Below are 65,325 nucleotides of genomic sequence, written 5' to 3'. Positions count from 1 at the left end.
TTGAGCCAAAGTAAACCCAGAAAGTAGCCACCTGCCATAGCCATGTTCTGAAAAGTCAGAGTCTCTTGTTGTGAAATATCACAGCCACACCATATTGATCATGTACTGGCTTTCAGGCGGCCAGCCATCACTAGAAAACATAAACCTGAAATGATGAAAAGGTCTCTGAAATGTGTAACAATGCTGGCAGTGTCCAGGTGAACCATTACTTTTGGTCTCTTTGTCTGTGTGTGCGTGTGTGTGTGTGTGTGTGTGTGTGTGTGTGTGTGTGTGTGTGTGTGTGTGTGTGTGTGGGTGGGTGGGGGATAGTTTAATCTTGGCCTTTAAGGCTGCCAAAGGATTCTCTGTTCCATGTGTGTCAGAGAACACATCCCCTGAACTGGGACACAACTATGTAACCCTGAACTTAGATTTAGGTTAAAAAGATAGAAAGAAGACATACAAACAAGAACAAGGAAGAAAAAAATCCAGGAAATTGGAGAGGAGGGAAAGTGAGGCAGTGGTCACCACCTTTACTCTGGAGTCTATTACAGTTCCCATGTAAGCTGTTGTCTAGTTCTCTTTTTATAATGCCTCTCTCATAGGTCTGTGATGTGTGTAGTCCATCACAGACCTATGAGCAAGTGCAAAGTGACACCTGGCTACAAACCATTAGAGTTAACGTAACAGAATTTGAGATGAGTGCATGTGGCAGGAGTTTTTCAAATGAAAACGAAAATTAACGGTATCTTCTGAAGTATACTCAAGAGAACACTCAGAGAACACGTCTTCAAAACAGCAAGTGACCACATGCAGTACAAGGTACACTCAAGATCAGCAATGTGTTTAACGTTTTGAGGACTTCAGGTCTAAGGTATAGAACATGTGGTAAAGGAAGCAGTCATTGCATAGGTTTTGAGATGGTTTTCATGGTAACCTGTCACCTTAACTTTCTACTTCCTTTTACTTCATGTTACCAGAGCTAAACTCTGCTGATTAGATTGTTATAAATTCTTACTTTTTGCAGAAGTCATTAGGACCTAACTGAGCCAGACTCGGTTGGTTTGTTGACACCATGCTTGTTCAACCAAGCATAAGTCTGGTCATCCATCAAGCTTTACTTTGACAGAAAAATGCAGATGCAGATTGCCAAAGTGTGCTTTTAGCCGTACCAATCAGTGAGTAAACATACCTTCATATTAATTCACACTTTTTTTTCGGACTAGCTACTTTTGAAAAAGGCAAAAAATAAATAAATTAGCTCATAAATTAGATTTAAAAAATGAAACTGTGCTGCTGTGTTTTTGGGGGTTTGAATGTTTGCACAAGCTGACGGACTGAAATCAAAATGAATATTTGGGGTGTGATTGCATATAAAGTCAGTGGGCACAAAAAGACACAAACTAGTTGAATGTGAGACTACAGAACTTCAACAAAAAAAAAAGAAAACAACAACAACGATTGAATCACAGCCATGAGAAGCATTTCAAAACTTTTTTTTTTGTTTGTCATGACAATTCAATTTAGGCAGAGCAAATGTGAGGCGACGACATGTCTGTAGAAACATTTCACCTTGAGCAAGATAGCTGGACTTTTTAGACGACCTTATGACTTGAATGGACAACGAGAGACTGGAGAAATACAAGAGAATGAAGTTGACTTACTGTTGAGTCCTGAGTCTGAGCTGCCATACAAACAGTACAGTAGATGTCTACCAGTGTGCTAGCTATGGCAACATAACGTAAGCTAGCTACAGCTCATGCATATTGAGTGTTTTGAGGGAATAAACACAACTACACTCCAGTGGTTACCCCAGACCCCTTACTCGCTGTATTTCAGCATCTGTCTTCCTCCCTCTCTCTGCCCTTTTCTGTCTAATTTTTTATTTTTTTTTTTAAACTCCCGGTGCTATTTGCCCTGCATCTTTTCCCTTTCATCTCTCTCCTTAGCTCCCTGTCTTTCCACTGCTCCTTTTTACCACCTCTCTCCACCACTCACCCGATCCCTTTTGTCCTCCTCTCCTCTGCGTTCTATCCATTAACCCCTGACCAGTCCAATCTACCAACACCAGCTGGATCCACTCTGATCTCCACAGCACTGAGCTGCACACCTGTGTGTCTGTGTGCATGTGTGTGTGTGTATCTAACCTCTACCTGTTGGGCAGTGATGTGAGTGCAGCCAGTAACAACAAGGAGACACAGCAGAGCTTTTCTCCATTACGCTCTGTCACCACAAGTCTTCTGAGAGAGAGAAAGAGAGAGATAGAGAGAGCAAGTAAATACAGAAGAGCAGACAAACCTTTGTTCAGGCTGTGTAAGGTATACCATTGCCCTCTAGAGAGTGAACAAAAGAGATAAAACATGAAGCATGAAAATGAATACCTTACTTAGTAAATTATACCTTGTGGACTTCATATTTCAAACAAATGGCAGCAGTTAAAATGTTCTACAAAATGCAAGATATTAAATCATCACCACATTCACTGAGAGGCATCAGGGCTATTAACATAAACACACAAACTACAATGCTTATGCTGCTTTTACACTTTGTGGTGCTTTGCCAGAATTGATAGTAAATCTTAATGGAATGTTTGCTGTACAAATTAAGTAGTGGATTTCTTTACAGCATCAATACATCCTGTTGCATTTTTACTATTCTGCTGCTTATAGTTTTCACATTTCGTCACAATTAGTCTCCTTTTTACCAAAAAGCAGAATAATTAAGAGTAAGAGTCTACAGCCATGTTGGACTATACTTGGTCAGAGTGATGCTTTAAAATAAGTGCAAATGTAAGTATGATAATGCTAAGGTGAGGGTGATGTTACAGACAGGGGGCACCAATCTAGCACTAATACTAGCGAGCTATCGGCTGGCATGCCTGCTTTTATTACAGTTTTCTAATACATCACCCTGGCTGTGGGTTTGATGGAGTCATTATTAAAGGGCCAGTTTGTAGGATTTAGGGGGATTTATTGGCAGAAATGTAAATATTATATTCATATTTATGTTTTCATGTGTAATCACCTGAAAATAAGAAAAGTTGTGTTTTTGTTACCTTACAATTAACTCTTTATATCTACAAAGGGAGCAGGTCCTCTTCCACAAAGTCCATGTTGAACCGCCATGTCTCTACAGTAGCTCAGAAAGGACAAACCAAGCACTGGCTCTTAAAACCACTTTTGCCTTTTTTTGCCACTGTGGGGGAGGGTGAGGTGAGGGGCATTCAATTGGTCGCAGTCTGCAACCTGACTGCTACATGCCACTAAATCCTACACACTGGTCCTTTAAAATGTTATGAGGGACACATTTCAGATGAAGATTGTTGTCTATTTTTATATTTATTTATTTATTTGCTTTTGCATGGAGCAGTTTTCTTTTCATTATATACGGTGGCCGACAAGGGCAAACGCGCCACAAACGGCAAAACGCTGCAAACACAGGAATGATGCTAAGCCAAAAACACACAAACACATAAAACAAATGCAACAGAAAATCGCTGCAGGAGAAAAATGCTGCAATCACAGAGACAAAGCAGAAGCAAAAACTTACAAACACACAAAACAAATGCGAAAGAAAAATGCTGCAAATATCAAAACACACACACAATCCCAAAACAACTGCAAGAGAGAAACGCTGCAAATTCACTCGTCAAAACGGAAGTGCGCCAGGCCACTAGGGGGACTCAAGCTGAGGGATGGACCGGTCCTGTAGGACCAGACCATAGAGATATAAAGAGTAGATGCCACATCGACCGCTACTGCCTATTGGTGCTGACGAGCCGTGGGGCGGCTATCTTGGACTGGTCACCCACTCCACTCAGTGCTGTGTACTGGACATCAGTACAAGAGTACGTTTACTATGTGCAGTAAAGCCACACACTTGAAGTGTCTTGATACATGTCAAGTGGTGGGTTTGCCTGGCTTAATCTGTCAACTCTCAAGCAATTATATCACAGTTGCAGATTGGTGCTTGCTGTACCATGTCAACTGCTTCAGGTTGGATGACACAGAGTCTGCTGTAAACGTCAGTTGACCCATGGCAACATCAGTTGACACAATTCTTAGCAACATGGTCAGTGTTGACTGGTGTTTTGTAAAGGGTCAGTACACCATTTGATCAAACCGTAATTTTCATTGAGGATGGTTTGTTAACACTGTATTTTTCAGTCTTGGTTTTGTAGCTTTTGTGGCATTTATGAATCAAATCTGGACTTCCAAAAACAAAAACAAAAAAGGAAAAAAGAAAAAAGTTGAAAACTGTAAAGGAAAAAAACCTTTGTGTATGAGAGAGGAGTTGTGCAACAAGCTCATACTGGCTGTGCACCTCACTGTTTTTGTCCTAAAAATGATAAATTGTGGATTTCCCTCAACATGAACTGAATGTGTTTCCTCAGGTAAAAGGCCTGGAAATTGTTTCATAATGCCTCTCAGCAGTGTGTAATCACATTCATTACCAGAGGCAGACTGAAAGAAGAAGAAGCATTACAGACAGGGAATGTGTGAGATGTACAAATGCGACCGTTTTGGAATTGCATCTGTTGCAACTACATCAAAATGATCACTAGGGTGAATCTGCAGAAGCCATCTGTGCCAGAACAGTTTGCCTTTCAAGAGCAGATCTCATCCAAAAAGCCCAAGGCCTTCAGTTGAAAGCATAAAGCATTCTTCTTACAACCTGGGTTTTATTTTCAATTTTGGCCTTCATTAAATGGTTTCCATGGCTAAAAAGAAAGTCCAAAAGAGCAAGAAGTGATTATATAAACCACCACAATCTGTATATGCCAAGTTCAGAAGGTCAAAGATGACTGGCAAAGTTGGTCTCAGGTAATTTTTTTACTGTTCATCTCTGATTGTCTGACTGCTCATGTTTCTTAACCCATCAGACCGATTTTTAGAGATGCTGTCATGCTCCCAGATTTCAGTAATTAACTTAGTAAGTGCAATGTTACTTTGAGATTCAGGAAATGAATCCAAAACTGTGAAAATAAGAGATAAATTAGTAGCGAGGACCATTTCAGCTCAGTCAATGTCCGACCATTTTTGAGAACAAAGGCCTTTTCAGATCTGCGTTGTTCAGTTTGGTTGAATTTGAATTACATTGTCTTCTCTCTTTGCACAATTTGTCTGAACAGATCTAATTGCCCAGTAGCCAGGTGCATTTTGTGAGGCCAAGATCGAAAAACTAAACAGTGCCTCAGTATTTTTCATAATGTTGTTGAAGGCCTCTTAAAGTTGATGATTTGAATTATCATTCAAGGTCATTATATACAGAGCTACACAGGATAAAAGCATGGCAGGTTATAAACATTTCTTAATGAGAAAGATTGTCTCAAGGCCAGACTCAAGTACAACAGGCCAGTTTGAACCAACCAACCTTGGACTAACATGTAGGTGGACTCTATGAATTTCTGAGGAAAGCACTGAATCCCTACCAGCCCAACAGATGCTGCTGTCTCTGATCCTCAGCTACAATGTGGGTACTCAAATGAGAATTCTACATCAAGGATCAATGCAGTGTCACATTATAGTCACACACAAGACTAAAACCCATTACCAGCAGTAGGAGTAAAGAAACATGCCGCCATCATGACAACTTAGCAAGACACTAAAAGCATTTCAGGTCCACCACCGCACTCAAAGAGTGTTTGCTAATTTACATGAATGAAAAACAAATCAGGTGAATTGCGTTCGTGATAGTACTTAGTGGTGGACTGTGTGTCGGTGTGTTTGTTGTCCCGAGGCTGTGGCGCCACAGCACTCTTGGGAGAAAGATGGAGAGAGAGGGGGCAGTGAGGAGGGAAAGACAGATAAATGGCTTTTACTCTGGTCATGGAGACAGACACAGTGAGAGACAGAGTGTGATTGAGACACAATGGCAGGAGAAAGAAAGAAATGGTAAAAGGCTCTTGTTCCGTCTCCCCCTGGAGAGAGACAGGGAGGAAACATGGTACATCAAGTAGCTCACGATAATGGAACTTCCATAATTCTGTCATTAATTCATGCCCCATGTTTGTGACTCACTACTTGTCTTGTTGGCCTATTTTAGTGGCTTTGGTCTCTGTTCCCTGTAATAAAAGGCAGGAAAATGACTTTGTAAAAACCAGCAGGCAGATGACAGTTGCAGTAGAGAACACAGTCGGTACTTTTATCAACAAATTGTTTATGAGACTAATGGCAAGTGAATCATCAGCCAGTTGTCTTTGCTCTAAAGCAAGAAATGTGTTTCCAGCTCTTCTGCAGCCCATTAAAACATTCCTTTTAGCAAAAAAGGTGATGCATATTTTAGATTAAATGAATGCTTGGGTCATCTTTGTGCTTCACTTCCATCTCTCCACTCTCTTCACTGGAGTTAGGTTAATTGTGACCATAGTTGCTTGTATCTGATTTCAATGGTTAATACACCTTCACCCAAGAAGAAGGAGGCAATTAAACCAGCTGCAAAAGCATTTGATTTGAATAAAAAATCGGCATGCTCTCTCACTCTAAATGGCACAATTACTCATGCTTCCAAAGAGCCATTTTTTAAGGAAGGCAGAGAGACAGATAGGAAGTAGATTTCTCTCATTCTGCAGGCTTTAATTTGACAAATGCATTAGATTAAAAGCTTTTGAATGCGAAGGAACAATGAAAGAACAATATTTTAGTGTCACCTGATGGGGGTCTAAGGACACTTAATAAAGTGAGTTCAAATGATCAAAAGTACACTTTTTTTTTTTTTTTTTTTTTGGCTATACACAAGACCAAAGGGTAATCCACACAGAGAGTGTTCTTTAAGCATTTTTGACATGTGTCACTTGCCTGTCTCACAGAGGAGATACACTTCATCAAATCACTTGACCAAGAAAATCAATCCACACACACTCCAAGACACACTTGAGTGACACCCATCACCCCTATGTCTTTCCAGCTCCAAGTCTAATTTTGTTTTCCTCTTGTTCACATAGTGATGTGTAATCTTCACAGACAGCTGTTTAAATCACACTAATTCCCCACTGTTTAAATGTTATGGACTTAGTGAAGGGATCTTTCATGATTGATCAGGCCCCCAGTTTAATAATGACATATCTGGTTTCTCTGTAGGCATACCTCCCCCACCATGGGTTATAAAATCTATGAATCAGTTAATAAGCACAATGCAGTTTTCATCCTGTATTTGCCTCATTGAGTCTACTTGAAAACAGTTTTTCTCCAGTAAAACGTCCTGAGTCAAGACCGGCGCATCTGTTAGTCAGCAGCACAGCACCTCAAGAGCTATGCAGCTGACTAACAGATGTTTCAGAGGACATAGACAGACAAACGTAAGTCTGAGTCAATGTGGACTGAACAGATGGGACACATCGGTAGCACTTACACACCTCTCATGTCTCTCTGTTGATGTGTGTCTGTGAGGTTGTACTTAGGCACAATGGTGCTTTGAGAAAAATGTTAACTTCAGCATACTAACATGCTCACAATGACAATGTTAACTCATGTTTATCAGATAATGTTTATTATGTTCACCACCTTAGTTTAATGTGTCAGCATGCTGAAGTACAGCTGAAGGTAAAAATGATGGTGAAAATCACCCCTGACTGGGGCTGAATGCATACTCAAGGGATCGCCAGAGCTCTAACGATTCATCCTGAGGGGAACATAAATCACTCCACCGGATTTCATGGCAATTCATCCACTAGTTGTTGAAACACTGAACCAAAGAAGAATTCCAACCACTGGTGGTGCTGAAGGAAAAGTGAGGCGATCATCAAAGCTTTAACATTGATCCTGAGGGGAAAAAAAAACACCACCAAATTTCATGGCAATTCATCCAATAGTTGTTGAAACACTGAAGCCAAAAAAAATAAATAAATAACCCACTGATGCTAAAGGAAAAGTCAGGGGATCATCAAAGTCACCAGGATAAACTGTGAAGTGACATGAAGGTCTGGATCAAAGTTGGTGGCATTAGTCATCAAGATATTTCAGTCTGAACCAAACTGATGCATCTGTCGACTGACTGCTATCCACAGAGCCACACCACTAGTGTGGCTAAATACACCTACACCAAACACAATGTGGCTATTTACATTTTCTTTATGAGTGGAAAATATGCTTTTATAATGTTTCTTCCTTTGGCATTTTCTGGATAGTTCTGTTTTGTCTTTGAGTGTGTGGGTTCTGGTTCAAACGGAGCAGAGGAAAAAGGCTTCTGCTTCTGTGCATAATGCTGTTGAGGTTGCCTTTGTTCAGCTGACCTTTGGAAACACACTCACAAACATGGCAGACACACAAGGAACTTGACATATAAGGGTCCTGACAGATGGAGTGGGCAGTTGTTTGTAGGAAGAATAGAGGGCATGATTGGTGGCCAGTGGAGTATTTGCTATTTAGGGAAGCAGTTGAGGCACATGCTAAATGAAATGCCATGGTTATTCGAGTTCCACAGGAAAAGCATTTGTTTGTCAGTACAACTTTTCAACACCTACACCATGTGCTTTGTCTTAATTGGTCTTCTCTTTATTTGTTGCTAGCTACGGGTAGTTTTCTCTGCGGTGGGTGGTGTTATGTATATTTTGGTCAAACTTCTCATTATTAATATTTAATCTGTTTGCACCGCATTAGACAGGGATCCCTCTCGGTGCTGCCTTGCACAAGGTTTGTCCTCCTTAATGAGTTTTTTCTAGAAGTTCTGACAACGAAGCTCTATGATGAGTCAGTATTGTTTGTTTACAATACCTAGCTGAATAAGGTGGGCGTCGTTGAGTTCTTTTCAGACTGCGATTAAGAGCAAATAAAGATTTAATTTACAACATATTAAGTGCTGTGCTGGGATGGTGGCAGTCATTGTTTAAGCTGTATAAGACTGGGAGTTTGAATTAACACAATATATGAGGTGCTTTATAAAGAGAAACAATGTGTGTAAATTGAATAACTGCAATAAAAAGTCCTTTAAAAGTTAAGTCAAAATCAAATAATGTAACAGTGACCAACAACAATGAACAGGCCTGCCAGACCTCTAGTCCTTCAGAGCTGAGGCGGGTGAAGAGTTTTGTTGTGGTAGCCTTAATATGAGCTTTGACTGGCAGACATATCAGTTCCAAAGTAATTTTACCTGTCCTGCCAGGGACCACTCATATTTTACCCTTTTAAACTATCTTTAGATTTAAATAAAATGAAATAAACTAAAAAAAGGATAAGCGTTTTTCGTCATGAATTACTTGACAAAAATAAAAAACAAAAAGGTCGACCAAATGATCATATTGATTTTTGATAAATACTGATCTCCTGCATGATGACAATAAGACTACAAGTCTTAACACACTGAAGTGTCTGTGACCAGAAATCTTGCTCAGGGTACCCAATAAAATTATAATGGGATTTTACATAAGTATGAGCAAGTCAAAGTGTGTGAGTGAGCTTCATATTGCTGATAGTGCTAGTAAGGCGCCCAAGAACAGTAACTGTTTACTAAAGTGTAACCAAATGAAATGTTTAGGCAGCCTATATTACCATGTTTACTGAACCAGAGAGCAAAGGTTATTTGTCTAATTACTAATCTATGGTAAAGACAGTTGACAGAAAACTTCATCAGCACTGTACGCATATGTTTCTAACTAGCTCTGTCACGTCAATCAAAAATATGAGTCTTCGAAACTGCAGGATGAGTCATCCAAACTTCAGTGCAAACCTCTTTGTGTGGATATACAGTAAGTGAGAGACAGAAGGGACAGGAGATGGGATAAGCTTGGGATGCTGCATGGAGAGCTGTGATAAGAAGTGTGTTAATAGACAGAATGAAAACTGAGAGAAAATATGAGATGGAAAGAAGCACATAGATATGTACTGTGGGTACAATTACATGCAGACTAATAATTTCATCATCAGAGTAAACTATACTCTTGGACTGGAAATTGTCATAGATGTATTGACTGTCTGGGAGGATGGGCATGGCAACAAGCCTTGCACAGTGTCTAGTTTGCTGGAAAGTCATGACGACAATGTGTTCAGCTTCAACCACAAACAAACCAACATGGTTAACCACCATGGAGCCAACTGACCGATTCATTTAAAGGACAGTGCAGCAGTGGAAGACCTCTCTTCATGAGAAAGACCATCAGCTTTCTCACAACACATTTAACCTTATAGCTAAGTCATTTGTTGGCCAGCTACCTAGTTATCCAAAGCTGACAATCCAACAAGCATGTGCACTTGCATGGATAAGTGTACCATATATGAATACAATTTTATTGTATCACGCCCAGCAGGCTTGTCTCATCTAGTCATTCTGAGCAGCTATAAACACTTTTTCTATCAGATATGACTGGATGATACATTGAACATGCTACTTCATTTCAAGTACACGCCTGTCTTAAGGTAAGATAAGATAAGATAAAATGAAATAAGCTGGTCTGTTATCAATCCCACAATTGGGAAATTTGCCGTGGGGATAGTGTAATAATAGCAAAACTCAACAATGCACCATTGGTTGAATTTACGTTATTTCACGTGTAAATACTAATACTGCTCACTTAAGAATTGAGGAGGAAGGAGCTGCAGTGTCTCTCCTTCACACATCCTGGGTGAAGCAGCCTGTCACTGCATGAGCTGCTCAGCACTGTCAGTGTCATGTTCTCCATCAGGTATGAAAGCTTAGCCCTTACGAGATATATAGTGCTGTCCAAAAGTCACACTACAAATACTAAATTAGTACCAAATATTCAGCCTACTAAAGCCAATACTTATGAAGCACTACATTTGTGAAAGTTGACCCAATATTTAATTCTATTGAAAACAATTGTATCTATCTGAAATTACCAGGAAACAACCCCTCAATAAGATTTATTTTGTTCTGAGCAAAGCAAACCTAACCACTTAAACATGTGTTTTTCTTTTTCTTTTTCTTTCTCTCTTTTCTTTTTTTTGTAGAAAAAAATTGAATTGAACACTGAAACACAATTGAATGTGTGAGATTCACTGTATGTGCAAAATTTGACATTTGAAGGATGTTCTCACATTCATCTGTTGAAAATGGAAAGTGTCTATGTGCTCAGTGAAAATCCAGTTTTGAAGAGGCGGGCCTACAAGTAGAATTTGTGACATCACAAATAGTTTGGAAGCCAATCCCGATCCAATTGAATTTAGCCAATCCTGAGTTTGATGTGGAAATTTGAAACCTCTGGTGCACAAACACTGAGAAAGGAGTTTTCAGTGAATTAGAATACGTGTCCAGTGAAGTGGTCATATTTATGAAATGACAGTGAAATGACAATTGAAAAGTATGTGTGACAGTTTTGATACATGTGAATGATGTGGATGCATGTGTAAACTGTTTATACATTTAAATTATAATTAACAATCAGAACAATTTTGAACCTCAGGATTCTGATGAGTAACATTAATAACTGTTTGACCAGAGACTTGCATTTGCATTTTTTTTTCTTTTCTTTTCTTTTTTTTATATATACCTGTAGTTCCATGGTGATATGACAGCAGGCTAAAGTCTTTCGCTCTTTTTTTACAAATGAAATGAAGCAGAAAGAGAGAGTGTGATTCAGCACGGGAGAGTCAGACAGGGACAGTGAATACAAAGCAGTTCTTTCTGTGCAGTGTACTTTCCAGCCTCAGGTGTGAGCAATGGGAGAGCAATAAAGGATTTGACCAGAATTGGTCTCAGCTTTTATTGCACCCTGAAGTGTGTGACTTCTGCAGAGCATGACCTCTGCTGGGTGTATTTGAGACAGAAATATAGCCCATTAGTGTATGGTGACTTCTGCTGGAGAGTATTTACATGTGAAATACAGCTCTCTTGCTGAGATGCACGGCTGTGCATTCATGCAGATGCAAGAAAATAAAATACACATCATTTACGCAAATATATACAATAACTTTAAACTTTTTTTCCTTTTTTTGTCATGTGCTTTGAATGTGTCTCGGTATTGAATCTAACTTAATTTGATTTAGTCACAGTGGTCAGATATAACCAAGAACAAGGTCCAACATACTGTACACCAGACATAAGTTCCACCTATGGTACAGAGGCACACTTAATTATAATATGATTTGCAATTATGAGAGACAAGAATGAGCATACGCTGCAACTCCAGTTTGTTTGAATGGTCATTTCTGATTCAGATGATGACTGTATTTAAAGATCTCGATTGATCGTCCCCAGGTGTCTGGTTGCACTATTTTGTGTTAATTTACACTAACATAGGTTGTCATGTTCTCAGTACTTCTTTCTTATGAGAGGGCATCATCATGTGAGTCTGGCGTGACTTGTCCCTTTGTCTTGTAAAGGGATTCTTGTTGCAAATGTGTGTTCACAAGTAAAGCTGTATGTTCTCATGTCCTTGTACACACTAAGGCTTTACCATTTCAGTCAGTTTGATAGATGCTGATAGTGCCATCATTTGCCATTGCTTTGGTGATCTTGTTCATGATCATCAATGAAGCAAACATCAGGATTTTTAGTACACACCAAACATACTGTAACACTAATGGGTAAACTATTTTGGAAAAACTAAAGCTGTGTTTATTTTCAGGAGATTGTCTCTAAACTCAGAGCTTTTTGCTTTTCTTTTTTTTTTTTTCTCTCTTCAAACGTGCCTTGACATTGATGCACAGATACACAGCTGACAACAAGAGAACCAGGAAAGTCTGCAAAGCTCCTGACTTAACCAGTCCACTGGATGTAAAAACAAAATGAAACTTTTGAAATGAGTTGAGAGGAGACCACACATCCTCTTTGAGTGCACCAGTCTTCGTTGCAGCCTTGCTGGGAGTACTTGTGCACACAAGGATGCCTTTTGTCCATTTGGGAACAGTAAATTGCTCACACTGAGAATACTTGAACAAGCAAGGATGCCTCCAACTCACGCAGAGTTGCTCTCTTTTGAACACACTGTTTGTCAAAGTAGGCCAGTGCTAGTGGAGTTGAACTAATGGCCACAAAGGCCAGAGTAAAGGTTTCTGGGCGGAGTAGATGAGTGTCTGCGATACAAAGAGTTGTGGTGGACATGAATCCGTAGTTATCTTTATTTTTTTTTTATTTTGGCATCTTAGAGTCACTTCTAGGAATCCCGTCGAACATTAGGGTTAGGGTTAGGGTTAGTTAGTCCCTCTTTCTCATGAATGTAATATGTTAGGACTGCCTTGAGGAAGTTTCTTCAGTTTAGGCTTAAACGTTCACTTAGACTCAAGGAAGACCTGATTAGATGTTGGTCGTCAAAGGTCACTATGTACTCAAAACACACACCGCCAAGCATAACTCATTAATTAATAGACTAATCATGACAAAAAGTCACACAAACTGGGATAAAATGATGAATTGATGACATCTAATATCAAAAAGGTCAAAGGTCGACTTTACTCTAGCATCATTATTCAACGTCATAACTCGGGAACAGAAGGGGAGATTGTGACCACATTTCACATATACCATGGTGACACCAAACAGACCTGAACAACACAAACTCCACTCCACCGTTCACACCTGGAAGAGGACAGGGCACAAAGACTCAAAAGAACAAAGCTGTAATTCTTGTTATGTAAGCAAATATTATTGGTGACTTACCAAAATAGGCTAAACATGTACAAATATATTGACAAAATAAAAACATAACTTACATCTCATTATGTTATTTACCAAAAAGCCATGGTCATTCGACTGCAAGTAAAGGCTGGCAAGCCACTCGCTTGTTTTCAATTCAATTCAATATTCCTTTATTCAAATATTATTCACAGCAGCACCAATAAAGTGGATAGAATAGTAAAAGACAACAAGTGCATGCAAGTTAAACACAACAAGTATATACAAAGGGGTGGGATAGAAAGAAAAACGTCATCCTAAAAAAAATTGTAAATGGTATTTACGGACTGTTATGTACCAGTAGTATTGCACAGAATATTGCAAATGTTATTGCACAGATTATTATACATATTATTGCATCCCAGGACAGAGCTGGCGTTCCTAATGAGTTCGTCCAGCCTCTTCCTGTCAGCTGTTTTGATGCTGCTCCCCCAGCAGACTACATCATAGAACAAGGCAGAGGCCACATAGAAGAGGCCACATAGAAGGTCTTCAGGAGTGCCCCACGCGCCCCAAAAGACCTCAGCCTCCTGAGCAGGTCGAGTCTGCTCTGTCCTTTTTTATAAAGTGCAATGGTGTTATGAGTCCAGTTTAGTTTGTTGTTCAGATGAACACCCAGGTACTTATAAGATGTCACCATCTCAATGTCCCTTCCCTGGATGTTCACTGGTAATGGGGGAGAGTGTGGGTGCCGACGGAAGTCCACAACCAGCTCCTTGGTTTTATCCGCATTAATCAGCAGGTGGTTCTGCTGACACCAGTCCACAAAATCCTGGATGAGTCCTCTGTATGACCTATCGTCCCCATCAGTGATGAGGGAGTCATCAGAGAACTTCTGCAGGTGGCAGCTGGGTGACAGGTGGGCTTGAACAGTAAATATATTATACAAATTGATAGTCAGTAATTTAACTTTAGTAATTCAATTCAATTCAATTCAATATGCCTTTGATGCTGCTGTGAAATTCCAATTTCACAGCAGCATCAAAATGCATGCAAGTTAACTCAGCAAGTATATACAAAAGGGTGGGATAGAAAGAGAAATGTCATCCAATGTCATCAAAAAAAAAAAAAAGAAAAGAAAAAGTAAATAGTATTTACAGGCTGTTATGTACCGGAAAATAGTATTTACAGACTGTTATGTACAAATGTATGAATGTTGCACAATGCAGTGCTGCTGTTGCACACCCTGTAGGGGTCATTGTCCAGTTTTGCTTGTCAAGTCACCCCATATTTAAGCAGTTTGGGGAGTTATGCTGTATTTACTGTATAAACATGAGAGTGGAATGTATTTTCTCATTGAACGCTCGACAAGAGAGTTATTACAAAAATCTTATTCTAGTATAGATAGTGGCTGCACAGAAATCATTGCTGCCCACTCATTGAATACGTTAAGAAAAACTATCAAAGGTACAGCGGTCACAATCCATTTAATTAAAAAATGGAATAGGGCTTATAAATTCTGATTAGAATCAGTCTGCTGACAGGCATTTGAATTAGTTAAATGTCTAGCTCACGCTAAAAACATTGAAGTAATCATGAAGAAAACTCAGCTAAGTCAGTAAAATAATTCATCCAACCTTTCTGTCTGCTTGAAGGTCTTGTCTTCTCTGTCTATTATGGATGGTCTGTGGTTCTGTGGGAAGGCTCTCTAAATATAAATGGTGGTTGCTGCTTGTATATGTGAAAAAGCAAAAACTTAATGCTGTATGTTTGATGAGGCAGACACTCAGGGCTGTGTCAGAGAGGAAGCTTAGTGATGAGATGGGAGAAACCTGGGTGAGTGTAAGAAAAAAAAAGAAAAGTATGTGAGGGCTTGTTGCTGAGGCTTGGCGCCGTTGTACAATGTAAACCTCCCTCAAGACATTTTTGTTTGGCTGAGCAACACGTTGAGACAAATAAAGAAGATTGTTTTGATCTATTAAACAGCTGAGAGACCACAAATCCCATATTAGACATGCCAACAATATACAGGCCTCTCTCCAGCTGAGTCAGGAAGGGCACTGGTGAAGATGGGGCAGATGTGGAGTCAATGGGAAGCGGGATTTAGCAGAGATGTTCAGGGATCTATGACAAGATAGAAAAAGATGTGCACTCACAGCTCTTTATGCAGCACTGGAAGAGAGGCTGTGACCAGTACAACATGGATCATTAACTCATGGTTGTTCTTGAATACTTTTTAGAGACCTGAATATGTAAAATGATGCAGTAATTGACAAAAAGGACAGTTTAGAAGAAAATCTGAAAAAAAAAAAAGGATCATTTTGTGTAGCAGGGATATATTTCCCTTTTCCCTATCCTGTTTCACAACCAGATATCTCTTGCAACTCTTTGCAAGGGTTCTGATCCAAAGGTTGGGAATGGCTGAGTTAAAGAATTACCACCCTAAAAACGTGCATTGTGTCAAACACCACCTGTGGTCTTGAAAGGTGGCTCTGAGTAATTTCAATCTTGCAGCTTTGGGGAGGAGAGCAGCAGCTGGGTCCAACAGTAACAATGGTGAGAGTTACACAAAACAAAGTCCATAAAAACTTCTCGAGCCACATACAACACATCCACTTTCTGTGCATTCATGCATATAAAACTCACTTTGCCTTTAGTCTAAACACCTTAAAAATAAAGTAAAAGACATGTTTTGTTGCCCCCTCTCTGGTGTAAAGATCAGGCCTACTTCACCTCTGACTACACCCAACATCACTAATGCTGTGTTTGGTGTCCTCCTGTTAGCTGTTCTTTAAGGACTCTTAATCGGCCAGATCCCCTGGAGTGAACAGTCTGATCAAGGTCAAGGTCAAGGTCAATTTTATTTATATAGCACATTTAAAAACAACCAAAGTTGACTAAAGTGCATTACAGACTTCTAAGCACTACAAAAACAACATACATGAACATAAAATGAAGAAAGGCAATATATATGCAGCCAGGATGTCAACGCCCAACCGAACTGAAAGCCACTGAGCAAAGATGGGACTTCAGCTGGGACTTAAAAGATTCCACAGTCCGAGCAGCCCTAATGTCCAGCGGCAGGCTATTCCAAAGTTTAGGGGCTGCCACTGAAAAGGCTCGGTCACCTTTAGTCCTGAGTCTGGATCTGGGGACCTCCAGGACCACTTGACTGGACGACCTCAGGTCTTTAATAGGTTTGTGGACCTGAATAAGGTCTGCTAAATAAGGTGGGGCCAACCCATGTAAAACTTTAAAAACAAGAAATAAAACCTTAAAAACTGATGGTGGATTTCTGGAAGGCACATTTTGCTCCTCCTGCCCAAAAACCTCTAGTTAAATTCAGTTAACATCCAGGACCTGAAACTGACTAGATTTATGTCAGAAAGACAAAACTGCTGGCAGGAGAGGCACCTTATTAGGAACTGGTGTGGCTGTCAATCCAGAAAAACTCCTTAAAACATATTTGATTTCTGAAGAGAGACTGAGGCGAGGGTTACCACCTTCTCTGTAAAGGCTTGTTGACTACAGTGTTTGAATGCAAACTGCCTCTACTGTACCGAGATCAGGTGACTGTGCAGCAGTATAGAGTGCTGATGCATTAGAGATTGTATAAGTTGAGAAAAGGATGGGCACAGATTTCTTTCATTCTCAAGTGTAATTACATGCACACCATGTAATTACAGTCTATCTACAGAGATTCATTCCCAAGACAAGTATCCTTTCTGTAAGCCCACATATTATATCTGAGTGACACACACTGGTAAGCTGTAAATGAACCATGTTATATAGGGGGCAGGAATATATGGAAAGGATTGTGTTATTTCTACCTGTTGCCCAAAAGGATGAAATAGTAAACCTGCTGATTTTATGTTCTTTGGATTTGCTCCTGTTGGGGCTCCGCAACAACACATTAACTCATCATATATAAAAACATAGAAAAGGATGTATTTCTGTTCTGATTCCCAACTCAATCTGGAGTTCTTGGGTTTGGTCTCTGGGTATGTGCCGTGCTTGCACTCAGAGTACATGAGTGCACAATTCAGTCCGAAACAAATTTTGTGCCACAATGACACGTGTGACAGGGCTCAAGAGCAAACTCTGAAAGGATGCTTCCGACAGCTGTAGGGGTGAAAAGGTTCTGCTGCTTTGAGAAATGGCCAACTAGGACATGGCTGAGTCGGACCCTCAAAAAACCAAAGACAAAAAGGACTGTTTTATTTTTTTTTCCTGTGAGTTGTCAGTAGTCCATCAGTAAACCTCACTAATGTGACTGGAATTCAAATGTGTCTTTTTGAAAACACAGCATCAGAATTATTGAATGTACTGAGGCCTGTGCTGGCTTTGATGTAGAGGTCCATGATAATCAAAGAGTGAGAAGACAGCAAGCTTTCCTTTACTCAGCACAGAAGACAACAAGAAGGAAGGGAGAAAATATGATATTAAAGAGATAAAAGGGGGAAGGAAGACAGGGAGAAGTGACAGGACAGAAATATGCAGAAAGGCAGAACCAGATATAAAACAGGGAAGAGAAAGACAGAGAGTGACAGGAAATAATTTCCAGAAAAGGAGAAAAAAACAGGTCAATGTTTGAGGAATAGACACAGGAGCGAATAACGAGGGGAGACATTTGAACACTGTACAAAGTAAAAGAGACTGGTGTTGGCTCAAATAGTGACAAAAATGGCCATCTTTCCTGATATTGACTGATAAGAACATTAAACCCAAAGAGGAAAGCCAAGGCTCCACAGCTCCTAAGTTTAGAGTTGGTGAGATGGATAAGGTTAGAAGGCTGTTATGGACACTAGTAGGACTAGTTGTGAAGAAATAGCATGTGTGTGTGTGTGTGTGTGTGTGTGTGTGTGTGTGTGTGTGTGTGTGAGCGTAAATGTGCTGTGTCTGTAACCCCTGCCCCTCCCCCATCCCTCCTGTCAGTGCATACACACAGAAGACACCACACATAATGTAGTTGACCATTCATGTGTAGTTTGAACAGAAAAAAAGTCAAGGAAAAAAAAAAAAGAGGCTCCCACTCTGGCTCCCAGACGGTAGGTGGCTCCGATCATTCACTTTAAAGAGCTGGCTCTAAGAGCTGTTTCATAAGCGACTGACACATCACTACTTTACCAGGGGCCATGCTAATCTTCTCTGTGTCGACCCTTTTGTGGGAGTACAGATTAGAGGACTGTATTCCATAGAAGGGCACACCCTTAAGCATGGCAAGTGAGGGGGACCTACTGACATCAACAAGGTTGCAATTGTTAGATACTGACTGCTTATTTTGTCTGTAACATATTGGTTGCCCATTATCTAAAGGATCTCAGGGCAAGTGGGTGACTCCCACTCAGGCTCAGCACGTCTATGTGGAATCAGTTTATTGATGACACATATTTATCTCGAGCAGAGTAGAGCAGTCTCTGATTCTCCACACTCGGAATACATGCAAGGGGTGTTCAGCCAGTAGGGGGAGCCAGGCAGAGCCAGGCCTTCTGCTATACTCAACTATATGTCAGGGCGTTGTGAACTGGGGCAACTGGAGATTCTCTGGCCTCGGTTGCTGGAGAACTGCTGGGGGCAGCACAGGCAAATGAAAATGTAGACATGCTTCGCAAGAATGCATGTCATCCTCTTGCAAGGGTCATGCTAATCTTCTCTGTATTCGACCCTTTTGTGGGAGTGCAGATGAGAGGGCTGTATTCCATGGAGGGGTGCACCCTTAAGCATGGCAAGTTGCAATTGTTAGATACTGACTGCTTATTTTGTCTGTAACATATTGGTTGCCCATTATCTAAAGGATCTCAGGGCAAGTGGGTGACTCCCACTCAGGCTCAGCACGTCTATGTGGAATCAGTTTATTGATGACACATATTTATCTCGAGCAGAGTAGAGCAGTCTCTGATTCTCCACACTCGGAATACATGCAAGGGGTGTTCAGCCAGTAGGGGGAGCCAGGCAGAGCCAGGCCTTCTGCTATACTCAACTATATGTCAGGGCGTTGTGAACTGGGGCAACTGGAGATTCTCTGGCCTCGGTTGCTGGAGAACTGCTGGGGGCAGCACAGGCAAATGAAAATGTAGACATGCTTCGCAAGAATGCGTGTCATCCTCTTGAAAGGGTCATGCTAATCTTCTCTGTATTCGACCCTTTTGTGGGAGTGCAGATGAGAGGGCTGTATTCCATGGAGGGGTGCACCCTTAAGCATGGCAAGTTGCAATTGTTAGATACTGACTGCTTATTTTGTCTGTAACATATTGGTTGCCCATTATCTAAAGGATCTCAGGGCAAGTGGGTGACTCCCACTCAGGCTCAGCACGTCTATGTGGAATCAGTTTATTGATGACACATATTTATCTCGAGCAGAGTAGAGCAGTCTCTGATTCTCCACACTCGGAATACATGCAAGGGGTGTTCAGCCAGTAGGGGGAGCCTGGCAGAGCCAGGCCTTCTGCTATACTCAACTATATGTCAGGGCGTTGTGAACTGGGGCAACTGGAGATTCTCTGGCCTCGGTTGCTGGAGAACTGCTGGGGGCAGCACAGGCAAATCAAAATGTGGAAACGCTTCACGAGTATGCGTGTCATCCTTTTGCAGGGGCCATGCTAATCTTCTCTGTATCGATTCCAATTTTGCATATGTGCTGCCGAAGCAAGCACAAAAACTAACTGTCACTGCCTACCTTTTATTCCCTTGCTGGCTGAACGACCCTTTTGTGGGAGTGCAGACTAGAGGGCTGTATTCCATGGAGGGGCGCACCCTTAAGCATGGCAAGTTGCAATTGTTAGATACTGACTGCTTATTTTGTCTGTAACATATTGGTTGCCCATTATCTAAAGGATCTCAGGGCAAGTGGGTGACTCCCACTCAGGCTCAGCACGTCTATGTGGAATCAGTTTATTGATGACACATATTTATCAGTTTATTGGTGACACATATTTATCTCAAGCAGAGTAGAGCAGTCTCTGATTCTCCACACTCGGAATACATGCAAGGGGTGTTCAGCCAGTAGGGGGAGCCTGGCAGAGCCAGGCCTTCTGCTATACTCAACTATATGTCAGGGCGTTGTGAACTGGGGCAACTGGAGATTCTCTGGCCTCGGTTGCTGGAGAACTGCTGGGGGCAGCACAGGCAAATCAAAATGTGGAAACGCTTCACGAGTATGCGTGTCATCCTTTTGCAGGGGCCATGCTAATCTTCTCTGTATCGATTCCAATTTTGCATATGTGCTGCCGAAGCAAGCACAAAAACTAACTGTCACTGCCTACCTTTTATTCCCTTGCTGGCTGAACAACCCTTTTGTGGGAGTGCAGACTAGAGGGCTGTATTCCATGGAGGGGCGCACCCTTAAGCATGGCAAGTTGCAATTGTTAGATACTGACTGCTTATTTTGTCTGTAACATATTGGTTGCCCATTATCTAAAGGATCTCAGGGCAAGTGGGTGACTCCCACTCAGGCTCAGCACGTCTATGTGGAATCAGTTTATTGATGACACATATTTATCTCAAGCAGAGTAGAGCAGTCTCTGATTCTCCACACTCGGAATACATGCAAGGGGTGTTCAGCCAGTAGGGGGAGCCTGGCAGAGCCAGGCCTTCTGCTATACTCAACTATATGTCAGGGCGTTGTGAACTGGGGCAACTGGAGATTCTCTGGCCTCGGTTGCTGGAGAACTGCTGGGGGCAGCACAGGCAAATCAAAATGTGGAAACGCTTCACGAGTATGCGTGTCATCCTTTTGCAGGGGCCATGCTAATCTTCTCTGTATCGATTCCAATTTTGCATATGTGCTGCCGAAGCAAGCACAAAAACTAACTGTCACTGCCTACCTTTTATTCCCTTGCTGGCTGAACGACCCTTTTGTGGGAGTGCAGACTAGAGGGCTGTATTCCATGGAGGGGCGCACCCTTAAGCATGGCAAGTTGCAATTGTTAGATACTGACTGCTTATTTTGTCTGTAACATATTGGTTGCCCATTATCTAAAGGATCTCAGGGCAAGTGGGTGACTCCCACTCAGGCTCAGCACGTCTATGTGGAATCAGTTTATTGATGACACATATTTATCTCAAGCAGAGTAGAGCAGTCTCTGATTCTCCACACTCGGAATACATGCAAGGGGTGTTCAGCCAGTAGGGGGAGCCTGGCAGAGCCAGGCCTTCTGCTATACTCAACTATATGTCAGGGCGTTGTGAACTGGGGCAACTGGAGATTCTCTGGCCTCGGTTGCTGGAGAACTGCTGGGGGCAGCACAGGCAAATCAAAATGTGGAAACGCTTCACGAGTATGCGTGTCATCCTTTTGCAGGGGCCATGCTAATCTTCTCTGTATCGATTCCAATTTTGCATATGTGCTGCCGAAGCAAGCACAAAAACTAACTGTCACTGCCTACCTTTTATTCCCTTGCTGGCTGAACGACCCTTTTGTGGGAGTGCAGACTAGAGGGCTGTATTCCATGGAGGGGCGCACCCTTAAGCATGGCAAGTTGCAATTGTTAGATACTGACTGCTTATTTTGTCTGTAACATATTGGTTGCCCATTATCTAAAGGATCTCAGGGCAAGTGGGTGACTCCCACTCAGGCTCAGCACGTCTATGTGGAATCAGTTTATTGATGACACATATTTATCTCGAGCAGAGTAGAGCAGTCTCTGATTCTCCACACTCGGAATACATGCAAGGGGTGTTCAGCCAGTAGGGGGAGCCTGGCAGAGCCAGGCCTTCTGCTATACTCAACTATATGTCAGGGCGTTGTGAACTGGGGCAACTGGAGATTCTCTGGCCTCGGTTGCTGGAGAACTGCTGGGGGCAGCACAGGCAAATCAAAATGTGGAAACGCTTCACGAGTATGCGTGTCATCCTTTTGCAGGGGCCATGCTAATCTTCTCTGTATCGATTCCAATTTTGCATATGTGCTGCCGAAGCAAGCACAAAAACTAACTGTCACTGCCTACCTTTTATTCCCTTGCTGGCTGAACGACCCTTTTGTGGGAGTGCAGACTAGAGGGCTGTATTCCATGGAGGGGCGCACCCTTAAGCATGGCAAGTTGCAATTGTTAGATACTGACTGCTTATTTTGTCTGTAACATATTGGTTGCCCATTATCTAAAGGATCTCAGGGCAAGTGGGTGACTCCCACTCAGGCTCAGCACGTCTATGTGGAATCAGTTTATTGATGACACATATTTATCTCGAGCAGAGTAGAGCAGTCTCTGATTCTCCACACTCGGAATACATGCAACGGGTGTTCAGCCAGTAGGGGGAGCCAGGCAGAGCCAGGCCTTCTGCTATACTCAACTATATGTCAGGGCGTTGTGAACTGGGGCAACTGGAGATTCTCTGGCCTCGGTTGCTGGAGAACTGCTGGGGGCAGCACAGGCAAATGAAAATGTAGACATGCTTCGCAAGAATGCGTGTCATCCTCTTGCAAGGGTCATGCTAATCTTCTCTGTATTCGACCCTTTTATGGAAGTGCAGATGAGAGGGCTGTATTCCATGGAGGGGTGCACCCTTAAGCATGGCAAGTTGCAATTGTTAGATACTGACTGCTTATTTTGTCTGTAACATATTGGTTGCCCATTATCTAAAGGATCTCAGGGCAAGTGGGTGACTCCCACTCAGGCTCAGCACGTCTATGTGGAATCAGTTTATTGATGACACATATTTATCAGTTTATTGGTGACACATATTTATCTCAAGCAGAGTAGAGCAGTCTCTGATTCTCCACACTCGGAATACATGCAAGGGGTGTTCAGCCAGTAGGGGGAGCCTGGCAGAGCCAGGCCTTCTGCTATACTCAACTATATGTCAGGGCGTTGTGAACTGGGGCAACTGGAGATTCTCTGGCCTCGGTTGCTGGAGAACTGCTGGGGGCAGCACAGGCAAATCAAAATGTGGAAACGCTTCACGAGTATGCGTGTCATCCTTTTGCAGGGGCCATGCTAATCTTCTCTGTATCGATTCCAATTTTGCATATGTGCTGCCGAAGCAAGCACAAAAACTAACTGTCACTGCCTACCTTTTATTCCCTTGCTGGCTGAACGACCCTTTTGTGGGAGTGCAGACTAGAGGGCTGTATTCCATGGAGGGGCGCACCCTTAAGCATGGCAAGTTGCAATTGTTAGATACTGACTGCTTATTTTGTCTGTAACATATTGGTTGCCCATTATCTAAAGGATCTCAGGGCAAGTGGGTGACTCCCACTCAGGCTCAGCACGTCTATGTGGAATCAGTTTATTGATGACACATATTTATCTCGAGCAGAGTAGAGCAGTCTCTGATTCTCCACACTCGGAATACATGCAACGGGTGTTCAGCCAGTAGGGGGAGCCAGGCAGAGCCAGGCCTTCTGCTATACTCAACTATATGTCAGGGCGTTGTGAACTGGGGCAACTGGAGATTCTCTGGCCTCGGTTGCTGGAGAACTGCTGGGGGCAGCACAGGCAAATGAAAATGTAGACATGCTTCGCAAGAATGCGTGTCATCCTCTTGCAAGGGTCATGCTAATCTTCTCTGTATTCGACCCTTTTGTGGAAGTGCAGATGAGAGGGCTGTATTCCATGGAGGGGTGCACCCTTAAGCATGGCAAGTTGCAATTGTTAGATACTGACTGCTTATTTTGTCTGTAACATATTGGTTGCCCATTATCTAAAGGATCTCAGGGCAAGTGGGTGACTCCCACTCAGGCTCAGCACGTCTATGTGGAATCAGTTTATTGATGACACATATTTATCAGTTTATTGGTGACACATATTTATCTCAAGCAGAGTAGAGCAGTCTCTGATTCTCCACACTCGGAATACATGCAAGGGGTGTTCAGCCAGTAGGGGGAGCCTGGCAGAGCCAGGCCTTCTGCTATACTCAACTATATGTCAGGGCGTTGTGAACTGGGGCAACTGGAGATTCTCTGGCCTCGGTTGCTGGAGAACTGCTGGGGGCAGCACAGGCAAATCAAAATGTGGAAACGCTTCACGAGTATGCGTGTCATCCTTTTGCAGGGGCCATGCTAATCTTCTCTGTATCGATTCCAATTTTGCAAATGTGCTGCCGAAGCAAGCACAAAAACTAACTGTCACTGCCTACCTTTTATTCCCTTGCTGGCTGAACGACCCTTTTGTGGGAGTGCAGACTAGAGGGCTGTATTCCATGGAGGGGCGCACCCTTAAGCATGGCAAGTTGCAATTGTTAGATACTGACTGCTTATTTTGTCTGTAACATATTGGTTGCCCATTATCTAAAGGATCTCAGGGCAAGTGGGTGACTCCCACTCAGGCTCAGCACGTCTATGTGGAATCAGTTTATTGATGACACATATTTATCTCAAGCAGAGTAGAGCAGTCTCTGATTCTCCACACTCGGAATACATGCAAGGGGTGTTCAGCCAGTAGGGGGAGCCTGGCAGAGCCAGGCCTTCTGCTATACTCAACTATATGTCAGGGCGTTGTGAACTGGGGCAACTGGAGATTCTCTGGCCTCGGTTGCTGGAGAACTGCTGGGGGCAGCACAGGCAAATCAAAATGTGGAAACGCTTCACGAGTATGCGTGTCATCCTTTTGCAGGGGCCATGCTAATCTTCTCTGTATCGATTCCAATTTTGCATATGTGCTGCCGAAGCAAGCACAAAAATTAACTGTCACTGCCTACCTTTTATTCCCTTGCTGGCTGAACGACCCTTTTGTGGGAGTGCAGACTAGAGGGCTGTATTCCATGGAGGGGCGCACCCTTAAGCATGGCAAGTTGCAATTGTTAGATACTGACTGCTTATTTTGTCTGTAACATATTGGTTGCCCATTATCTAAAGGATCTCAGGGCAAGTGGGTGACTCCCACTCAGGCTCAGCACGTCTATGTGGAATCAGTTTATTGATGACACATATTTATCTCGAGCAGAGTAGAGCAGTCTCTGATTCTCCACACTCGGAATACATGCAAGGGGTGTTCAGCCAGTAGGGGGAGCCTGGCAGAGCCAGGCCTTCTGCTATACTCAACTATATGTCAGGGCGTTGTGAACTGGGGCAACTGGAGATTCTCTGGCCTCGGTTGCTGGAGAACTGCTGGGGGCAGCACAGGCAAATCAAAATGTGGAAACGCTTCACGAGTATGCGTGTCATCCTTTTGCAGGGGCCATGCTAATCTTCTCTGTATCGATTCCAATTTTGCATATGTGCTGCCGAAGCAAGCACAAAAACTAACTGTCACTGCCTACCTTTTATTCCCTTGCTGGCTGAACGACCCTTTTGTGGGAGTGCAGACTAGAGGGCTGTATTCCATGGAGGGGCGCACCCTTAAGCATGGCAAGTTGCAATTGTTAGATACTGACTGCTTATTTTGTCTGTAACATATTGGTTGCCCATTATCTAAAGGATCTCAGGGCAAGTGGGTGACTCCCACTCAGGCTCAGCACGTCTATGTGGAATCAGTTTATTGATGACACATATTTATCTCGAGCAGAGTAGAGCAGTCTCTGATTCTCCACACTCGGAATACATGCAACGGGTGTTCAGCCAGTAGGGGGAGCCAGGCAGAGCCAGGCCTTCTGCTATACTCAACTATATGTCAGGGCGTTGTGAACTGGGGCAACTGGAGATTCTCTGGCCTCGGTTGCTGGAGAACTGCTGGGGGCAGCACAGGCAAATGAAAATGTAGACATGCTTCGCAAGAATGCGTGTCATCCTCTTGCAAGGGTCATGCTAATCTTCTCTGTATTCGACCCTTTTGTGGAAGTGCAGATGAGAGGGCTGTATTCCATGGAGGGGTGCACCCTTAAGCATGGCAAGTTGCAATTGTTAGATACTGACTGCTTATTTTGTCTGTAACATATTGGTTGCCCATTATCTAAAGGATCTCAGGGCAAGTGGGTGACTCCCACTCAGGCTCAGCACGTCTATGTGGAATCAGTTTATTGATGACACATATTTATCAGTTTATTGGTGACACATATTTATCTCAAGCAGAGTAGAGCAGTCTCTGATTCTCCACACTCGGAATACATGCAAGGGGTGTTCAGCCAGTAGGGGGAGCCTGGCAGAGCCAGGCCTTCTGCTATACTCAACTATATGTCAGGGCGTTGTGAACTGGGGCAACTGGAGATTCTCTGGCCTCGGTTGCTGGAGAACTGCTGGGGGCAGCACAGGCAAATCAAAATGTGGAAACGCTTCACGAGTATGCGTGTCATCCTTTTGCAGGGGCCATGCTAATCTTCTCTGTATCGATTCCAATTTTGCATATGTGCTGCCGAAGCAAGCACAAAAACTAACTGTCACTGCCTACCTTTTATTCCCTTGCTGGCTGAACGACCCTTTTGTGGGAGTGCAGACTAGAGGGCTGTATTCCATGGAGGGGCGCACCCTTAAGCATGGCAAGTTGCAATTGTTAGATACTGACTGCTTATTTTGTCTGTAACATATTGGTTGCCCATTATCTAAAGGATCTCAGGGCAAGTGGGTGACTCCCACTCAGGCTCAGCACGTCTATGTGGAATCAGTTTATTGATGACACATATTTATCTCGAGCAGAGTAGAGCAGTCTCTGATTCTCCACACTCGGAATACATGCAACGGGTGTTCAGCCAGTAGGGGGAGCCAGGCAGAGCCAGGCCTTCTGCTATACTCAACTATATGTCAGGGCGTTGTGAACTGGGGCAACTGGAGATTCTCTGGCCTCGGTTGCTGGAGAACTGCTGGGGGCAGCACAGGCAAATGAAAATGTAGACATGCTTCGCAAGAATGCGTGTCATCCTCTTGCAAGGGTCATGCTAATCTTCTCTGTATTCGACCCTTTTGTGGAAGTGCAGATGAGAGGGCTGTATTCCATGGAGGGGTGCACCCTTAAGCATGGCAAGTTGCAATTGTTAGATACTGACTGCTTATTTTGTCTGTAACATATTGGTTGCCCATTATCTAAAGGATCTCAGGGCAAGTGGGTGACTCCCACTCAGGCTCAGCACGTCTATGTGGAATCAGTTTATTGATGACACATATTTATCAGTTTATTGGTGACACATATTTATCTCAAGCAGAGTAGAGCAGTCTCTGATTCTCCACACTCGGAATACATGCAAGGGGTGTTCAGCCAGTAGGGGGAGCCTGGCAGAGCCAGGCCTTCTGCTATACTCAACTATATGTCAGGGCGTTGTGAACTGGGGCAACTGGAGATTCTCTGGCCTCGGTTGCTGGAGAACTGCTGGGGGCAGCACAGGCAAATCAAAATGTGGAAACGCTTCACGAGTATGCGTGTCATCCTTTTGCAGGGGCCATGCTAATCTTCTCTGTATCGATTCCAATTTTGCATATGTGCTGCCGAAGCAAGCACAAAAACTAACTGTCACTGCCTACCTTTTATTCCCTTGCTGGCTGAACGACCCTTTTGTGGGAGTGCAGACTAGAGGGCTGTATTCCATGGAGGGGCGCACCCTTAAGCATGGCAAGTTGCAATTGTTAGATACTGACTGCTTATTTTGTCTGTAACATATTGGTTGCCCATTATCTAAAGGATCTCAGGGCAAGTGGGTGACTCCCACTCAGGCTCAGCACGTCTATGTGGAATCAGTTTATTGATGACACATATTTATCTCAAGCAGAGTAGAGCAGTCTCTGATTCTCCACACTCGGAATACATGCAAGGGGTGTTCAGCCAGTAGGGGGAGCCTGGCAGAGCCAGGCCTTCTGCTATACTCAACTATATGTCAGGGCGTTGTGAACTGGGGCAACTGGAGATTCTCTGGCCTCGGTTGCTGGAGAACTGCTGGGGGCAGCACAGGCAAATCAAAATGTGGAAACGCTTCACGAGTATGCGTGTCATCCTTTTGCAGGGGCCATGCTAATCTTCTCTGTATCGATTCCAATTTTGCATATGTGCTGCCGAAGCAAGCACAAAAACTAACTGTCACTGCCTACCTTTTATTCCCTTGCTGGCTGAACGACCCTTTTGTGGGAGTGCAGACTAGAGGGCTGTATTCCATGGAGGGGCGCACCCTTAAGCATGGCAAGTTGCAATTGTTAGATACTGACTGCTTATTTTGTCTGTAACATATTGGTTGCCCATTATCTAAAGGATCTCAGGGCAAGTGGGTGACTCCCACTCAGGCTCAGCACGTCTATGTGGAATCAGTTTATTGATGACACATATTTATCTCGAGCAGAGTAGAGCAGTCTCTGATTCTCCACACTCGGAATACATGCAAGGGGTGTTCAGCCAGTAGGGGGAGCCTGGCAGAGCCAGGCCTTCTGCTATACTCAACTATATGTCAGGGCGTTGTGAACTGGGGCAACTGGAGATTCTCTGGCCTCGGTTGCTGGAGAACTGCTGGGGGCAGCACAGGCAAATCAAAATGTGGAAACGCTTCACGAGTATGCGTGTCATCCTTTTGCAGGGGCCATGCTAATCTTCTCTGTATCGATTCCAATTTTGCATATGTGCTGCCGAAGCAAGCACAAAAACTAACTGTCACTGCCTACCTTTTATTCCCTTGCTGGCTGAACGACCCTTTTGTGGGAGTGCAGACTAGAGGGCTGTATTCCATGGAGGGGCGCACCCTTAAGCATGGCAAGTTGCAATTGTTAGATACTGACTGCTTATTTTGTCTGTAACATATTGGTTGCCCATTATCTAAAGGATCTCAGGGCAAGTGGGTGACTCCCACTCAGGCTCAGCACGTCTATGTGGAATCAGTTTATTGATGACACATATTTATCTCGAGCAGAGTAGAGCAGTCTCTGATTCTCCACACTCGGAATACATGCAACGGGTGTTCAGCCAGTAGGGGGAGCCAGGCAGAGCCAGGCCTTCTGCTATACTCAACTATATGTCAGGGCGTTGTGAACTGGGGCAACTGGAGATTCTCTGGCCTCGGTTGCTGGAGAACTGCTGGGGGCAGCACAGGCAAATGAAAATGTAGACATGCTTCGCAAGAATGCGTGTCATCCTCTTGCAAGGGTCATGCTAATCTTCTCTGTATTCGACCCTTTTGTGGAAGTGCAGATGAGAGGGCTGTATTCCATGGAGGGGTGCACCCTTAAGCATGGCAAGTTGCAATTGTTAGATACTGACTGCTTATTTTGTCTGTAACATATTGGTTGCCCATTATCTAAAGGATCTCAGGGCAAGTGGGTGACTCCCACTCAGGCTCAGCACGTCTATGTGGAATCAGTTTATTGATGACACATATTTATCAGTTTATTGGTGACACATATTTATCTCAAGCAGAGTAGAGCAGTCTCTGATTCTCCACACTCGGAATACATGCAAGGGGTGTTCAGCCAGTAGGGGGAGCCTGGCAGAGCCAGGCCTTCTGCTATACTCAACTATATGTCAGGGCGTTGTGAACTGGGGCAACTGGAGATTCTCTGGCCTCGGTTGCTGGAGAACTGCTGGGGGCAGCACAGGCAAATCAAAATGTGGAAACGCTTCACGAGTATGCGTGTCATCCTTTTGCAGGGGCCATGCTAATCTTCTCTGTATCGATTCCAATTTTGCATATGTGCTGCCGAAGCAAGCACAAAAACTAACTGTCACTGCCTACCTTTTATTCCCTTGCTGGCTGAACGACCCTTTTGTGGGAGTGCAGACTAGAGGGCTGTATTCCATGGAGGGGCGCACCCTTAAGCATGGCAAGTTGCAATTGTTAGATACTGACTGCTTATTTTGTCTGTAACATATTGGTTGCCCATTATCTAAAGGATCTCAGGGCAAGTGGGTGACTCCCACTCAGGCTCAGCACGTCTATGTGGAATCAGTTTATTGATGACACATATTTATCTCGAGCAGAGTAGAGCAGTCTCTGATTCTCCACACTCGGAATACATGCAACGGGTGTTCAGCCAGTAGGGGGAGCCAGGCAGAGCCAGGCCTTCTGCTATACTCAACTATATGTCAGGGCGTTGTGAACTGGGGCAACTGGAGATTCTCTGGCCTCGGTTGCTGGAGAACTGCTGGGGGCAGCACAGGCAAATGAAAATGTAGACATGCTTCGCAAGAATGCGTGTCATCCTCTTGCAAGGGTCATGCTAATCTTCTCTGTATTCGACCCTTTTGTGGAAGTGCAGATGAGAGGGCTGTATTCCATGGAGGGGTGCACCCTTAAGCATGGCAAGTTGCAATTGTTAGATACTGACTGCTTATTTTGTCTGTAACATATTGGTTGCCCATTATCTAAAGGATCTCAGGGCAAGTAGGTGACTCCCACTCAGGCTCAGCACGTCAATGTGGAATCAGTTTATTGATGACACATATTTATCTCAAGCAGAGTAGAGCAGTCTCTGATTCTCCACACTCGGAATACATGCAAGGGGTGTTCAGCCAGTAGGGGGAGCCTGGCAGAGCCAGGCCTTCTGCTATACTCAACTATATGTCAGGGCGTTGTGAACTGGGGCAACTGGAGATTCTCTGGCCTCGGTTGCTGGAGAACTGCTGGGGGCAGCACAGGCAAATCAAAATGTGGAAACGCTTCACGAGTATGCGTGTCATCCTTTTGCAGGGGCCATGCTAATCTTCTCTGTATCGATTCCAATTTTGCATATGTGCTGCCGAAGCAAGCACAAAAACTAACTGTCACTGCCTACCTTTTATTCCCTTGCTGGCTGAACGACCCTTTTGTGGGAGTGCAGACTAGAGGGCTGTATTCCATGGAGGGGCGCACCCTTAAGCATGGCAAGTTGCAATTGTTAGATACTGACTGCTTATTTTGTCTGTAACATATTGGTTGCCCATTATCTAAAGGATCTCAGGGCAAGTGGGTGACTCCCACTCAGGCTCAGCACGTCTATGTGGAATCAGTTTATTGATGACACATATTTATCTCGAGCAGAGTAGAGCAGTCTCTGATTCTCCACACTCGGAATACATGCAAGGGGTGTTCAGCCAGTAGGGGGAGCCTGGCAGAGCCAGGCCTTCTGCTATACTCAACTATATGTCAGGGCGTTGTGAACTGGGGCAACTGGAGATTCTCTGGCCTCGGTTGCTGGAGAACTGCTGGGGGCAGCACAGGCAAATCAAAATGTGGAAACGCTTCACGAGTATGCGTGTCATCCTTTTGCAGGGGCCATGCTAATCTTCTCTGTATCGATTCCAATTTTGCATATGTGCTGCCGAAGCAAGCACAAAAACTAACTGTCACTGCCTACCTTTTATTCCCTTGCTGGCTGAACGACCCTTTTGTGGGAGTGCAGACTAGAGGGCTGTATTCCATGGAGGGGCGCACCCTTAAGCATGGCAAGTTGCAATTGTTAGATACTGACTGCTTATTTTGTCTGTAACATATTGGTTGCCCATTATCTAAAGGATCTCAGGGCAAGTGGGTGACTCCCACTCAGGCTCAGCACGTCTATGTGGAATCAGTTTATTGATGACACATATTTATCTCGAGCAGAGTAGAGCAGTCTCTGATTCTCCACACTCGGAATACATGCAACGGGTGTTCAGCCAGTAGGGGGAGCCAGGCAGAGCCAGGCCTTCTGCTATACTCAACTATATGTCAGGGCGTTGTGAACTGGGGCAACTGGAGATTCTCTGGCCTCGGTTGCTGGAGAACTGCTGGGGGCAGCACAGGCAAATGAAAATGTAGACATGCTTCGCAAGAATGCGTGTCATCCTCTTGCAAGGGTCATGCTAATCTTCTCTGTATTCGACCCTTTTGTGGAAGTGCAGATGAGAGGGCTGTATTCCATGGAGGGGTGCACCCTTAAGCATGGCAAGTTGCAATTGTTAGATACTGACTGCTTATTTTGTCTGTAACATATTGGTTGCCCATTATCTAAAGGATCTCAGGGCAAGTAGGTGACTCCCACTCAGGCTCAGCACGTCAATGTGGAATCAGTTTATTGATGACACATATTTATCAGTTTATTGGTGACACATATTTATCTCAAGCAGAGTAGAGCAGTCTCTGATTCTCCACACTCGGAATACATGCAAGGGGTGTTCAGCCAGTAGGGGGAGCCTGGCAGAGCCAGGCCTTCTGCTATACTCAACTATATGTCAGGGCGTTGTGAACTGGGGCAACTGGAGATTCTCTGGCCTCGGTTGCTGGAGAACTGCTGGGGGCAGCACAGGCAAATCAAAATGTGGAAACGCTTCACGAGTATGCGTGTCATCCTTTTGCAGGGGCCATGCTAATCTTCTCTGTATCGATTCCAATTTTGCATATGTGCTGCCGAAGCAAGCACAAAAACTAACTGTCACTGCCTACCTTTTATTCCCTTGCTGGCTGAACGACCCTTTTGTGGGAGTGCAGACTAGAGGGCTGTATTCCATGGAGGGGCGCACCCTTAAGCATGGCAAGTTGCAATTGTTAGATACTGACTGCTTATTTTGTCTGTAACATATTGGTTGCCCATTATCTAAAGGATCTCAGGGCAAGTGGGTGACTCCCACTCAGGCTCAGCACGTCTATGTGGAATCAGTTTATTGATGACACATATTTATCTCGAGCAGAGTAGAGCAGTCTCTGATTCTCCACACTCGGAATACATGCAAGGGGTGTTCAGCCAGTAGGGGGAGCCTGGCAGAGCCAGGCCTTCTGCTATACTCAACTATATGTCAGGGCGTTGTGAACTGGGGCAACTGGAGATTCTCTGGCCTCGGTTGCTGGAGAACTGCTGGGGGCAGCACAGGCAAATCAAAATGTGGAAACGCTTCACGAGTATGCGTGTCATCCTTTTGCAGGGGCCATGCTAATCTTCTCTGTATCGATTCCAATTTTGCATATGTGCTGCCGAAGCAAGCACAAAAACTAACTGTCACTGCCTACCTTTTATTCCCTTGCTGGCTGAACGACCCTTTTGTGGGAGTGCAGACTAGAGGGCTGTATTCCATGGAGGGGCGCACCCTTAAGCATGGCAAGTTGCAATTGTTAGATACTGACTGCTTATTTTGTCTGTAACATATTGGTTGCCCATTATCTAAAGGATCTCAGGGCAAGTGGGTGACTCCCACTCAGGCTCAGCACGTCTATGTGGAATCAGTTTATTGATGACACATATTTATCTCGAGCAGAGTAGAGCAGTCTCTGATTCTCCACACTCGGAATACATGCAACGGGTGTTCAGCCAGTAGGGGGAGCCAGGCAGAGCCAGGCCTTCTGCTATACTCAACTATATGTCAGGGCGTTGTGAACTGGGGCAACTGGAGATTCTCTGGCCTCGGTTGCTGGAGAACTGCTGGGGGCAGCACAGGCAAATGAAAATGTAGACATGCTTCGCAAGAATGCGTGTCATCCTCTTGCAAGGGTCATGCTAATCTTCTCTGTATTCGACCCTTTTGTGGAAGTGCAGATGAGAGGGCTGTATTCCATGGAGGGGTGCACCCTTAAGCATGGCAAGTTGCAATTGTTAGATACTGACTGCTTATTTTGTCTGTAACATATTGGTTGCCCATTATCTAAAGGATCTCAGGGCAAGTAGGTGACTCCCACTCAGGCTCAGCACGTCAATGTGGAATCAGTTTATTGATGACACATATTTATCAGTTTATTGGTGACACATATTTATCTCAAGCAGAGTAGAGCAGTCTCTGATTCTCCACACTCGGAATACATGCAAGGGGTGTTCAGCCAGTAGGGGGAGCCTGGCAGAGCCAGGCCTTCTGCTATACTCAACTATATGTCAGGGCGTTGTGAACTGGGGCAACTGGAGATTCTCTGGCCTCGGTTGCTGGAGAACTGCTGGGGGCAGCACAGGCAAATCAAAATGTGGAAACGCTTCACGAGTATGCGTGTCATCCTTTTGCAGGGGCCATGCTAATCTTCTCTGTATCGATTCCAATTTTGCATATGTGCTGCCGAAGCAAGCACAAAAACTAACTGTCACTGCCTACCTTTTATTCCCTTGCTGGCTGAACGACCCTTTTGTGGGAGTGCAGACTAGAGGGCTGTATTCCATGGAGGGGCGCACCCTTAAGCATGGCAAGTTGCAATTGTTAGATACTGACTGCTTATTTTGTCTGTAACATATTGGTTGCCCATTATCTAAAGGATCTCAGGGCAAGTGGGTGACTCCCACTCAGGCTCAGCACGTCTATGTGGAATCAGTTTATTGATGACACATATTTATCTCGAGCAGAGTAGAGCAGTCTCTGATTCTCCACACTCGGAATACATGCAACGGGTGTTCAGCCAGTAGGGGGAGCCTGGCAGAGCCAGGCCTTCTGCTATACTCAACTATATGTCAGGGCGTTGTGAACTGGGGCAACTGGAGATTCTCTGGCCTCGGTTGCTGGAGAACTGCTGGGGGCAGCACAGGCAAATGAAAATGTAGACATGCTTCGCAAGAATGCGTGTCATCCTCTTGCAAGGGTCATGCTAATCTTCTCTGTATCGATTCCAATTTTGCATATGTGCTGCCGAAGCAAGCACAAAAACTAACTGTCACTGCCTACCTTTTATTCCCTTGCTGGCTGAACGACCCTTTTGTGGGAGTGCAGACTAGAGGGCTGTATTCCATGGAGGGGCGCACCCTTAAGCATGGCAAGTTGCAATTGTTAGATACTGACTGCTTATTTTGTCTGTAACATATTGGTTGCCCATTATCTAAAGGATCTCAGGGCAAGTGGGTGACTCCCACTCAGGCTCAGCACGTCTATGTGGAATCAGTTTATTGATGACACATATTTATCTCGAGCAGAGTAGAGCAGTCTCTGATTCTCCACACTCGGAATACATGCAAGGGGTGTTCAGCCAGTAGGGGGAGCCAGGCAGAGCCAGGCCTTCTGCTATACTCAACTATATGTCAGGGCGTTGTGAACTGGGGCAACTGGAGATTCTCTGGCCTCGGTTGCTGGAGAACTGCTGGGGGCAGCACAGGCAAATGAAAATGTAGACATGCTTCGCAAGAATGCGTGTCATCCTCTTGCAAGGGTCATTCTAATCTTCTCTGTATTCGACCCTTTTGTGGAAGTGCAGATGAGAGGGCTGTATTCCATGGAGGGGTGCACCCTTAAGCATGGCAAGTTGCAATTGTTAGATACTGACTGCTTATTTTGTCTGTAACATATTGGTTGCCCATTATCTAAAGGATCTCAGGGCAAGTGGGTGACTCCCACTCAGGCTCAGCACGTCTATGTGGAATCAGTTTATTGATGACACATATTTATCTCGAGCAGAGTAGAGCAGTCTCTGATTCTCCACACTCGGAATACATGCAAGGGGTGTTCAGCCAGTAGGGGGAGCCAGGCAGAGCCAGGCCTTCTGCTATACTCAACTATATGTCAGGGCGTTGTGAACTGGGGCAACTGGAGATTCTCTGGCCTCGGTTGCTGGAGAACTGCTGGGGGCAGCACAGGCAAATGAAAATGTAGACATGCTTCGCAAGAATGCGTGTCATCCTCTTGAAAGGGTCATGCTAATCTTCTCTGTATTCGACCCTTTTGTGGGAGTGCAGATGAGAGGGCTGTATTCCATGGAGGGGTGCACCCTTAAGCATGGCAAGTTGCAATTGTTAGATACTGACTGCTTATTTTGTCTGTAACATATTGGTTGCCCATTATCTAAAGGATCTCAGGGCAAGTGGGTGACTCCCACTCAGGCTCAGCACGTCTATGTGGAATCAGTTTATTGATGACACATATTTATCTCGAGCAGAGTAGAGCAGTCTCTGATTCTCCACACTCGGAATACATGCAAGGGGTGTTCAGCCAGTAGGGGGAGCCTGGCAGAGCCAGGCCTTCTGCTATACTCAACTATATGTCAGGGCGTTGTGAACTGGGGCAACTGGAGATTCTCTGGCCTCGGTTGCTGGAGAACTGCTGGGGGCAGCACAGGCAAATCAAAATGTGGAAACGCTTCACGAGTATGCGTGTCATCCTTTTGCAGGGGCCATGCTAATCTTCTCTGTATCGATTCCAATTTTGCATATGTGCTGCCGAAGCAAGCACAAAAACTAACTGTCACTGCCTACCTTTTATTCCCTTGCTGGCTGAACGACCCTTTTGTGGGAGTGCAGACTAGAGGGCTGTATTCCATGGAGGGGCGCACCCTTAAGCATGGCAAGTTGCAATTGTTAGATACTGACTGCTTATTTTGTCTGTAACATATTGGTTGCCCATTATCTAAAGGATCTCAGGGCAAGTGGGTGACTCCCACTCAGGCTCAGCACGTCTATGTGGAATCAGTTTATTGATGACACATATTTATCAGTTTATTGGTGACACATATTTATCTCAAGCAGAGTAGAGCAGTCTCTGATTCTCCACACTCGGAATACATGCAAGGGGTGTTCAGCCAGTAGGGGGAGCCTGGCAGAGCCAGGCCTTCTGCTATACTCAACTATATGTCAGGGCGTTGTGAACTGGGGCAACTGGAGATTCTCTGGCCTCGGTTGCTGGAGAACTGCTGGGGGCAGCACAGGCAAATCAAAATGTGGAAACGCTTCACGAGTATGCGTGTCATCCTTTTGCAGGGGCCATGCTAATCTTCTCTGTATCGATTCCAATTTTGCATATGTGCTGCCGAAGCAAGCACAAAAACTAACTGTCACTGCCTACCTTTTATTCCCTTGCTGGCTGAACGACCCTTTTGTGGGAGTGCAGACTAGAGGGCTGTATTCCATGGAGGGGCGCACCCTTAAGCATGGCAAGTTGCAATTGTTAGATACTGACTGCTTATTTTGTCTGTAACATATTGGTTGCCCATTATCTAAAGGATCTCAGGGCAAGTGGGTGACTCCCACTCAGGCTCAGCACGTCTATGTGGAATCAGTTTATTGATGACACATATTTATCTCAAGCAGAGTAGAGCAGTCTCTGATTCTCCACACTCGGAATACATGCAAGGGGTGTTCAGCCAGTAGGGGGAGCCTGGCAGAGCCAGGCCTTCTGCTATACTCAACTATATGTCAGGGCGTTGTGAACTGGGGCAACTGGAGATTCTCTGGCCTCGGTTGCTGGAGAACTGCTGGGGGCAGCACAGGCAAATCAAAATGTGGAAACGCTTCACGAGTATGCGTGTCATCCTTTTGCAGGGGCCATGCTAATCTTCTCTGTATCGATTCCAATTTTGCATATGTGCTGCCGAAGCAAGCACAAAAACTAACTGTCACTGCCTACCTTTTATTCCCTTGCTGGCTGAACGACCCTTTTGTGGGAGTGCAGACTAGAGGGCTGTATTCCATGGAGGGGCGCACCCTTAAGCATGGCAAGTTGCAATTGTTAGATACTGACTGCTTATTTTGTCTGTAACATATTGGTTGCCCATTATCTAAAGGATCTCAGGGCAAGTGGGTGACTCCCACTCAGGCTCAGCACGTCTATGTGGAATCAGTTTATTGATGACACATATTTATCTCAAGCAGAGTAGAGCAGTCTCTGATTCTCCACACTCGGAATACATGCAAGGGGTGTTCAGCCAGTAGGGGGAGCCTGGCAGAGCCAGGCCTTCTGCTATACTCAACTATATGTCAGGGCGTTGTGAACTGGGGCAACTGGAGATTCTCTGGCCTCGGTTGCTGGAGAACTGCTGGGGGCAGCACAGGCAAATCAAAATGTGGAAACGCTTCACGAGTATGCGTGTCATCCTTTTGCAGGGGCCATGCTAATCTTCTCTGTATCGATTCCAATTTTGCATATGTGCTGCCGAAGCAAGCACAAAAACTAACCGTCACTGCCTACCTTTTATTCCCTTGCTGGCTGAACGACCCTTTTGTGGGAGTGCAGACTAGAGGGCTGTATTCCATGGAGGGGCGCACCCTTAAGCATGGCAAGTTGCAATTGTTAGATACTGACTGCTTATTTTGTCTGTAACATATTGGTTGCCCATTATCTAAAGGATCTCAGGGCAAGTGGGTGACTCCCACTCAGGCTCAGCACGTCTATGTGGAATCAGTTTATTGATGACACATATTTATCTCGAGCAGAGTAGAGCAGTCTCTGATTCTCCACACTCGGAATACATGCAAGGGGTGTTCAGCCAGTAGGGGGAGCCAGGCAGAGCCAGGCCTTCTGCTATACTCAACTATATGTCAGGGCGTTGTGAACTGGGGCAACTGGAGATTCTCTGGCCTCGGTTGCTGGAGAACTGCTGGGGGCAGCACAGGCAAATGAAAATGTAGACATGCTTCGCAAGAATGCGTGTCATCCTCTTGCAAGGGTCATGCTAATCTTCTCTGTATTCGACCCTTTTGTGGAAGTGCAGATGAGAGGGCTGTATTCCATGGAGGGGTGCACCCTTAAGCATGGCAAGTTGCAATTGTTAGATACTGACTGCTTATTTTGTCTGTAACATATTGGTTGCCCATTATCTAAAGGATCTCAGGGCAAGTGGGTGACTCCCACTCAGGCTCAGCACGTCTATGTGGAATCAGTTTATTGATGACACATATTTATCAGTTTATTGGTGACACATATTTATCTCAAGCAGAGTAGAGCAGTCTCTGATTCTCCACACTCGGAATACATGCAAGGGGTGTTCAGCCAGTAGGGGGAGCCTGGCAGAGCCAGGCCTTCTGCTATACTCAACTATATGTCAGGGCGTTGTGAACTGGGGCAACTGGAGATTCTCTGGCCTCGGTTGCTGGAGAACTGCTGGGGGCAGCACAGGCAAATCAAAATGTGGAAACGCTTCACGAGTATGCGTGTCATCCTTTTGCAGGGGCCATGCTAATCTTCTCTGTATCGATTCCAATTTTGCATATGTGCTGCCGAAGCAAGCACAAAAACTAACCGTCACTGCCTACCTTTTATTCCCTTGCTGGCTGAACGACCCTTTTGTGGGAGTGCAGACTAGAGGGCTGTATTCCATGGAGGGGCGCACCCTTAAGCATGGCAAGTTGCAATTGTTAGATACTGACTGCTTATTTTGTCTGTAACATATTGGTTGCCCATTATCTAAAGGATCTCAGGGCAAGTGGGTGACTCCCACTCAGGCTCAGCACGTCTATGTGGAATCAGTTTATTGATGACACATATTTATCTCGAGCAGAGTAGAGCAGTCTCTGATTCTCCACACTCGGAATACATGCAAGGGGTGTTCAGCCAGTAGGGGGAGCCAGGCAGAGCCAGGCCTTCTGCTATACTCAACTATATGTCAGGGCGTTGTGAACTGGGGCAACTGGAGATTCTCTGGCCTCGGTTGCTGGAGAACTGCTGGGGGCAGCACAGGCAAATGAAAATGTAGACATGCTTCGCAAGAATGCGTGTCATCCTCTTGCAAGGGTCATGCTAATCTTCTCTGTATTCGACCCTTTTGTGGAAGTGCAGATGAGAGGGCTGTATTCCATGGAGGGGTGCACCCTTAAGCATGGCAAGTTGCAATTGTTAGATACTGACTGCTTATTTTGTCTGTAACATATTGGTTGCCCATTATCTAAAGGATCTCAGGGCAAGTGGGTGACTCCCACTCAGGCTCAGCACGTCTATGTGGAATCAGTTTATTGATGACACATATTTATCAGTTTATTGGTGACACATATTTATCTCAAGCAGAGTAGAGCAGTCTCTGATTCTCCACACTCGGAATACATGCAAGGGGTGTTCAGCCAGTAGGGGGAGCCTGGCAGAGCCAGGCCTTCTGCTATACTCAACTATATGTCAGGGCGTTGTGAACTGGGGCAACTGGAGATTCTCTGGCCTCGGTTGCTGGAGAACTGCTGGGGGCAGCACAGGCAAATCAAAATGTGGAAACGCTTCACGAGTATGCGTGTCATCCTTTTGCAGGGGCCATGCTAATCTTCTCTGTATCGATTCCAATTTTGCATATGTGCTGCCGAAGCAAGCACAAAAACTAACTGTCACTGCCTACCTTTTATTCCCTTGCTGGCTGAACGACCCTTTTGTGGGAGTGCAGACTAGAGGGCTGTATTCCATGGAGGGGCGCACCCTTAAGCATGGCAAGTTGCAATTGTTAGATACTGACTGCTTATTTTGTCTGTAACATATTGGTTGCCCATTATCTAAAGGATCTCAGGGCAAGTGGGTGACTCCCACTCAGGCTCAGCACGTCTATGTGGAATCAGTTTATTGATGACACATATTTATCTCAAGCAGAGTAGAGCAGTCTCTGATTCTCCACACTCGGAATACATGCAAGGGGTGTTCAGCCAGTAGGGGGAGCCTGGCAGAGCCAGGCCTTCTGCTATACTCAACTATATGTCAGGGCGTTGTGAACTGGGGCAACTGGAGATTCTCTGGCCTCGGTTGCTGGAGAACTGCTGGGGGCAGCACAGGCAAATCAAAATGTGGAAACGCTTCACGAGTATGCGTGTCATCCTTTTGCAGGGGCCATGCTAATCTTCTCTGTATCGATTCCAATTTTGCATATGTGCTGCCGAAGCAAGCACAAAAACTAACTGTCACTGCCTACCTTTTATTCCCTTGCTGGCTGAACGACCCTTTTGTGGGAGTGCAGACTAGAGGGCTGTATTCCATGGAGGGGCGCACCCTTAAGCATGGCAAGTTGCAATTGTTAGATACTGACTGCTTATTTTGTCTGTAACATATTGGTTGCCCATTATCTAAAGGATCTCAGGGCAAGTGGGTGACTCCCACTCAGGCTCAGCACGTCTATGTGGAATCAGTTTATTGATGACACATATTTATCTCAAGCAGAGTAGAGCAGTCTCTGATTCTCCACACTCGGAATACATGCAAGGGGTGTTCAGCCAGTAGGGGGAGCCTGGCAGAGCCAGGCCTTCTGCTATACTCAACTATATGTCAGGGCGTTGTGAACTGGGGCAACTGGAGATTCTCTGGCCTCGGTTGCTGGAGAACTGCTGGGGGCAGCACAGGCAAATCAAAATGTGGAAACGCTTCACGAGTATGCGTGTCATCCTTTTGCAGGGGCCATGCTAATCTTCTCTGTATCGATTCCAATTTTGCATATGTGCTGCCGAAGCAAGCACAAAAACTAACCGTCACTGCCTACCTTTTATTCCCTTGCTGGCTGAACGACCCTTTTGTGGGAGTGCAGACTAGAGGGCTGTATTCCATGGAGGGGCGCACCCTTAAGCATGGCAAGTTGCAATTGTTAGATACTGACTGCTTATTTTGTCTGTAACATATTGGTTGCCCATTATCTAAAGGATCTCAGGGCAAGTGGGTGACTCCCACTCAGGCTCAGCACGTCTATGTGGAATCAGTTTATTGATGACACATATTTATCTCGAGCAGAGTAGAGCAGTCTCTGATTCTCCACACTCGGAATACATGCAAGGGGTGTTCAGCCAGTAGGGGGAGCCAGGCAGAGCCAGGCCTTCTGCTATACTCAACTATATGTCAGGGCGTTGTGAACTGGGGCAACTGGAGATTCTCTGGCCTCGGTTGCTGGAGAACTGCTGGGGGCAGCACAGGCAAATGAAAATGTAGACATGCTTCGCAAGAATGCGTGTCATCCTCTTGCAAGGGTCATGCTAATCTTCTCTGTATTCGACCCTTTTGTGGAAGTGCAGATGAGAGGGCTGTATTCCATGGAGGGGTGCACCCTTAAGCATGGCAAGTTGCAATTGTTAGATACTGACTGCTTATTTTGTCTGTAACATATTGGTTGCCCATTATCTAAAGGATCTCAGGGCAAGTGGGTGACTCCCACTCAGGCTCAGCACGTCTATGTGGAATCAGTTTATTGATGACACATATTTATCTCAAGCAGAGTAGAGCAGTCTCTGATTCTCCACACTCGGAATACATGCAAGGGGTGTTCAGCCAGTAGGGGGAGCCTGGCAGAGCCAGGCCTTCTGCTATACTCAACTATATGTCAGGGCGTTGTGAACTGGGGCAACTGGAGATTCTCTGGCCTCGGTTGCTGGAGAACTGCTGGGGGCAGCACAGGCAAATCAAAATGTGGAAACGCTTCACGAGTATGCGTGTCATCCTTTTGCAGGGGCCATGCTAATCTTCTCTGTATCGATTCCAATTTTGCATATGTGCTGCCGAAGCAAGCACAAAAACTAACTGTCACTGCCTACCTTTTATTCCCTTGCTGGCTGAACGACCCTTTTGTGGGAGTGCAGACTAGAGGGCTGTATTCCATGGAGGGGCGCACCCTTAAGCATGGCAAGTTGCAATTGTTAGATACTGACTGCTTATTTTGTCTGTAACATATTGGTTGCCCATTATCTAAAGGATCTCAGGGCAAGTGGGTGACTCCCACTCAGGCTCAGCACGTCTATGTGGAATCAGTTTATTGATGACACATATTTATCTCGAGCAGAGTAGAGCAGTCTCTGATTCTCCACACTCGGAATACATGCAAGGGGTGTTCAGCCAGTAGGGGGAGCCAGGCAGAGCCAGGCCTTCTGCTATACTCAACTATATGTCAGGGCGTTGTGAACTGGGGCAACTGGAGATTCTCTGGCCTCGGTTGCTGGAGAACTGCTGGGGGCAGCACAGGCAAATGAAAATGTAGACATGCTTCGCAAGAATGCGTGTCATCCTCTTGCAAGGGTCATGCTAATCTTCTCTGTATTCGACCCTTTTGTGGAAGTGCAGATGAGAGGGCTGTATTCCATGGAGGGGTGCACCCTTAAGCATGGCAAGTTGCAATTGTTAGATACTGACTGCTTATTTTGTCTGTAACATATTGGTTGCCCATTATCTAAAGGATCTCAGGGCAAGTGGGTGACTCCCACTCAGGCTCAGCACGTCTATGTGGAATCAGTTTATTGATGACACATATTTATCTCAAGCAGAGTAGAGCAGTCTCTGATTCTCCACACTCGGAATACATGCAAGGGGTGTTCAGCCAGTAGGGGGAGCCTGGCAGAGCCAGGCCTTCTGCTATACTCAACTATATGTCAGGGCGTTGTGAACTGGGGCAACTGGAGATTCTCTGGCCTCGGTTGCTGGAGAACTGCTGGGGGCAGCACAGGCAAATCAAAATGTGGAAACGCTTCACGAGTATGCGTGTCATCCTTTTGCAGGGGCCATGCTAATCTTCTCTGTATCGATTCCAATTTTGCATATGTGCTGCCGAAGCAAGCACAAAAACTAACTGTCACTGCCTACCTTTTATTCCCTTGCTGGCTGAACGACCCTTTTGTGGGAGTGCAGACTAGAGGGCTGTATTCCATGGAGGGGCGCACCCTTAAGCATGGCAAGTTGCAATTGTTAGATACTGACTGCTTATTTTGTCTGTAACATATTGGTTGCCCATTATCTAAAGGATCTCAGGGCAAGTGGGTGACTCCCACTCAGGCTCAGCACGTCTATGTGGAATCAGTTTATTGATGACACATATTTATCTCAAGCAGAGTAGAGCAGTCTCTGATTCTCCACACTCGGAATACATGCAAGGGGTGTTCAGCCAGTAGGGGGAGCCTGGCAGAGCCAGGCCTTCTGCTATACTCAACTATATGTCAGGGCGTTGTGAACTGGGGCAACTGGAGATTCTCTGGCCTCGGTTGCTGGAGAACTGCTGGGGGCAGCACAGGCAAATCAAAATGTGGAAACGCTTCACGAGTATGCGTGTCATCCTTTTGCAGGGGCCATGCTAATCTTCTCTGTATCGATTCCAATTTTGCATATGTGCTGCCGAAGCAAGCACAAAAACTAACTGTCACTGCCTACCTTTTATTCCCTTGCTGGCTGAACGACCCTTTTGTGGGAGTGCAGACTAGAGGGCTGTATTCCATGGAGGGGCGCACCCTTAAGCATGGCAAGTTGCAATTGTTAGATACTGACTGCTTATTTTGTCTGTAACATATTGGTTGCCCATTATCTAAAGGATCTCAGGGCAAGTGGGTGACTCCCACTCAGGCTCAGCACGTCTATGTGGAATCAGTTTATTGATGACACATATTTATCTCGAGCAGAGTAGAGCAGTCTCTGATTCTCCACACTCGGAATACATGCAAGGGGTGTTCAGCCAGTAGGGGGAGCCAGGCAGAGCCAGGCCTTCTGCTATACTCAACTATATGTCAGGGCGTTGTGAACTGGGGCAACTGGAGATTCTCTGGCCTCGGTTGCTGGAGAACTGCTGGGGGCAGCACAGGCAAATGAAAATGTAGACATGCTTCGCAAGAATGCGTGTCATCCTCTTGCAAGGGTCATGCTAATCTTCTCTGTATTCGACCCTTTTGTGGAAGTGCAGATGAGAGGGCTGTATTCCATGGAGGGGTGCACCCTTAAGCATGGCAAGTTGCAATTGTTAGATACTGACTGCTTATTTTGTCTGTAACATATTGGTTGCCCATTATCTAAAGGATCTCAGGGCAAGTGGGTGACTCCCACTCAGGCTCAGCACGTCTATGTGGAATCAGTTTATTGATGACACATATTTATCTCAAGCAGAGTAGAGCAGTCTCTGATTCTCCACACTCGGAATACATGCAAGGGGTGTTCAGCCAGTAGGGGGAGCCTGGCAGAGCCAGGCCTTCTGCTATACTCAACTATATGTCAGGGCGTTGTGAACTGGGGCAACTGGAGATTCTCTGGCCTCGGTTGCTGGAGAACTGCTGGGGGCAGCACAGGCAAATCAAAATGTGGAAACGCTTCACGAGTATGCGTGTCATCCTTTTGCAGGGGCCATGCTAATCTTCTCTGTATCGATTCCAATTTTGCATATGTGCTGCCGAAGCAAGCACAAAAACTAACTGTCACTGCCTACCTTTTATTCCCTTGCTGGCTGAACGACCCTTTTGTGGGAGTGCAGACTAGAGGGCTGTATTCCATGGAGGGGCGCACCCTTAAGCATGGCAAGTTGCAATTGTTAGATACTGACTGCTTATTTTGTCTGTAACATATTGGTTGCCCATTATCTAAAGGATCTCAGGGCAAGTGGGTGACTCCCACTCAGGCTCAGCACGTCTATGTGGAATCAGTTTATTGATGACACATATTTATCTCAAGCAGAGTAGAGCAGTCTCTGATTCTCCACACTCGGAATACATGCAAGGGGTGTTCAGCCAGTAGGGGGAGCCTGGCAGAGCCAGGCCTTCTGCTATACTCAACTATATGTCAGGGCGTTGTGAACTGGGGCAACTGGAGATTCTCTGGCCTCGGTTGCTGGAGAACTGCTGGGGGCAGCACAGGCAAATCAAAATGTGGAAACGCTTCACGAGTATGCGTGTCATCCTTTTGCAGGGGCCATGCTAATCTTCTCTGTATCGATTCCAATTTTGCATATGTGCTGCCGAAGCAAGCACAAAAACTAACTGTCACTGCCTACCTTTTATTCCCTTGCTGGCTGAACGACCCTTTTGTGGGAGTGCAGACTAGAGGGCTGTATTCCATGGAGGGGCGCACCCTTAAGCATGGCAAGTTGCAATTGTTAGATACTGACTGCTTATTTTGTCTGTAACATATTGGTTGCCCATTATCTAAAGGATCTCAGGGCAAGTGGGTGACTCCCACTCAGGCTCAGCACGTCTATGTGGAATCAGTTTATTGATGACACATATTTATCTCGAGCAGAGTAGAGCAGTCTCTGATTCTCCACACTCGGAATACATGCAAGGGGTGTTCAGCCAGTAGGGGGAGCCAGGCAGAGCCAGGCCTTCTGCTATACTCAACTATATGTCAGGGCGTTGTGAACTGGGGCAACTGGAGATTCTCTGGCCTCGGTTGCTGGAGAACTGCTGGGGGCAGCACAGGCAAATGAAAATGTAGACATGCTTCGCAAGAATGCGTGTCATCCTCTTGCAAGGGTCATGCTAATCTTCTCTGTATTCGACCCTTTTGTGGAAGTGCAGATGAGAGGGCTGTATTCCATGGAGGGGTGCACCCTTAAGCATGGCAAGTTGCAATTGTTAGATACTGACTGCTTATTTTGTCTGTAACATATTGGTTGCCCATTATCTAAAGGATCTCAGGGCAAGTGGGTGACTCCCACTCAGGCTCAGCACGTCTATGTGGAATCAGTTTATTGATGACACATATTTATCAGTTTATTGGTGACACATATTTATCTCAAGCAGAGTAGAGCAGTCTCTGATTCTCCACACTCGGAATACATGCAAGGGGTGTTCAGCCAGTAGGGGGAGCCTGGCAGAGCCAGGCCTTCTGCTATTCTCAACTATATGTCAGGGCGTTGTGAACTGGGGCAACTGGAGATTCTCTGGCCTCGGTTGCTGGAGAACTGCTGGGGGCAGCACAGGCAAATGAAAATGTAGACATGCTTCGCAAGAATGCGTGTCATCCTCTTGCAAGGGTCATGCTAATCTTCTCTGTATTCGACCCTTTTGTGGAAGTGCAGATGAGAGGGCTGTATTCCATGGAGGGGTGCACCCTTAAGCATGGCAAGTTGCAATTGTTAGATACTGACTGCTTATTTTGTCTGTAACATATTGGTTGCCCATTATCTAAAGGATCTCAGGGCAAGTGGGTGACTCCCACTCAGGCTCAGCACGTCTATGTGGAATCAGTTTATTGATGACACATATTTATCTCGAGCAGAGTAGAGCAGTCTCTGATTCTCCACACTCGGAATACATGCAAGGGGTGTTCAGCCAGTAGGGGGAGCCAGGCAGAGCCAGGCCTTCTGCTATACTCAACTATATGTCAGGGCGTTGTGAACTGGGGCAACTGGAGATTCTCTGGCCTCGGTTGCTGGAGAACTGCTGGGGGCAGCACAGGCAAATGAAAATGTAGACATGCTTCGCAAGAATGCGTGTCATCCTCTTGAAAGGGTCATGCTAATCTTCTCTGTATTCGACCCTTTTGTGGGAGTGCAGATGAGAGGGCTGTATTCCATGGAGGGGTGCACCCTTAAGCATGGCAAGTTGCAATTGTTAGATACTGACTGCTTATTTTGTCTGTAACATATTGGTTGCCCATTATCTAAAGGATCTCAGGGCAAGTGGGTGACTCCCACTCAGGCTCAGCACGTCTATGTGGAATCAGTTTATTGATGACACATATTTATCAGTTTATTGGTGACACATATTTATCTCAAGCAGAGTAGAGCAGTCTCTGATTCTCCACACTCGGAATACATGCAAGGGGTGTTCAGCCAGTAGGGGGAGCCTGGCAGAGCCAGGCCTTCTGCTATACTCAACTATATGTCAGGGCGTTGTGAACTGGGGCAACTGGAGATTCTCTGGCCTCGGTTGCTGGAGAACTGCTGGGGGCAGCACAGGCAAATCAAAATGTGGAAACGCTTCACGAGTATGCGTGTCATCCTTTTGCAGGGGCCATGCTAATCTTCTCTGTATCGATTCCAATTTTGCATATGTGCTGCTGAAGCAAGCACAAAAACTAACTGTCACTGCCTACCTTTTATTCCCTTGCTGGCTGAACGACCCTTTTGTGGGAGTGCAGACTAGAGGGCTGTATTCCATGGAGGGGCGCACCCTTAAGCATGGCAAGTTGCAATTGTTAGATACTGACTGCTTATTTTGTCTGTAACATATTGGTTGCCCATTATCTAAAGGATCTCAGGGCAAGTGGGTGACTCCCACTCAGGCTCAGCACGTCTATGTGGAATCAGTTTATTGATGACACATATTTATCTCGAGCAGAGTAGAGCAGTCTCTGATTCTCCACACTCGGAATACATGCAAGGGGTGTTCAGCCAGTAGGGGGAGCCAGGCAGAGCCAGGCCTTCTGCTATACTCAACTATATGTCAGGGCGTTGTGAACTGGGGCAACTGGAGATTCTCTGGCCTCGGTTGCTGGAGAACTGCTGGGGGCAGCACAGGCAAATGAAAATGTAGACATGCTTCGCAAGAATGCGTGTCATCCTCTTGCAAGGGTCATGCTAATCTTCTCTGTATTCGACCCTTTTGTGGAAGTGCAGATGAGAGGGCTGTATTCCATGGAGGGGTGCACCCTTAAGCATGGCAAGTTGCAATTGTTAGATACTGACTGCTTATTTTGTCTGTAACATATTGGTTGCCCATTATCTAAAGGATCTCAGGGCAAGTGGGTGACTCCCACTCAGGCTCAGCACGTCTATGTGGAATCAGTTTATTGATGACACATATTTATCTCAAGCAGAGTAGAGCAGTCTCTGATTCTCCACATTCGGAATACATGCAACGCATGTTCAGCCAGTCGGGGGAGCGTGGTGTGTGAGCGTGTGGATGGGTTGAAATGTGTGAGTGTCAAGCCCAATGCGTGACTTAAGAGCCCTGTGATGAGGATGTTGGAAAAGTCAGAGGATCACTAAAGTTCAAACAAGTCACCCTGAGTGGGCCATGAAGGCCTGTACCCAATTGTTGGCATCCCATCGAATTCTTGTTGACAGCCTTTGATCTCTAGGAACTATGCGTTTTATGTCAGCAACAGCAGATGTGCAGATATTTCAGTGGTTGTGGAGGTTAGATGTTGTGTTTCTCACATGAAAAGAGTTGCAACTTGAAACAGTAGCTAGTGAGCTATTTGTGGCTAATAGGCTATAGCTGGTCTGGCAGTGCAACATGTTCAATGATGTTTATCGTTTGTTTAACGATAAAACCAAGCATATTGACATGTTCCTTGGCTGTTCCAGACTGCTGTAAAATGCAGTTAAGTGTAGTAAAGGAGAGGCGGTCCTAATCTCTGCACATTTCTAGAGTGTTAGTAGAATGTCTACCAGAGGACTATCAGGACTTAGAATCTATTATTTGCTCAATCCAGTCATGCTTCTGTTCTGTCTATGACAAGATACAGGAATTCTCATTAATCCCCCCCCCCCCCCCCACACACACACACACACACACACACACACACACACAAACTCGCTCTCTTTTCCAGCACATAACTGAATGAGTTGACCCGGCCACTAATGGAATTTTGCGCTGTGACAGGTTCATATTGGCCAACAGCAAAGATTAGAGTCATGAGTTCCAGGGCTAAGTGTGTGTGACTGTCTGTTTGGTTTAAAGAGAAAGGAAGTTACTTTGTGTGTGACAGTGTGTGCATGACTGCAAATAAGTGACACTATTTTTTAATGATTTGTGCGCAGATTTGGCCTTAAATCCTCACCCTCACAAAAGCACACAAAGGGCATTTATCAAGTGTTCATGGGTAACCCTGGCTAGTACTTCTTACAAGGTCATTTTCCCCTAAACCACGTGTACCTGGATCACCTGGAGTCTGTCAATTATATTGACAACAATTCCAGTCAGTAAATATACTGCTTTGACCCCCACATGAATGAATCATTAAATAAGAACTTCCTAGAACTTCCCTCCTTTTCAATTAATACGGATAAGGATAATTCGTGCAACTCCTTGACTTAACAATTGGTAAGGACAGTCATGCCACAATATACTATATTTTCACATACAGGGCTGAACTGAGGGTAAAGTGTGGCTTTTCATTGGTTCTAGCTCCCAAGAAGCTTTTAATTGGAGCAGCGTAACATTTTGGATCTCACTTTAATATAGCAGACCCAGCGCTGTCAGTATATGGACTTTTGTCTGCTGGAACATCTAAGAATAGTGGTTCTTTAAAGGACTGTACCAGTAGTTTTGAACAGTGAGCCAGTGAGATCACAAATGTATTTTTCTAATCTTCCCACAACCAGGTTTCAGCTTTCATTATGGTACGTCAGACTCAACTTGCAGACTTGAGACTTGCTCAAAATAGCAATGATTGTTAAAGTTGCTGAAGTTTAAAGTTTTAACTGTTAAAATCATGGAGTGATCTGTGAAAAAAATCCTGGAGGAGCATTCAAAAAAATGAAAGTCTGACAACAGAGTTCAGCATTCAGCTGCCACATAGCAGTCGATGCGATGACGTTTCTGACCTTAGACTGAAAGACCGTTGAGACGAGGCAGCAGCGTATTAACGCATTGTTCCTCTACATCAAGATCAAATGTGTGCTTTCATCGGATGATCAAGTTTTCAAGGTATGCCCGCATACTTGTAAGCAAACAAAAAGCAGTTAACAAAGATGCAACTCTACACAGTCACGACAGTTTCACTAGAAAAGGTCGGACAGAGAATATCATGATGAGGACAAATTTCAGGTTCCCAGTGACGTTGACTTTACCAGAGAAAAACCATTGGTGCCGTTCTTTGCTCTTCTTTCAATGAAGGAATTCTCTGCAGTTCTGATAACATAGTATAGCTGCTTTTATGCTAACATCTTTAGGAGATTCAATTATTGTTTTCGAACAAATAGTAGGTGTTTTGACTGAAGGAGAATATGTTCACCCCACAGAGTGCTCGGATTATTTGAGATCTTCATCAATCATCAATGAGTCAATCATCTGAATCCAGCTGTATACCCATGTACCATAAATGGTCAATACATTGATTCATGTGCACATACGTGGCCTTATATGCACGCACAATTGGCATTTTCATCGGGATGGGGGATAAATATTTCAATTTAGCACACCACCTGAGTTCACATTTCAACACCATGGATGCCATGAATGCAGCATTTTTCTTGGTTTTTGTACTTAACAAAAGAAGGAGGAAGACTCCTGGAGAGCTTTAGAAATGGCAGACTTTCTCTTCAGCAGGACAGCTGACTGTTAACATAATGAGTGTCAGAAAAAGCTTAAAGCATCATAGCCTGGACAACAACATAGCCTGGACAACAACACAGTGATTGATTGACAGACATACAGACAAATCAGTGTTGAATGCAGACAAGTGGTGCATTGGTTATATTTTTCTGCTGGGTAATAATGACTGGGACAGAACATGATGAACATCTGGGTAAGCATTGAAAACAAGTATAATATTAATATTCTTATTTTAATTGTGGTGAAAAGTGGGACACTTAGTGGTGAATGTTGAAAACTGGGACATTTTAGCTTTTTCAGTTGGGACTTGGGACACCCAGCTTGAAACTGGGACAATCCCAGACAAATCGGACCTCTGGTCACTATACTGTAAGTGTCTCTGACTGAATTGGGTTTGGGAATGAAGCCTATCCCAGCATGCACTGGACAGATTGATGGGAAATATCTGGACATATCACCAGTAACTATAAGGCTCATTTAATGTATCTCATCTGTAGAACAGGGGATTCTTATTACTTCAAATTTTCCATCACGTTGAGAAATTCAACTGACCACACAACTAAAATGCCTCATGTTCATGACGTATCTCATTCACCGCTGAAACCTTTTCATACACTAATGAAAATGCTCTCACAGAAAACCCTCTTCAACTGCCATTCATGCTTTTCTATGACAGCTTCTCATTTAGCTTTTTCCTCCTGTCGGTCAATTCATGTTCGCCTGTTTGAAAATAATTTAATTGTTTTAACGGGTTATGATTAAGAAAATCGCAGCTGTCCAAAAAGAGAAAACCATAGCCAGTAATAGACATTTTTTTTTACCCTTTTTATGTCATGATGTGAATCGAAATAACAAGTCTCATGATAGTTCCCTATGCCTAATAATGTCATGTCACCATTTATAGGGAAGGATATAATATTCATACGGCCATTATCCTCCAGTTTGACCCTCCTCTGAGAGACATGCAGCACAGCATCTTGCCATCATTCCCTGTCGGCTCAGCAGGGGCTCTGTGTGTTCACTTACAGAATGTATACACCAGAAGCCTAAGAAGTGTGTGTGTGTGTGTGTGTGTGTGTGTGTGTGTGTGTGTGTGTGTGTGTGTGTGTGTGTGTGTGTGTGTGTGTGTGTGTGTGCATTCGCCCATGTGAAACATGTTTCCTCTTGTGTGGGTCTGTCCATTTGTGTGTATGGATATTTTGTCTCACTCAGTGCCTGTGCATATTGTTGATTCATATCAACACAGCACCTGTCTGTCATGCATACGGTGTACAACAACCCTGCACTCTACCTGATCTCTCTCACACACATACACAGACAGACAGACAGACAGACACACAAACATGCTCGCACACACACTCACTGTGTTACCCACCTCTGCAACAGACATCAAGTGGAACAAAGCTGAATATTTCCTTGCAATCTTTACATCCAGAAACACATACACACACACACACACACACACACACACACACACACATTATGGGCATGCTAAGCAAAGAAACATAGCTACATAGCACTTTGGGAACAAGCACACACACACATACATACACATACACACAAACACACACACAAACACACACACAAACACACACACACACACACACACACACACACACACACACACACACACACACACACACACACACACACCAAACAAAGCAGCACACAGGCGCAGGGGCAACCAAGCTGAGAGAGCAGCCAATTAGCCTGACCATCTGTCATGAAGGCTTGTACCAGCATTTGTGTGCATGTGTGTGTGTGTACGTGCGATAGAACAATGCCACTGTCAAATGTCTAGCTAATCCTAACACGGTCATATATGTTTAAAGACAAAAAGATAACCAAAAAGGAAGAGGTGAAAGGCAGGAGGGTGCGAGGAGGAGAGAGGAGAAAAGCATGAATGGACGAGAGAAGTCAAGGAAAGAAGGAGGAGCAAGCCCGATCATGCAGGAGCAGCCGACAGGTTTGACTTCCCAAGCACATTAGATGGTGAGATTCATTAATTTTAACCTGCATTTTTGCCACTGAATTATGGAGATGACGAAAGAGCCTGCAGCAGTGTTTTCTGTACACTGTGTTCAGTGATTCCTGCTGTGATTGTAATGCAGGTTGTGTGTTTATTCTTCATTAGAACGTTGTACATATCTTGAGTCAAGGACACTATAGGAGTTACTGTGTATCTTAGACTTTAGACTTTAGGGAATTCCAATCATGAGGAGTAATGCTTTGCCAGTGCTTTGGAGACCATACATATTTAGTGGTCCAAGGGTCAGTCAACAACTAATGTGGTCATTTCAGTTTGTCCAGTACTTTGGTTTATGACCAAATGCTTGCAAAACTAATTCCCATCTTCTGATCAGCCTCAACTTTACTGTTGATTGTGTTCCTTAGCAAAGGTTAGCAGGTTACCACACCAAGATGTTGACCATGTAGGGAAGAAATAACCCTAAGAACCCAAAGATGAAGCAATATTCTTTCAGAAGCATTATGATGTTTTAATCTGTAATTGTGTAGGTGCAGGGGCACACACGCAGACCAAATGACCTCTGACCTATTTCACAAATGCTTGATATTAATTCCCAAGTGTAATTGCTCCTACAACCATAGCACACATCATATATACAAACATATTCAGTGTTGAAAAGTGTGCTGTTGCTATTTCACTTCCCAGCGAGGTGCTCAAGTCACAAACATCCACATGTGAAAGAACTTCCACCCTCTGATCACATCTTAGAAGGGCATCAATTTCCTTGATGGCTCAGTACTTCCATAGCATTGATTCTACATCATTATTGTTCTGCCATCATTATTAAATTGGAGGTTGATTTTGCCTATAATCAACTCTTTTGCTCCTCATACTGAATGACTTCTTTCTCCTTGTGCTGTCAGTTGTCTTATCGGATCTCAGACTCACAGGCTGAATAAAGAAAAGGTGATACATCCTGCTATTCAGTTTCCTGTGATTATATTTTTTTCTGCAAATGTTTATGGGAAACAACTGAAAAAGGGTCTCCCTTTTAAACATAAGACAGTATTGTGTTGATTTTTCTTGTTAATGTATGTCGGTTTCCACACTGATTAACACAAATTTGATACAATTGCAAATCCACACCTCGGTTAGAGTCAAATAAATCCCAATAACAAGGTACAAATCACTCAGCGGCAGTTTTTCCTATTTCCTCATGGCGAATACGAGCAGTCAAAGCTTACAAAATAAACAATTTGAATCTGGATTTTCTTGTTTAGAGATTAAATTACATTGTGAAATCCAATCTGAGTCTTGAACAATTTATCTGTTTGGGTGAGGTAAAACATAGCCCTGTGGGACAAGCAATTTGGCTCCATGTAATGAGTCAAGTCCAACTGCTTATTTGTTTGAATGAGGCTTAATTTAAATGCACAATAACCACACGCTTAAGAAGGGCATTGTGTGCGTTTGCACGGGAGGTGGGTTTGGGGAGCAACAGAAGCAGAAAGTGAAAGTTCTAATATTAAGGATCAATGTGAGAGTCTTTAATTGGTCTCACTGATGAAAAGCGAGTGGGACAAAGGTAGTAATGAATTTGGCTCTTGGAGGCACAACAGCTACCGAATAAAACCTGTTACTGTGAAAGCATTTAAAGACTGATTTTGTCGCTGCGAATGGACAAATGCAAAATCATCCATTTATATTACTTAAAGTGATTAACATTGTTGATTTGATCAAAGGACCAAAGCCACAATGAACTAATCCAATGAACAAGTATCATGTGTCTACTCAAGGACTCATATATCTCCTCCCCCTGTGCCATAGAGATCCATAAACTATTAAAACAATGAAACAATAAGCCACACTGTTGCACTGGGTGACATTTTACTGCATTACCATCAACATGAACTATTGTTTATTTTGACTCAGTCCCACTTATGTAAATACTCATGAGTGCACCTGTGTATTGATACGCAGCTGAAAATAGGCCACAACAAAACACTATTTAATCATGTTAAAACTACAGTGCCCATTTCTCTTAAGAAATTACTCGACTATGTAAAAATATACTGTCAACATATCTGTGACTTATTCTTCAAAGATTTACATGTTTTTGATTGAAACTCCTTTAACTGTTGTCTACAGGCTAAATAGGTTGTGATATGTATTCCAGAGGGGGGCATTACTAAAATGCTGCCATGTCATTCTGATCTATTTCAAGACCTGTTGGCCCATCAGTAAACTGGGAAAGAGCCTTCATTTATACAAAACAGGGGAACAAACTAATAATCATGTCACCAAAGCATTCGTGAAGCAATGTGTGAAAGCATTTTGGATTTGACAACTAAATGGAATGTACACTGCACAACTGTCTAAGGAAAATATACATGGTATTTGACTCAACAAGCAGATGCTCATCATTATTTAGGGACTTGAATTGGGATCGAGGACAGGAACATGCAGAGATGGTTAGCTGTGTTCAATGTGCAGGTACATGTATTATTTTCTTGGCCAGCCTTTTTCCAGAGAATGATAATTAGCTGAGAAAAATAACTGCTGGATAATGAAAATTCACATCATACTTCACATGGCAGCTCATGTCATGTGTTAAACAGCACTGCAGATTAATGCCTATTCCTAATTTGATAACAGCCATACATTAACAAAATCTGACTGCAATGACAATATAGGTGGAAACAACAAAATTGTCGATAAGCAACAACAATAAAGTTAGATTTTTATTATTAAAGACGGTAAAAATCTAGAGCAATATCCACCTGGGAAGTGGAGTCCCGTGGGAGGTGTATTTTCAAGAGATGTATGTTTTCCAAACCAAGAGGGGGGTGTCCCCAGGTTTGTCTTCCACTGTTTTGCATCTTTTCATGCTTGCTTTGTACAGTTATTCATAGTGTTTGCTCCAATATGCCTTCAGTAAAAAAAAGTGTCACCACATCACGAGAGTCCACAAATGAATAAGAAGTTTAGAATAAGCACCAATCTCTGTCACAACAATATTTTCAGTCAAATCTCCAGCACATTCTCCTAGTAGCAGAACATTAAAGTGGATGACTGTGTACAGTGGCCCCTATACACTGCGTAAACTGTCCCAAAGGAAAGTTGACAGTTGTAAGAGAAACATGGTAACATCTTTGTTATCTTTGTTATTTCAAGATACTCTGTCTACAAATCAGCCAATCATCACAACACCATATGACACTGGGCAGTGTGCACTGGCTGATGGAGAGGGCACACAAAAGGCAAAAAAGGGAGCCGGCATAGTCTCAGTGCTGCCAGTATAGCCAGAAGTGCCAGAAGAAGAAATCCCCCCCTGACACCTTTCTAATACTGGATTGGGAGAGCTGTGTGCAACCATTTTCTTTAACTTTCCAAAGCTAATACTATGGCACTAACACGCATGACTGGTCAGTTATGTGAGCTGAGAAAGTAGCCAGGGTTTGAACTTCTCTCTAGTGCTGCAACACCATGAATGTCTTCCAGGAGAAAATGTGCACTGTTATCCACGTATCACCGCTCCCCCTCTTGATGGTGGCCAGCTTTTCTTTCCACCTTCCACTGTTGCAGAGCTATTATAAGCACTGCACCAAATTATGGCACCCCATCTAACATTTGTTGAGATACCCTGCAGATGTGTGTGTGAGTCTCCATAGGTGTCCAAGAAATCAATAACATATTCAATTTAAACAAAGAAAAAACATTAATTTGATGCCTACCAGTGGGACTATCAGGACTTTGAATTTATTATTATCCAGTCAGGCCTGTCTTCTGTCTATGACAAGATATAGGACTTATCGATAATCTCTCACACACACACATGCACACTCACCTAACCTAACACACCTTTAGCATGGCTGACTGCAGTCTAAACCAAGGCTGATATGTGAGAGTATGAACAGGTATGCAGGGGTGAAACTCTAAACCACACAGACCCAGTGAGAAGCAACAAAAGCACTGAGAGCTGAACACACAAAGACTTTAAGGAAATTAGCCACCGGCACTGTCAGGCGTTTAATACCTTTGAACGCAGAAGTCATTAGAAGATCCCCCAGGAGCGTTTTAAGTAGACACAGCATGGCATGGACCATGACCTTGGCTGCTTATTTCTGTGTAGGTATGTGTTTGATTTGGGTCACATCGCATACTTGCACCCCTGATGCTCTGCCAGTGATTGAGAGCAGAGCATTGTTAACCCATCTCACACAAAGTGACATGCAATATACCTGCAAGATCGAAACAGCATTAGCAAAGAGACACTCTATGGAAGACCTTAAATGTCAAAATGGAAAAAAAAAAAAAAGATCCAACGCACAATAATACGGTAAACATTTTTATTTTTTATTTTTTTGTATTTTCTTTATGTATTTGCTGTGCACTAATTAAAAACAACACAGATGCTGTTACATCCTTTCTGCTTTATTTCAGTGTGGAATGGAAAATCCATGTCACAATGAAATTAATTCATTCAGCTATTTGATAAAGCCAAAAAAGAAAAGCTATGTCACCCCATATATGAAGTCCACAAACATTATGCAATGTGTTTTATTTTCCTGAAAGCATTTTGATTGAAATTAATAACCTTTGACTTCTGATGACTTGCAAATTGGTCCATCCCGGAAAGCAAACTCTGTGTGCACCCGAAGGCAGAACCTTATCTGTAGTGAAAACCCTGAAAAACTACAGCAATCCATCAAACCAGAGAGAGAGACGGAGGCAGGGGGAAGACAGGAGAGAGATTATTTTAATAACGGAGCATGCCAGAGAAAACGAAGGGACAAAAAGCAGAGGATGAAGACAAACATTAAGAAAAGAGAGAGAAGGTGGCAGACAACTTGGCTTGCTATGACTTTACTTACTGGAGCTGAGAAATCCTGCACCCACCTCTCCTCCACCACCTTCCCACCCTCATCCACCCATCCACCTATTCCATCTTTCATGACACTTTTCTGTCTTAGCTTTGACATTCAAGTACTCAATTCTCCACCCTCCCTGTCATCCATATATCCTTCCAAACCATCGTTCCTCCCTGTCTTCTTTACTCCTTTTCCCTCATCCCCCTCCACCGCATTCCCTCGTGCTGTGAGAGCATCGCTGGGCGCTGTGTGACACGTGGAAAAAGGTGAAGCAAAGTCCATCCATCTCTTCATCCAATCATCAGGCCACCTCTTATCCCCATGAGAAAAAACTGTTTGCAATTCATGTGTAAAGTCAAGGACCATATGTGTTCATGTGTCTATGCCTGTGTGTGTACAATGTGGAAGTGGCCAAGGTGAGAGAGCAAAGAGAAAGATGGTAATGAAGTCTCAAAAATGTCTGAGTCCTGGATTTAAGCATGGAGGGGTGTAGGGGAAGGGAGGGGGGGAGGGGTTAAGATTCAGGACATGATGGACGCAAGTGGACGGGTATTACATCTTATTCAGTATTGGTGCAGTGTGTTTTACTATTCTAAACGTGGAGCAACAGTGCCCTCATGTGTCTTGAAGTGGTTTAGCATGGTGTTTTGTTTTATTTTTTTTAGGTGGAAAGAGAGAGCTGCTGCTCTATTCTGTCGACAGGTTGCATAAAAATCAAGGATTCATATATTTCTGGGAAGATAATGTATTCAAGACAAGTGGGAAATGGGTGGTGTCCAACCAGAGAAGGTGTTCCCTGAGTACGACTGGACACTGAAATGCATCGCAACTCAAATTCAACCAGTGAAACAACTGACAGTTAAGTAGATCTCAGTGCAGGGCTGTGACCTCAAAAGCCCTGGGTTCAACTCTTCATCAATTATTGTACGTAATTTGATTAATGCTCCATTAACCTGTAAATACATTGTGTTTTGTCAAACATTCAAACATACTTCAGGCTTTCAAGACGTAGTTACTTATGTCACCCAGACTGAGCTACAAATTCAAATACTAATGCGTGTAAACTTTTCTGAACATAATATACTATTATACAAACAATAATAAACCCAGACTAATAAACCCACCACATTATTGCCAATGAATTATTTGATTTTCAATCTCTTGAAAACCATAATTAATTACTAAATACACATTGCTCATTGAAAAACTAATGACATTACTAATTGCTCAGCAGCAGAAGAAATACACTCCATTACTAACGTCTTTACTTTAGTTACCCAGTTCAGCTCTGACAAAGGTGTGCGTCGAGAGGCGTTGTGTTTCTGCAGTTTCGTTTAACTTCGATGACTGCACAAAGCGGGCGGCACGGTGGAGTAGCAGGTAGTGCGCGTGCCTCACACGCAAGGTTGCTGGTTCAATCTCTCTGATCTGGCGTTCTCCCCGTGCATGCGTGGGTTTTCTCTGGGCACTCCGGCTTCCTCACACAGACCAAAAACATGCTCATTAGGTTAACTGGTGACTCTAAAATTGTCCTTGAATGGTTGTATGTGTGTATATGTTGCCCTGTGATCGACTGGCGACCGTTGACAGCTGGGATAGGCTCCAGCAACCGCAATATAGATGGATATGGATGGACTGCACACAGTGCTGCAGAAAGCCCAACCTCAGCTCTGCAATCACTCAACCTCAATTTAAAACTAAACTAGGTGACCATAGGCGTATTTGATGAATGCTTGACTTTAACATGCCAACTAAAAGCATACAACGTGTGAATAAGTCAACTTCAGAATTAACATTAAAGTGATTTTCTTCTTTTTTTGGTTGAGGTTAACTGCTTCCACCCATCTCTAACCCCTGCGCTTCTCTATCAGATCCTGGACCAGCCTGTCTACTGAACGCAGAGAGACCAAACCAATATTAACCAGTTATCAAACTTCCAGGTAGACAGACAAATTCCAAAATGTCATAGTATTGGGATTAGTAACTGTAATGTCATTACTAAATTTCACACGTTACTAGCAATCACAGTAATATGTTACTGTCCAACACCACTTTTTCAAATGTATTGATACAGTATCCTTAATATGTTCATCTACATATTGTGCTATGTTACACATAGCCAACTATAAGTGTTTAATAAGTACCGCACACCAAACACAAGTTAGTAAAGTGATCACAAGTCAGTCGCTTACTTACTTTCTTACTTTGATTGCAGCATGGCTTTGCTCACTGTGTGCAGCAGTCCGCTGTTAGCTCTCAGGCTTGCGTCTTCTAAGCTGACATTGTCCCAGCAGGGTGTCCTGCCTTGTCTGAAATAGAAGTAATAGAGTACCCGTAAGGAAATCAGCAGAAATAATGGCATGAGAAGCATCAGGATTTGTCTGATTCTACTCAGCCGGTAGGTGATTGATTGACTGATTGAGCTGCATGTTTGCTTCTCGGTAATTGTTTGGACAAATAGAGATAAATCACTCAATCAGTCACAATCATTGGCTAAAGTGAGGAAAAACTGACTGCACTGCAGGTCAGAAACTAGGTTGAAATTATTGTGATAATCATCTTGTTTTACCCAATAGTGCCTGGATTTATGGGGGGTACACAGTGCTTACTACCTACTCAAACATATTTCCTGAGGGAAACTCTGCATACTGCTGCAGGCACATTTTCAAATTGCCTGTCATCAAAACCAAACAAAACAAAACAAAACAAAACAAAACAAAAAAAGCGTGGCTCCAACACTGTGACATCATGCCACTGTGACTGTCAGCTAACATGAACACATTTCTTTTTTATTGATGCTTTAGTCAGACAAATACAAGGGAACAACTGTTACATTATTAAGGTTACATGAATAAGAAAAGCATAGATTGTGTCCTTTGTCAGTATCTGCCCAGTCTTTTTTTTTCTCTACAAACAAGAAAATAAAATAACGTAAAGGAGTCTACAGTCCAGCAACAACGTACACATCAAGCTAGACCTACAACATGAAACATAAATCACAAAACAAAAAACAAAGCAAAAACACACCCTAGGAAGTCCACATGGTATGTACATCCTGTGTTTGACCCAAATAAAAAAGTTATGCAGAGGTACAGTAGGTAGTGTCATTCTTTCATATCCAGTAAATGAGCTAGGAATGGGCCCCATACTTCATTAAATAGATCTCCCCTTCCAGCCACTCTACAGGTGACCCACTCATAACCCGCCATTGAGCTCAGTACCTCTATCCATTCCTTAAAAGTAGACAAGGTGGGAGATTTCCAGTGGAGTGAAGTTATCCTGCACCCTGTTATCATAGCTAAACGACACCATGATTTCCTGCATTTTGACATTTGGATATTATCTGGTAGTAAACCCAAAAGACATAATGAGAGGTTTTTGATCAAGCGTGTACCCAACATTTTATTTAAAAACAAAATTATTGCACATGAACACATTTCTTCATCCTGTTGTGTCAATTAGATAAAAAGAAGCTTTTTAGCTTCAGTTCAACTTGCTCTTACAAAGTTGACATACTTACTCCTCTCTCTAACAAGTTTCCATTTCATGTTTCAGTCCTTCACACCAATCAAGGCTAAACATAAAGTTAGCTAAAGTCATCTCAGTTCATTCTAATCCAGTTAACCGTTTCTTTGAACACAGCCAGACAATGGATTTATTATCTCGGTTATGATCCAGCCAAATGTGAGTAAGCATGAACTCTTGCTCTTTTGATCTTACAGCCCTGGGCTCTATTTTCGACTCCGCCGCTGGCGCGGCGCAGGCACGGCGCAAAGTCAGGTCCGCTGCACCGATGGGGCGTGGCGGCGCAGACTTTGGTATTTTCGTGCGCTGCGCCGCCGGTGCATCTCCTCCTCCTTCTCATTTTAGTCCCACCCAGCGGCGCAACTCGGAAAGAGGGAGGGGAGAAGGCGTGGAGTGGGTTTGACACAGCCGAGTCAAATTATCACCAATAATAATATCATCACAGCAGCTCCTCGCCTCACCTTTAAGAACGCCGCTGGCGAGGCGCATGGCAAGTTTCCAGGAGACTGACGTCACTCATGTCTCATGACATGGGTTTGTATTACTTTACACACCCGTGTGTGTGTGTGTGTGTGTGTGTGTGTGTGTGTGTATGTATATATATATATATATATATATATTTTTTTTTTTTCTCAATATTAATATTTTGTTTTTATATTTGCTTTTTATATATATAGTTCTCTCTCTTTTCTTTCTTTTCTAATTTGATTCTGATTCTGATGTCTAAATATGAGGTCCTTAGATGGTAAATCCTTGGCCTCCTCTTCATCCTCCTCAAAGCAATGATGTACTCCATCTTTGTAGATAACCTTAAGCATTACAATGATTACATTTGTATTTGGAATGAAATGACGTGGGTAATAGCGGACAACGATCATCACTTACGTTTTTCCATGTGTCTGTCTCTCTCTGTCTCTCGAGTGCTCTGAGATAGATGCAGTATATATGCTCTGTAGGATGCCACGGCTGTTTCTGGTTGGCACAGGGACGTTAACCGATTAGTTTGCATCCCTGTGTCACCTGTGTACATTCGGTCAGGTTGAGCGACCATTACACGTGCCGAACGCGCTTGCAATGCGGTCAGATGAGATACTGATCACAATATATACATTTAGGTCTGACTGAATGTGCTGACTCAGATAGTTGCATTGAATCGTCGCTGTTGCTAATTATTGATCGCAGTGTGCGTTCGATGACTGACTGAGCACTGCTGAAAACACAGTTAAAACCACACTGCCGTCTTGTTGAAGGTGTGATATATGGCGTCATCAACCACGTTTTCAGTGGATAGCCATTATCACCTAGCAGCCACCCATGCAGAGGGGTGTCCTCCTGAAAGACTGTAGGGATGCTAGAATTCGCCGGATGAACGAGTCATGTGTTGACCCGGGGAAAGTGACATACACGTTTGTCATCAGGCAATTTGAGTCACAGATCACCGGACATCCCTGTTTCACCTGTGTACATCCGGTCAGGGTGAGTGACCATTATACGTGCCGAACGCGCTTTCGATGTGGTCAGATGAGATACGGATCAAAATATATAAATTTAGGTATGTCTGTATGTGCTGACTCAGATAGTTGCATTGAATTGCGGCTGTTGCTAATTATTGATCACAGTGAAATGCCAGACACTGTGGAAACCTGACTGTGAGGTGTTGGTAACATGAGCGCACAACTCCGCCGGTTTACGAAAATCCACTTGCGCCACTGGCGCACAGAGTTGACCAGGTCTGAGGTGGCGAGCTTTCAGCACACTTTTACGCCGCCGGCGCAGACCAAAATGGTTGAAAATTCCAATGCGCTGGCTTATTATGCTGACACCTCCCCCCTACTGCACCCATCCTGGCGCACCTCTGTACGCCTCGGTTTACCAAAATACCAAGTGTGCCGTGCGCCTGCCTGCGCCGGTCGAAAATACTACTGCGTCGGCGGCGCGGCGCAAGTCGAAAATAGAGCCCTCGTGTCTGATAAAGGCTCCATACAAAAACATCCAAGCACAAAATACAGTCCTTCTTTCCATCCACAATTTCACACATGCATGTACCCATGTCAACCACAGTCAGAGTAATAAAGGGCTTTAAACAGGCCCAGAATGACAGAAGAAAAACACAACAGGAAGCTTTGTGCCTGTAAAAACAAGTTTTAGTTAGCAGGAAAAAAAAAAAAAGAAAAAAAAAAGATCTCACAAATCAGATCAATAATCAAAACTGTTTAACCAGTTGACCTTGAATTCTTAGAGATCCTTAAAGAGTAGAATCTCCACAACATGACCATATACCTGGTGCAGAGGGGTGGAGGGTGGGCTGAGCGATTTACAGTCTTTCTCTAATCTTGCCCTATACCCTCCCCCTACCTTCTCTCACTCCTTTTACGCATTAGCATGGAAGATCCACCACATAAAAGAGTCATTCCAAGACAATTAGCCTTAAGTTAGAGTCGGTTATAAAGCCCTGCAACACCGAGTCTGCATCGCTGCAGGCTGACAGGCTCCTCTGAAGTGCAGCCCCTCTTTTGTGCCCAGGATGGGATTGGATGAGAAAATGCTATGCACCTACAAATGTAAGTTCCACATTATTATTTCCAAGGGATAAATAACAAGTTGCCATACATCAGACAGACTATTTTCATGCACACTTCAGAATGTCAGAATTATAGGTTACATTGCATTTTGGAACAAACACGCTGTTGTGTGCCTGAAAATGGAATCAAGTTGATTTTGATTTGACTTTATTGTCCGTATGGTGCACTTTTAGGGAGTGTGGAGAAAAATCAGATTAAGAAATGAGAAAATGTTGAACAGAAAAATAAATGTAGCCAGAGAAGTTTGTATTTATTCAATTCATAATTTTCCATTTCATAAGCAATGTCATGAATGTAATTAGTGTGTCATGTCCTTGCCCATACACCTTCATCTTTGTCAGTGTTGTGTGTGAGGTCATCTTTGAGATAAATATCCTCATCACTCATCCGGAACTGATCAAGAGTAGGAAACTCTTGCAACATGGCCATATTATCTTGACATGCATGAGGCACTGGGGTCCAGGCCATCAATAAGTCCTGCTGTCCACAATGCCTCATGCATGTCAAAGGCCAATATTCTCCAAAGTGACTCAAATGTTGCCTCATGTTCCTCTCAAATTCCAAATTCCACAGAGTTCCTCTCTCCCAAGCCCCTTCAGTCCAACCCCACCACCCTCACCTCAAACCACCCAGCAAAAACAAAACAAAACAAAAAAAATCTATATATATATTGCAAAAAATGGAGGGGTGCTGGACTGGATGTCAACACGTGAGGTGGATCGCTGTAGAAGTAATGTTTTGTTTCTTTCAAATACAATAACATGATCTAATTTACTTGGAAATAATAGTTTTGGAGCTAATAAACTTAAGTGTATGTCCTTAATGTCCTTCATGTCTTGGATGTTTGTTACTGGTGGTAGATATAGGTAGATATGAGAGCATCGCATTCTGCATATTCTTCTGCCAGAGTAGTAATCCTCAAATGGATATTGTGACAACCAGATGTAACAGTTGAGTCATTTATTTAAAACACAACCACTTATTAGTGTTGTGACATTGAAAAGAAACTGCTGGTACTTCTTCAGTGATCAAAGGGATTGTGTTCTGTTGGATATGATGTTATTCCCCAGGTAATAGAAAGCTGTGAAGGGCCTTGGGAAACTTTCTAAACATACATGCCAGTGGATGCCAACACTATGGTATAAAGACACATTTGTTTATGTTTTTAACCTTTGTTCTGTGCCGTACTTACATGCTGGTGTGGCAAGATTGATGTTCGTCTCTAACTTACAGGATTATGTTAAAGATAAAATAGAGAAACCAAATTTATACCACTAAATTAAGAAAGCTCCAGTAAGACAAATGAAAAGGTACACAACACCTCAAGTTAGTTTAGGTGTGAGTAGTAAGCAAAGAATCTAGAAATAAAGTTCTTGAAAGGTAGTCACTCATTACTGGTGGAACTTGGACAGGAGGCAGCAACCCTACGTCATTTGTTTTGGGCACAGATTGTGCAGAAATGCACAACAAGCAATGATATCCAGGGCAAGGCTTGGACTGACTCCAGGGCCTTGAACAGTGTAGCCCTCCAGCACGCTTTCAGCATTCAAAAGGAGGCCTAAAACTTTCCTTTTCGCTTAAAGTTTACAG

At 44.1% G+C, this 65,325-nt stretch overlaps 55 non-coding genes across 55 annotated transcripts; all 55 read right to left on the bottom strand.

Annotated features, from left to right (window-relative positions):
* Positions 1 to 19,072: 19,072 nt before the first annotated feature.
* LOC139331866 (U6 spliceosomal RNA) lies at positions 19,073 to 19,177 on the bottom strand. The gene has a single exon (XR_011602208.1). It is a non-coding gene; the product is annotated as a U6 spliceosomal RNA (small nuclear RNA).
* Positions 19,178 to 19,550: 373 nt separating this feature from the next.
* Positions 19,551 to 19,655, bottom strand: LOC139331870 (U6 spliceosomal RNA). The gene has a single exon (XR_011602212.1). It is a non-coding gene; the product is annotated as a U6 spliceosomal RNA (small nuclear RNA).
* Positions 19,656 to 20,028: 373 nt separating this feature from the next.
* Positions 20,029 to 20,135, bottom strand: LOC139331909 (U6 spliceosomal RNA). The gene has a single exon (XR_011602248.1). It is a non-coding gene; the product is annotated as a U6 spliceosomal RNA (small nuclear RNA).
* A 479-nt stretch (positions 20,136 to 20,614) lies between these two features.
* On the bottom strand, positions 20,615 to 20,721 carry LOC139331908 (U6 spliceosomal RNA). Its single transcript, XR_011602247.1, has one exon. It is a non-coding gene; the product is annotated as a U6 spliceosomal RNA (small nuclear RNA).
* Positions 20,722 to 21,175: 454 nt separating this feature from the next.
* LOC139331907 (U6 spliceosomal RNA) lies at positions 21,176 to 21,282 on the bottom strand. Its single transcript, XR_011602246.1, has one exon. It is a non-coding gene; the product is annotated as a U6 spliceosomal RNA (small nuclear RNA).
* Positions 21,283 to 21,736: 454 nt separating this feature from the next.
* On the bottom strand, positions 21,737 to 21,843 carry LOC139331906 (U6 spliceosomal RNA). Its single transcript, XR_011602245.1, has one exon. It is a non-coding gene; the product is annotated as a U6 spliceosomal RNA (small nuclear RNA).
* A 454-nt stretch (positions 21,844 to 22,297) lies between these two features.
* On the bottom strand, positions 22,298 to 22,404 carry LOC139331905 (U6 spliceosomal RNA). The gene has a single exon (XR_011602244.1). It is a non-coding gene; the product is annotated as a U6 spliceosomal RNA (small nuclear RNA).
* A 454-nt stretch (positions 22,405 to 22,858) lies between these two features.
* Positions 22,859 to 22,964, bottom strand: LOC139331915 (U6 spliceosomal RNA). Its single transcript, XR_011602254.1, has one exon. It is a non-coding gene; the product is annotated as a U6 spliceosomal RNA (small nuclear RNA).
* A 397-nt stretch (positions 22,965 to 23,361) lies between these two features.
* LOC139331904 (U6 spliceosomal RNA) lies at positions 23,362 to 23,468 on the bottom strand. The gene has a single exon (XR_011602243.1). It is a non-coding gene; the product is annotated as a U6 spliceosomal RNA (small nuclear RNA).
* Positions 23,469 to 23,922: 454 nt separating this feature from the next.
* On the bottom strand, positions 23,923 to 24,027 carry LOC139331865 (U6 spliceosomal RNA). The gene has a single exon (XR_011602207.1). It is a non-coding gene; the product is annotated as a U6 spliceosomal RNA (small nuclear RNA).
* A 398-nt stretch (positions 24,028 to 24,425) lies between these two features.
* Positions 24,426 to 24,532, bottom strand: LOC139331911 (U6 spliceosomal RNA). Its single transcript, XR_011602250.1, has one exon. It is a non-coding gene; the product is annotated as a U6 spliceosomal RNA (small nuclear RNA).
* A 454-nt stretch (positions 24,533 to 24,986) lies between these two features.
* LOC139331910 (U6 spliceosomal RNA) lies at positions 24,987 to 25,093 on the bottom strand. Its single transcript, XR_011602249.1, has one exon. It is a non-coding gene; the product is annotated as a U6 spliceosomal RNA (small nuclear RNA).
* Positions 25,094 to 25,547: 454 nt separating this feature from the next.
* On the bottom strand, positions 25,548 to 25,654 carry LOC139331903 (U6 spliceosomal RNA). The gene has a single exon (XR_011602242.1). It is a non-coding gene; the product is annotated as a U6 spliceosomal RNA (small nuclear RNA).
* A 454-nt stretch (positions 25,655 to 26,108) lies between these two features.
* On the bottom strand, positions 26,109 to 26,213 carry LOC139331864 (U6 spliceosomal RNA). Its single transcript, XR_011602206.1, has one exon. It is a non-coding gene; the product is annotated as a U6 spliceosomal RNA (small nuclear RNA).
* Positions 26,214 to 26,611: 398 nt separating this feature from the next.
* LOC139331902 (U6 spliceosomal RNA) lies at positions 26,612 to 26,718 on the bottom strand. Its single transcript, XR_011602241.1, has one exon. It is a non-coding gene; the product is annotated as a U6 spliceosomal RNA (small nuclear RNA).
* A 454-nt stretch (positions 26,719 to 27,172) lies between these two features.
* LOC139331863 (U6 spliceosomal RNA) lies at positions 27,173 to 27,277 on the bottom strand. The gene has a single exon (XR_011602205.1). It is a non-coding gene; the product is annotated as a U6 spliceosomal RNA (small nuclear RNA).
* A 398-nt stretch (positions 27,278 to 27,675) lies between these two features.
* Positions 27,676 to 27,782, bottom strand: LOC139331900 (U6 spliceosomal RNA). Its single transcript, XR_011602240.1, has one exon. It is a non-coding gene; the product is annotated as a U6 spliceosomal RNA (small nuclear RNA).
* Positions 27,783 to 28,236: 454 nt separating this feature from the next.
* LOC139331899 (U6 spliceosomal RNA) lies at positions 28,237 to 28,343 on the bottom strand. The gene has a single exon (XR_011602239.1). It is a non-coding gene; the product is annotated as a U6 spliceosomal RNA (small nuclear RNA).
* Positions 28,344 to 28,797: 454 nt separating this feature from the next.
* Positions 28,798 to 28,904, bottom strand: LOC139331898 (U6 spliceosomal RNA). The gene has a single exon (XR_011602238.1). It is a non-coding gene; the product is annotated as a U6 spliceosomal RNA (small nuclear RNA).
* A 454-nt stretch (positions 28,905 to 29,358) lies between these two features.
* LOC139331928 (U6 spliceosomal RNA) lies at positions 29,359 to 29,463 on the bottom strand. Its single transcript, XR_011602267.1, has one exon. It is a non-coding gene; the product is annotated as a U6 spliceosomal RNA (small nuclear RNA).
* A 398-nt stretch (positions 29,464 to 29,861) lies between these two features.
* LOC139331897 (U6 spliceosomal RNA) lies at positions 29,862 to 29,968 on the bottom strand. The gene has a single exon (XR_011602237.1). It is a non-coding gene; the product is annotated as a U6 spliceosomal RNA (small nuclear RNA).
* Positions 29,969 to 30,422: 454 nt separating this feature from the next.
* Positions 30,423 to 30,527, bottom strand: LOC139331927 (U6 spliceosomal RNA). Its single transcript, XR_011602266.1, has one exon. It is a non-coding gene; the product is annotated as a U6 spliceosomal RNA (small nuclear RNA).
* Positions 30,528 to 30,900: 373 nt separating this feature from the next.
* On the bottom strand, positions 30,901 to 31,007 carry LOC139331896 (U6 spliceosomal RNA). The gene has a single exon (XR_011602236.1). It is a non-coding gene; the product is annotated as a U6 spliceosomal RNA (small nuclear RNA).
* Positions 31,008 to 31,461: 454 nt separating this feature from the next.
* Positions 31,462 to 31,568, bottom strand: LOC139331895 (U6 spliceosomal RNA). Its single transcript, XR_011602235.1, has one exon. It is a non-coding gene; the product is annotated as a U6 spliceosomal RNA (small nuclear RNA).
* A 454-nt stretch (positions 31,569 to 32,022) lies between these two features.
* On the bottom strand, positions 32,023 to 32,127 carry LOC139331926 (U6 spliceosomal RNA). The gene has a single exon (XR_011602265.1). It is a non-coding gene; the product is annotated as a U6 spliceosomal RNA (small nuclear RNA).
* Positions 32,128 to 32,525: 398 nt separating this feature from the next.
* On the bottom strand, positions 32,526 to 32,632 carry LOC139331893 (U6 spliceosomal RNA). The gene has a single exon (XR_011602234.1). It is a non-coding gene; the product is annotated as a U6 spliceosomal RNA (small nuclear RNA).
* Positions 32,633 to 33,086: 454 nt separating this feature from the next.
* LOC139331892 (U6 spliceosomal RNA) lies at positions 33,087 to 33,193 on the bottom strand. Its single transcript, XR_011602233.1, has one exon. It is a non-coding gene; the product is annotated as a U6 spliceosomal RNA (small nuclear RNA).
* Positions 33,194 to 33,647: 454 nt separating this feature from the next.
* Positions 33,648 to 33,752, bottom strand: LOC139331925 (U6 spliceosomal RNA). Its single transcript, XR_011602264.1, has one exon. It is a non-coding gene; the product is annotated as a U6 spliceosomal RNA (small nuclear RNA).
* A 398-nt stretch (positions 33,753 to 34,150) lies between these two features.
* Positions 34,151 to 34,257, bottom strand: LOC139331891 (U6 spliceosomal RNA). Its single transcript, XR_011602232.1, has one exon. It is a non-coding gene; the product is annotated as a U6 spliceosomal RNA (small nuclear RNA).
* A 454-nt stretch (positions 34,258 to 34,711) lies between these two features.
* Positions 34,712 to 34,818, bottom strand: LOC139331914 (U6 spliceosomal RNA). Its single transcript, XR_011602253.1, has one exon. It is a non-coding gene; the product is annotated as a U6 spliceosomal RNA (small nuclear RNA).
* A 454-nt stretch (positions 34,819 to 35,272) lies between these two features.
* LOC139331867 (U6 spliceosomal RNA) lies at positions 35,273 to 35,377 on the bottom strand. The gene has a single exon (XR_011602209.1). It is a non-coding gene; the product is annotated as a U6 spliceosomal RNA (small nuclear RNA).
* Positions 35,378 to 35,750: 373 nt separating this feature from the next.
* On the bottom strand, positions 35,751 to 35,855 carry LOC139331871 (U6 spliceosomal RNA). Its single transcript, XR_011602213.1, has one exon. It is a non-coding gene; the product is annotated as a U6 spliceosomal RNA (small nuclear RNA).
* Positions 35,856 to 36,228: 373 nt separating this feature from the next.
* Positions 36,229 to 36,335, bottom strand: LOC139331890 (U6 spliceosomal RNA). Its single transcript, XR_011602231.1, has one exon. It is a non-coding gene; the product is annotated as a U6 spliceosomal RNA (small nuclear RNA).
* A 479-nt stretch (positions 36,336 to 36,814) lies between these two features.
* Positions 36,815 to 36,921, bottom strand: LOC139331888 (U6 spliceosomal RNA). The gene has a single exon (XR_011602229.1). It is a non-coding gene; the product is annotated as a U6 spliceosomal RNA (small nuclear RNA).
* Positions 36,922 to 37,375: 454 nt separating this feature from the next.
* LOC139331887 (U6 spliceosomal RNA) lies at positions 37,376 to 37,482 on the bottom strand. Its single transcript, XR_011602228.1, has one exon. It is a non-coding gene; the product is annotated as a U6 spliceosomal RNA (small nuclear RNA).
* A 454-nt stretch (positions 37,483 to 37,936) lies between these two features.
* On the bottom strand, positions 37,937 to 38,043 carry LOC139331886 (U6 spliceosomal RNA). The gene has a single exon (XR_011602227.1). It is a non-coding gene; the product is annotated as a U6 spliceosomal RNA (small nuclear RNA).
* Positions 38,044 to 38,497: 454 nt separating this feature from the next.
* Positions 38,498 to 38,602, bottom strand: LOC139331924 (U6 spliceosomal RNA). The gene has a single exon (XR_011602263.1). It is a non-coding gene; the product is annotated as a U6 spliceosomal RNA (small nuclear RNA).
* A 398-nt stretch (positions 38,603 to 39,000) lies between these two features.
* On the bottom strand, positions 39,001 to 39,107 carry LOC139331885 (U6 spliceosomal RNA). Its single transcript, XR_011602226.1, has one exon. It is a non-coding gene; the product is annotated as a U6 spliceosomal RNA (small nuclear RNA).
* Positions 39,108 to 39,561: 454 nt separating this feature from the next.
* Positions 39,562 to 39,666, bottom strand: LOC139331922 (U6 spliceosomal RNA). The gene has a single exon (XR_011602261.1). It is a non-coding gene; the product is annotated as a U6 spliceosomal RNA (small nuclear RNA).
* Positions 39,667 to 40,064: 398 nt separating this feature from the next.
* LOC139331884 (U6 spliceosomal RNA) lies at positions 40,065 to 40,171 on the bottom strand. The gene has a single exon (XR_011602225.1). It is a non-coding gene; the product is annotated as a U6 spliceosomal RNA (small nuclear RNA).
* Positions 40,172 to 40,625: 454 nt separating this feature from the next.
* Positions 40,626 to 40,732, bottom strand: LOC139331883 (U6 spliceosomal RNA). The gene has a single exon (XR_011602224.1). It is a non-coding gene; the product is annotated as a U6 spliceosomal RNA (small nuclear RNA).
* A 454-nt stretch (positions 40,733 to 41,186) lies between these two features.
* Positions 41,187 to 41,293, bottom strand: LOC139331882 (U6 spliceosomal RNA). Its single transcript, XR_011602223.1, has one exon. It is a non-coding gene; the product is annotated as a U6 spliceosomal RNA (small nuclear RNA).
* A 454-nt stretch (positions 41,294 to 41,747) lies between these two features.
* On the bottom strand, positions 41,748 to 41,852 carry LOC139331921 (U6 spliceosomal RNA). Its single transcript, XR_011602260.1, has one exon. It is a non-coding gene; the product is annotated as a U6 spliceosomal RNA (small nuclear RNA).
* A 373-nt stretch (positions 41,853 to 42,225) lies between these two features.
* Positions 42,226 to 42,332, bottom strand: LOC139331881 (U6 spliceosomal RNA). The gene has a single exon (XR_011602222.1). It is a non-coding gene; the product is annotated as a U6 spliceosomal RNA (small nuclear RNA).
* Positions 42,333 to 42,786: 454 nt separating this feature from the next.
* LOC139331920 (U6 spliceosomal RNA) lies at positions 42,787 to 42,891 on the bottom strand. The gene has a single exon (XR_011602259.1). It is a non-coding gene; the product is annotated as a U6 spliceosomal RNA (small nuclear RNA).
* Positions 42,892 to 43,264: 373 nt separating this feature from the next.
* LOC139331880 (U6 spliceosomal RNA) lies at positions 43,265 to 43,371 on the bottom strand. The gene has a single exon (XR_011602221.1). It is a non-coding gene; the product is annotated as a U6 spliceosomal RNA (small nuclear RNA).
* A 454-nt stretch (positions 43,372 to 43,825) lies between these two features.
* On the bottom strand, positions 43,826 to 43,932 carry LOC139331868 (U6 spliceosomal RNA). Its single transcript, XR_011602210.1, has one exon. It is a non-coding gene; the product is annotated as a U6 spliceosomal RNA (small nuclear RNA).
* Positions 43,933 to 44,386: 454 nt separating this feature from the next.
* LOC139331919 (U6 spliceosomal RNA) lies at positions 44,387 to 44,491 on the bottom strand. The gene has a single exon (XR_011602258.1). It is a non-coding gene; the product is annotated as a U6 spliceosomal RNA (small nuclear RNA).
* A 373-nt stretch (positions 44,492 to 44,864) lies between these two features.
* On the bottom strand, positions 44,865 to 44,971 carry LOC139331923 (U6 spliceosomal RNA). Its single transcript, XR_011602262.1, has one exon. It is a non-coding gene; the product is annotated as a U6 spliceosomal RNA (small nuclear RNA).
* A 454-nt stretch (positions 44,972 to 45,425) lies between these two features.
* LOC139331912 (U6 spliceosomal RNA) lies at positions 45,426 to 45,532 on the bottom strand. The gene has a single exon (XR_011602251.1). It is a non-coding gene; the product is annotated as a U6 spliceosomal RNA (small nuclear RNA).
* Positions 45,533 to 45,986: 454 nt separating this feature from the next.
* LOC139331918 (U6 spliceosomal RNA) lies at positions 45,987 to 46,091 on the bottom strand. The gene has a single exon (XR_011602257.1). It is a non-coding gene; the product is annotated as a U6 spliceosomal RNA (small nuclear RNA).
* Positions 46,092 to 46,489: 398 nt separating this feature from the next.
* On the bottom strand, positions 46,490 to 46,594 carry LOC139331917 (U6 spliceosomal RNA). Its single transcript, XR_011602256.1, has one exon. It is a non-coding gene; the product is annotated as a U6 spliceosomal RNA (small nuclear RNA).
* Positions 46,595 to 46,967: 373 nt separating this feature from the next.
* LOC139331869 (U6 spliceosomal RNA) lies at positions 46,968 to 47,072 on the bottom strand. Its single transcript, XR_011602211.1, has one exon. It is a non-coding gene; the product is annotated as a U6 spliceosomal RNA (small nuclear RNA).
* A 398-nt stretch (positions 47,073 to 47,470) lies between these two features.
* Positions 47,471 to 47,577, bottom strand: LOC139331913 (U6 spliceosomal RNA). The gene has a single exon (XR_011602252.1). It is a non-coding gene; the product is annotated as a U6 spliceosomal RNA (small nuclear RNA).
* A 454-nt stretch (positions 47,578 to 48,031) lies between these two features.
* LOC139331916 (U6 spliceosomal RNA) lies at positions 48,032 to 48,136 on the bottom strand. The gene has a single exon (XR_011602255.1). It is a non-coding gene; the product is annotated as a U6 spliceosomal RNA (small nuclear RNA).
* Positions 48,137 to 65,325: the final 17,189 nt, after the last annotated feature.

This window comes from Chaetodon trifascialis, chromosome 5, assembly GCF_039877785.1.
Source record: "Chaetodon trifascialis isolate fChaTrf1 chromosome 5, fChaTrf1.hap1, whole genome shotgun sequence".
Classification (NCBI taxonomy): Eukaryota; Metazoa; Chordata; class Actinopteri; order Chaetodontiformes; family Chaetodontidae; genus Chaetodon; species Chaetodon trifascialis.
Note: the sequence above shows the minus strand (reverse complement) of the source record. Positions and strands in the feature narration are given on the sequence as shown.